The sequence below is a fragment of the Toxorhynchites rutilus genome, chromosome 2, assembly GCF_029784135.1.
Source record: "Toxorhynchites rutilus septentrionalis strain SRP chromosome 2, ASM2978413v1, whole genome shotgun sequence".
Lineage (NCBI taxonomy): Eukaryota > Metazoa > Arthropoda > Insecta > Diptera > Culicidae > Toxorhynchites > Toxorhynchites rutilus.
Window position 1 is genome coordinate 208,436,210 of NC_073745.1, and position 72,089 is coordinate 208,508,298.

Here is a 72,089-nt window from a genome sequence, read left to right on the forward strand (position 1 = left end):
GGTTGAAATCCTTTGAACTTCCTGGTTGAATTCCTTACAACTTCCCGGTTGATTTCCTTTCAACCTCCCGTTTGATTTCCTTTCAACCTCCTGGTTGAACTCCTCTCAATTTTCCTGTTGAAATCCTTTTAACCTCCCGGTTTAAATACTTTCAACCATCCGGTTGATTTCTTTTCAACATCCCGGTTGAACTCCTTTCAACATCCCTGTTAAATTAAAAAAAAAAGCTGAATTCCAACTTTTTCTAACGGTCAATGAACGAAAAACATCCGAGCACGTAGCACCGGTTGGTTTTGTTCTTTTTTACTTCTATTTGTACACTTCAACAATCTTTCATTTCTAAATTTTCTTTGTAAATTCAAAGCTTCGAGAACGAGAACTTTACATTAGAGAAACAGAATTTTGAGCAATTATACCGGTTGAAAGAAATGGTATGATAACCGCTTCATTTGAAAGATAAAATTTCTACGCGTTATATGTTTGTTACTTATTGACTCAAAGACTTGTTTCAATAGTCCAAAAATTGCTTTGCAGGTGTCAGCTCAAAAATCTACTCAATTAGAATTGTACAGTGGATGGATCATGTTATCACTGCTCAAGATTTATATGGCGAAGCTAATTATATCACACACAAAGGGGAGAAAGACACTTGACCCATTTAGTTTTGTGGACGAGACTGATTGGTTCACCTTCACTATCGGTCAATTCAATCTCAATCGTGATCACTACCTATTAAAAATGCAGACATAGTTGGTACTGCATCCCTTTTAGTCAACCTAGGGGACATAACCGGAAGGACGTAGAACTACGCCAAAGGTTGTCAAAAATATAAATATTGTTTTATTTTCATTTCTTCGAATTTAGGTCAAGTTATTCCACTATAGAAAAACAAACTCTAGATTCGGAATCCATTGTTTGGCCTTTTATTCATATTTATATACAGCGCAGATGTAATGTAGGTGTCTATTCTGTATTTCAATCGATTCGAAATATTTCGAACGACTTGGTAAATTCCATTCCCTGTTTCGTTCGAGGTGTTTTCAAATTCGAATACCTTTCGTTCGGACTGTTTTGTTTTCGAATATCTTTCATTCGAATCAAACCAAACGTCAAACCCACTTTGTTTATGAAGGAGTGAATAATTTCCGCAGCGGATGAGCGGTGAACTGCAAAAATGTAAGCTAATTTTTAATCATTTTTTTCTTTAAATTAATTTTAACGTTCAACAGGGAAAAAAACAAAAACAAAACAACCACTAAAAATCAGTTCGAGCGGATTGTGCTGCTTCTGGAGCAAGAGCCGGACATAGCAAAGGGTTTCTCCCGAGGAAATTCCGGACCCTTCTGGGATGATCTGGCGGCAGAAGTCAATAGTTTGGGACCGCCTATTCGCGATGGAAGTGGATGGAAAAAGGTATATACTAAAACGAATCCGAAACATATGTTTATAGTCTTATTTTTGCCCTGGTTTTCTGTGTAGGTTTGGGCGGACTATAAGTCCGGATTAAAGCGAAAACTCGCTCACAACAAACGGGAGCAGAGGGCGACAGGTGGAGGACCCAATAAAATTATCAATTTGTCCGAGCTGGAGGAGCAGGCAGTTCTACTAACTGGGTTACTTGCGACCGTGGAAGGAATCCCGGGTACCTCATCTCATGGAACACAGTTGGGTTCGCCTTCGGGTGAACCTCAAGATGCAGACCAGGAAAATTTTATATATTATGGTACTTCCGACGAGTGTGACGGTATCAATAATACCATTCACTTCCAGCCCTCTCAGCCGAAAAAATCCAGACCTTCTACCACGAGGCTATTAGAGCTGCAAGTCGAGCAACAAAACAAATTTCACACCAATGTGAAATCCCTGTTAAAAAACACAAATAAGAATTTGAGTGATCTGGTTCATTATCAGCGCCAATCAGCTCGAGCGATTCTTTCCGTGGATGCCACACTCAAAGAACATCTGAGTGAACAAAAACGACATAACCACGAGATGGAGAAGATCGCGCTGGAGAAATCAATAGCGACAAATCCTTGAAACGCAGATTGCGTATATTTCAGAACATTAGAATAATGTTTCAAAATATCAGTGATCTGATTTTTTATCTTTATATTGTAACTCAAGTATAAAAAAATGAAAAAAGTTCTAATCGTATTTTTATATCTTTCCATGGAAGAAAAATCTTACTTATTTTTTTCTTTGAAGTTTGTTTGGAATAGCATCAAAATTATATAAACTTTTTTAAAATTCACGAATTTCGCCTATAGTTTATGGAACTTCCTTAACCCCTTCACGTACAACATTGAACTTCACTCGTTGTTTCTCGATGTGAAATAATTACATAGCTTCAGGCATATGATGAGGATACCGACAACTGAAGATTATCAAATTTCCGTTATTTAAAAAAAAAATTGAATGAGCTAAAAATATAAAATATAATTTGAATATTATAATTAAAATAAAAACGAACGAGTTAGTACGTAGTAATAACTCCTTCGTTTTTATTTTAAACACAACATGTATTTGCTCATCATAGGGCACCCATGTTAGATACCCACACTCAGCAGAGTAGCGGAACGACTCGAAGTGCTCGTTTTGGGCCGTGCTGTTGGAAATTAAATCGTACAGCAAGGGGTTAAAACAACGCAAAAAGTATTAATAATGGTTATTTGAATACTTGGCCTGCTTACGAGAAATCGATAATGACATGTTCTCAAAGTGTTGGCAGGAATAAGAGTAAATAATTCTGCCGAAACCATAGTTAAGTAAGGAAGACACTTCCTTTTCCGGTGGTTGTTATTTATTTGAGCATTTGCAAACAAGTTAGATGAAATTTAACAGTCATAAATATTAATTTAAACAAAAGTTTATTATGTAAACAGCTGCATAACATATTATAACTACTGAGAACGACCAAATTCTAAGCATATATTGTGAAGTGCACAGCATACATTTATAATTTGAGCGCATTTAGTAGGATTGTAGTGAAGTTGTCTCGCGCCAAGGATGCATCTAAACCGATTTTTTAGTAAACCGATTGTCCGCTCGACGATAGCACGACCCAAGGCATGCCTGCGATTAAAATCGCTCTCCAAACTCCCTTCCTCCGCTGCTCTGAATGGCGTTACTAACCAAGGTTCCGATGGATAACCAGCATCACCTGAAAATATTTTATCACACAGTACATACAAGTATACTAAAATATTGTAGTTGAACATTACCTAGAATCTTAGTATTAACTTCACCATTTTGGTGAAGCTGCTCAAAGTGAGTTCTTGCAGGGCTTACACGCCATATATGAGAGTCATGATTAGATCCCTGGAAGGTAGGATCAACGAAACGAATCCTTTGCTGATCGTCACAAACCTATGTTGATAAAAAAGAGTATTTGTTCATTGATTTGTTAATTCAAATACTAATAATACTTACAATCAGAACGTTGAGACTATAAAATCCCTTCCGATTAAAAAACAAATTTCGATTCAGCTTAGGTGGAATAATTTTTACGTGGGTTCCATCCAAACACATAATAACACCCGGAATTGATGTTTTCTGATAGAAGTGTAGTTTAGCACGCCGCTGTTCGTCTTCCGTCATATTTAGGGAAATCCATTTCTTACACAGTGTCCGCTCCAGAATGTTAAGCATTTCAGTCAGCACCTTGGAAAATGTGGGCTGTGCTATGGCAATGTGATAATCTTGCCCTGCTCCATGTTGATAATTTCCTTCAGCAAAGAATCGCAAACATGCTGCGAGTTTCACCTCCGTGGATAGACCACCTTTCCTTGTGGTAAGGCAGTTCTCAATTTCCTCTAAAACGTACCGAAAAGCTTCCTTACTTAGACGAAAACTTTTGATGAATCTGAATAAGGGCAAAATTAATCAATAAGAGAAACAAACATGGGATTTTTGAGACGGATACTTACGCTTCATCAGAAAGTTTCATGAAGTCGGTTGATTTTCGGTGGTTTCGCCGATGGTAGCAAGGCATTCCAATTTCTTCTTGCTCCGCCAAAATCGGTAACAAAACGGAATCCATTGAACGAGAAAATTTTCTCACAAATTTCTCTTAGGATCAAAAATTAACTGAAATTCAACTCGCACTCGCCGCTATTTAATACGGTGTTTCTTTTTGTTTATCGGTTTTTGACAGATCGATGCATATTCGAAATTTTCTAACACTTTCGTTCGAAACGAGCAAAACGATTGGAATAGGGAATGGTAAATTCGAAAACGATCGAAATATCACTTTCGAACGAAATAGAAATCCGTCGGAATACAGAATAGGCACCGTAGACAAACTAAATGTGCAAACCATTATCAAAGCAGTGGAGCAATAAAACTTCCGAATTAACTCTCGGCCTCAACATTAGCATGTTGATTGTTTGGTGCCTAGAGCAACCCTGAAACACTGAACTCATTGAATATCAAATGAGTTTTTCAGTATGATTACAGCAAAATTTCATCTCAAATGCTCTCAAAAATATCATTCCCAAGTAAATAATCCACAAATTTGCCTATACACACCCTTTCGTGGAACGGCAACAGTAATGTGCGGTTCACATAGAAAGTTACGGAGAATAACGTCCACGTTCCGTCAACGTCTACACCAATTCACACATGCAGTCTACGCTTGCTGCAGTACCGTCACGTCAAATGTCAAACGAATGATTTATTTGATGTTATTCACGGTGTCGCCACCTACAACAGTTTCAAATTGCAATGCCCTATTCCGAATTTTCAGCTAAGTTATAACCAAAAGAGAAAGTCAATGTGGAGAAATCGATCAAATCACATATACCCCTTTCATTCTAAGCACTTAATTTTATCTTTTGAATGGAGTGTTTATTATATCATTCTGTCCAGTTGTTTAGGCTAGGCGCAAATTGAGAAGCGTATAGCGCTCGTAAGCGAACACGAGACTATCAACACGACTCATTCGTGCGACAAACGTAGCGTGGTGGAGCGCATATTGAGTCGCAGTTTGGTGTAAATGACGCGCCACTCGCATACAATGTCTGATTCACACAGAGTTGTGCGATATATTTATTTACTAACACAACCTTCCGACCGGTACAACCATAGGGCTCTTGCTACACATACATGCAGAGCATGTGTTGGGCACACATTCGCTTGTTTACATTCGTAGTGTCTATGCAGCAGAAGCGGATTTTTATCAATCGGCGTTCTTGTAGATGATTTAAATAGAGTTACGGTCATTCTAATAGTGCATAGAGCTAACATGAACTTTGTGAAACAGTTAGGCAAGCTATTTTATGAACAAGAGTTTTTGTGTAACGCATATTATTTAGTTTACTAGCACCTATTTCGCGATGTTCATTGAGCGACTCTCCCATTAGATTGGAATCGAAAAATTGGCAGAAAAAGGATTATCAACATTTTCGCACCTAGATCAAAGTCACAGAGTCTCGAGCTCACGTTTGAATGCTTCCTTGTATTTCCATGAATTGGTCAATCGATGGATTTTTTCCGTTTCCGATAAATTTTCTTATAAACGTATTTAGCTTCTCCGCAGAGCATTCGGGTACTCGGAAATCATATCTGAGAGTTGGTTGATATTTCAGGCTGAAAATGTCCTTAATTTCAACATAATCAACTGCTTTTTTGGCGGAACTAGCCGCCGATTAAGGATATCTGCACACGAATATTCATTATAGTTTATTCTTTCACGAGACCAGCAAAAAGCTTAAAACCTAAATGGGAGCACACTTCACCTAATCCGGCTATACAATCGCAATGTGCAGTTTGCACTATTTCTGTGAAAATTTTTGAATAATCAATCTGCTTCCATTGATATGAATCATGGCCAAAACAGAAATTTCTATTTTTCCCCGTGTGTATGGCTTTGACGCTAAAAGTAAATATTTTTATGTGAAGAAACATATATTCGCATGTTATTCATATAGATTAGCGCGTAATCTTTATAACTATTTCGCTAAAATAATTATTTAAACAAAGCTCAATCTTGTCGCTCCATATAATTCCTATGGAGCGATCACTTTTGCCTGCCCAACAGATCACTAATACATATGCACGCTGCAAGCGCCCTATACAGTATCAGACTCACGGTGCTATATGATTGTTCACCAACACAACCAACATAACCAGCATGAGCAGCACGAGAGACTGTGGCTCAGCAACAGCGTCGAGCGAGTCGTGTCTCACGAGCGCTTCTCCATCTCGCGTCATCTGACCAATATGCGCCGTTCCATCTGTTTCCATTAGCCACAAAGACAGGCGCTCCATCGCGCCAAGTTACTCTCGCCATACGTGTCTCAATTTGCGCCTAGCCTTAACGCTCAAAATCATGTTGCTTCGGCGTAACGCTCTCATTTTCGAATCCCAGGTAATAAATGAAAAACGTAGTCCTACGACAAAATATTACCGATCTCGAGTGAACGCTATTCTGGTCATACCGGCATAAATTTACGAGCAGGTTCACTCACACAATCAAAGCTTCATCTTCTCGCCAAGACGGGTCTATGGTACTAGGTGAGGCCGTTTCGTCACTAAGTAGGTTAGGGGAGCGGTATATAAAAACAGTACGGATGAAAGCAGAAGGGGAATTATTTGCTTGAAGCGTGAAAGAGACAGACTGATCACGAGCGAGCTCCGGCACAAGCGTATTGTGTTTTGTTTACAAACAAAACACAGTAGACTTCCAAGATGGCTGAAGAGTGGTTTTAGAAAATTGGCCCACCTTAGGATATACTTCTACGCGCCTTGCTTCTCGCATTTTTTTCAATTCTTATTTGACAGTTGTATAGGCAGGTGGTGGCTCGATATTGTATTTGCGTTTATTTTTCATCGTGTGTCCGATTTATTTTGATAGAAAACTCATTAAACTCCTGGTGTTTGTTAGTTGAACCATTAGGAATTTGTTAAACAGGAAAAACTACCGTAACGATGGGCGGAAAGCGTACCAAGAACAATACTAAGGTATGTTGTGCTTCGTGCTGAGCTGTTTTTTTTCGGGAGATTACGCGAATGAAATCGATCGCGGCCAATCCGATGCGGATTGAAAGCAGTGGCTGTGAAACCATGGGTTATCTTTTCCCGAGTACATATACCGCAAAGTTGTTGACGTGTTCGGTTGCGAATCGCGTGTAAAATGGCGCTATCGATTTCACAAAATTATTATCCAAATATGTTGGACCGACAGCGATGTGTTGTCCCGTATAATGAGATTCTCGAACATCTTTGATGTGCTAATGGTTCTCCGATTTCAGCCTTCTAGCAGCGGTCGCAGTGCCGAAATGTTGGGCAGTATGACTCCAACATTGTTCGGATTCACAACGCTCGACAGCAGCAATATGCCGGTTGTACCTAGCTTTGTACAAATAGAAGCCCATGGCGAAGATATTGACCCGAATCTGGATGACACCTTCCAAATTGTGTTGAAAAAAATGCTCAAGAAAGACCCGACAACAAAAACGAAAGCACTGCAGGAATTCACCGAACTCATCGGAAAATCCGACTTGGATGTAGTCAAGGCAGTCCTTCCCTTCTGGCCACGTCTCTATTCCAACCTGTCTACAGATGTGGAGCATCGTGTTCGTGAAACGGCACAGCAGGCTCAAGCAGCGGTTGTGGCCAAAGCAGGAAAGCATATTGCTCCCTTTCTGAAACAGCTTGCTCCAACATGGATTTCCGCTCAGTACGATACCTATGCACCAGCGGCTTCTTTGGCTAGTAAGTCTTTTACCAGTGCTTTTCCACCGGGAAAATTGAGAGAGGTGTTCGTGTTTTGTGAGGATGAGATTTTGGATTATTACACCAAGAATTTGACGGTTCACACTGCGATTACTTTAAGCAATCCAAAGTAGGTTTTCTGTAACCTTTTTCTATGAATGATATATTAAATTTTTAGAAATTTTAGATCCCATACACCGGAGGAATGTGAGAACAAGTACCAACGCGTGTTGATTGCTAGTTTGCAGGGATACGCACTTTATTTGAGTAAACTTCCAAAGGAGCAGTTACAGAAATCGGTTGCCAAAAATACCACTCTGCTGGATAATGTCAAGTTCTGGACATATCATAAGCATAAAACACCCGCTGTCCGTTCGGCTTGGTTTGAGGTGGTAACCGCGCTGCTCCAGCACGGACCGTTTCTGTTAGAACAGCATCACCAGAAAGTCGTCAGCTGTGTGTTCCAATTTATGGATGAAACCGATCCGGTCGTTGTCGCACACGTTTGGAGTTCGATTGTGTTGATCCAAACGACGATATCTGACTGGCACACTCATTTGAACATTGACAAGGCCGTCTTCCCTAAGCTTTGGAAGGTATTGAAAAGTGGAGCAAGTGGAAATGCGGCCTGTGTCTTTCCGCATATGTTACCACTCGTATCCAAGTTCACACGGGAGATACTTGACGAACGGATGGACAAATTCCAGACACTGTTCTTTGAGAACATCAAAGAAGGTCTTATGGCTGTCCATTCCAGCAGGGCCGATATATCTGCCATCTCCCAGGCTTACTATGAAGTGTTCCAATATGTGGTAATTCAAATGATCAAAGACACTCAATTACAGCCGGAAGAAATTCAACAATTCTGCGAAAAAATGCTTGAAGAACACCTTATTAATGTAATCGAATGGTGTATGACTACAGAATCGTCGAGAGGTAGATTTGTCTTCGGAAATATCGCTACTTTGTTGGATTACTGGTGTAAACAGAGCGCAAACATTAAAATCTACGGGGAACTCCTGGCGAAGTTTTGGTGTCGATTATACGAGGTGATAGAACAAAGTGTGCGATCAGCGGAGGATTTACAGGAAACGACAAGCGCTCACATCGAGCTCATTCAAAATCTGAAACGAACATCACACAAACGGGTCAAGTTTAACAACGACTCAGTTGAACGACCGACGAATCAAGCCGCCAATGATGCCCTTCATTTCGAGGACCAACTGAATGCACTTGTCTATAAAATTTGTCGCCTCTACATCGAACGTATTGGCACGTGTCGTGAGTCGGCTTATATTCTACAGCTGGAAAACCTAATTGGCCAATTTCAAAGCGCTCAGATGTTTCAGTTTTTCGCCGGAGGCGAGAGTGCCAAGATTGAGTGTCTGTTCGATGTATTCGCTGGTGACTGGCTAAACGATGAACGACTGCAATCGGAGTACGTTGTCGAGATTGTATTGATTTTGTATAAATATCTGGATGAGCTGGAACAGGTGGCATTGCTCAATCGATGGATAAAGGTAAGAGGAAACTTGGAGTATTTTTGTACATTAACGCATAAAAACACGAAGACGCGACATAGATACGTGAATAACAGAGTGTTTGTTTTGCAAACAGCTGTCTATATTGGTATATTTCGTTCTTTCTGAAATTATCGACTTTTGATTGCCGTTTCAAAACAAAGACTGTAGAACGATAACAAATTTACGAATGTTTTTAGTTCTTTTATGATGATTGAAAGTTATTTCCTGTGTCTTTTATATCATGAAAATTTCTTCCCTGGACCGTAGCCAGCTGAAATGCACACTTTTTAGAATTATATTAATGGTGTAGAGGCGAATGGCTTTGAGCTTGAGCTTGCGTTGACTGTACACTAGGGTGCCATGAATGTATGGGAAAAATCTACCGTAAAATTTCAAAAAGTTACCCTATACAAAATGTTTACAACCTCGCAAAAACACCCTATGTAAAATTTCAGCTCAATCGGCCTTAAGGGTGGACCCCTGTCTGGAAGGTCGAAAAATAATTAATTTTCGTGATTTCTTTCGGATGTTAGAAATTTCGGATGTAAGAAAATGTTGATATATTTGAAAATGAGTTTTTCATTTTTTGAGTGCACGAATAATAATTATTACGCTGTTGGCAGCTGGATGCGTAGATGAATTCCAATACATATTTTGAAACTTTAGGACAATACCTAAAGCGTTACATAAGGGTTTTTGAAAATTTCAAAAATTGACGAAATGATGGCCATCTTGTTAAAAATGAGTTATGTTTCACGGAAAATCACTTATAAAAAAATAAAAAAAATGTAAGGGGTTGTATATAGGACACGGCCGACGTAGAACTACGCAATTATATTAGGCTGTCGAAAAAGTCCTGCCGGATTTCCGCGAGGTGTCGTTGTAAGCGCGTAGTTCTAGTTGTATTCATTGTATCGAGTCATACTATAGCTTGTTGGAAAGATATTTTTGCGCGCTATAATATAGTCCTTGACAATGTTTTGTTTGGTTAAGACGGTCGTGAGTTATAGTGTAGCAAATATGGAGCAAAATAAAGAGTAAAATCCGACATATTTTACAGTACTACTATGACACAGGCAAAAAAGCATCTCATGCTGCCAATAAAATTTGTGCAGTTTATGGACCCGATACAGTTTCCATTTACACCGCATAAGAGATGGTTTCAACGTTTTCGTTCTGGTGTAGAGGTCGTCGAAGATGCGCCACGCTCCGGAAGGCCTGTCATCGAAAATTGCGACAATTAGCCGAGAAAGACCGGCATAGTAGCAGCCGTAGCATCGGCCAAGAGCTGGGGATAAGTCATCAAACCGTTATTAACCATTTGAAGAAGCTTGGATTCACAAAGAAGCTCGAGGTATGGGTGCCACACACGTTGACGCAAAAAAAATATCTTTGACCGTATCGACGCATGTGAATCGCTGCTCTGAATCGCAACAAAATCGACCCGTTTCTGAAGCGGATGGTGACTGGCGATGAAGAGTGGGTCACTTACGACAACGTGAAGCGCAAACGGTCGTGGTCGAAGCCCGCTGAAGCGGCTCAGACGGTGGCCAAGCCCTCATTAACAGCCAGGAAGGTTCTGCTGTGTGTTTGGTGGGATTGTCAAGGAATAATCTATTATGAGCTGCTTCCCTATGGCCAAACGCTCAATTCGGACCTGTACTGCCAACAACTGGACCGCTTGAAGGTAGCACTCATGAAGAAGAGGCCATCTTTGATAAACAGAGGCCGCATTGTCTTCCATCAGGACAACGCCAGGCCACACACTTCTTTGGTGACGCGCCAGAAGCTCCGGGAGCTCGGATGGGGGTTCTTTTGCATCCGCCGTATAGTCCGGACCTTGCACCAAGTGACTACCACCTGTTTTTGTCCATGGCGAACGAGCTAGGTAGTCAGAAGTTAGCCACAAAAGAGGCCTGTGAAAATTGGCTATCCGAGTTTTTTTGCCAATAAGGAAGCGAGCTTCTATAACAGGGGTATTATGAAATTGCCATCTCGTTGGGAACAAGTCATCGAACAAAACGGCGCATATTTGACATAAAACAGATGATTGTAACTAATTTTATGAACAAATGAAAATTCAAAAAAAATACCGCAGGACTTTTTTGACAGCCTAATATTATGCAATCCACTTGTTTACCACTTCGAATATTGTTTTAGAATGCATCGAAATTTTTGTAATAGATTATGTTCTTCGTTACAAATAAATTTGACGAACGTCCTTTTACGTTTGATATGATGCCTAAACTACCAAAATATGTCACAGAAGAATTGTCAAAGGATCATTGTATTTTAAATTCCCCTCTCAAATTATTGCATGTTTACGTAGTTCTCGAACCGCGAAAGTTCATTCACCTCTAGTATCTGGAATGACGATTTTCCCAGGCTTCTCAGTTTAAAGGAACGTTTTAGGGAAACGTAATCCGGTCTGCACAACAACAAGCGAGTATGAAAGTACTCAACACAAAAAAATACCCCCGCCTTGCATGTATTTGCAAAGCGGATTCTCCCAGGTACATCAATTTTGAAGTCCGTGTTAGGAAACACAGCTCGGTGGGAACAAAAATTCCCCCGTCTCGCATGTATATATGCAGAGCGGATTTCCACAGGTACATCGATTTAGAAGTCTGTGTTGGGGAAAACGTAAATCGGGCCAATCAAAACTTGACAGTTATGGCGTTTAGATAACGCTTGACATTGTACAGTCATTCAATTGTGATAGACGCGTAGAAAATATTTCCTATCAATTGATGCAAACATCTTTCCGATTTGTTAAGAAATATTCGAGTTATAAGCATTCGAATTACGGGTAGGGTTAGCACGCAAATCGGCAGAACAAATGTCTGGGAAGAAAGAAAGTTCTTTCAGTTTTCATGAATTTAAATTTGTAATGTATGGCATATCAAATAAATCTTAGAGAATTTCCGATTCGATTGGTATGCAAATCATGAGAATTCGTTCACAATGAAAATAGTTATTAACGTTAACTTTATTTCATGAAAACGTGACATGTTTTCTAATTTGGCACCCTTCCTGAAAGACGTAGTTCTACGTCAAAAAATGAGATATTGAAAGACGGCTATATAACGCTTTAGATAATTCATTTTTACATGCTGATAAAAAAAATCAGCCAAATTGGTCCAGTGGATCCTGAGATATCGATACGATAATTTACATGTCAATAATTGGAAACCTTGCCATTTCCACTTATGATCGGGAGAATTCCTATTGGAATACTATTCAGCTAATTCTGCTGAACGGATTTCTCGATATTTTTCCATGTTTCCGAAATTGCGACCTTGAGCTCTTCAATCGAGGTGTACCGTTTTCCGTCAGTGTAGATTCTGCGTACAAGGATCCCCCTAAGATTTTCAACAAGATTCAAGTCTGAAGAGCGAGTCGGCCAGTCCAAAAAAAAAATTTTTTGGTCCTTAATCCATTGCTTACTTTCCTTGCTGGTTTGAATAGTAGCATTGTTTTGCTGGAATGTGAATATTTTGTGACAATATCCACACAAAAACAATAGGAGAGAGAGGATTGCAGAACATGTAGGATAGATAGGGGCAATATGGTCCCCCTAAGAACGAAACGTCCTAAACCATGTAGGAACATTTATAAATTATGCTACATGTTAAAACCTCACGATTTGAAACCTTATTGATCGATGTACATTGTATGAATATGCCTTTAAAAAGATTTATGTGGAAAATTTACACTTTTAAAAATATGTTCCATTTCCGTTGATCGAGAGCACTACCAGGCGAAATGGGCCACCATGCGGGGCAATATGACCATTTTAATTAATTCGATCTTTTAAGCATGCTTTCGCTAGGAAATAACGTAACAAGTTCATGGAAGGAAAGTTTACTCTATTTTGCAACTAACGCGTATATTTCATTGGTTTTAATTCAGTTTGCATGTACAAAAAATAACAATGTGATCAAAGTGATTTACGGACTGCAAATATACGTTACTCCAAGCAAAAACAGAGAATATCTGTGCAGTTATGTACCCACGAGTGGCATCGATAACATTGGTTCCATCCATCGCCGCCCGTGGAGAAATTGAATTGTGCCCCACAGTAGCAACATAGGGTGTCCTGCGGAAGATTCTCGTTTGCAAGCTTTTTTGCTCGTTTTCCTCTTTTTTCGGTTTGGGTTTTAGATGTTCGCTTCAATTTTTTGATCTGTCGCCGATTTTTCCGCTTTCCTGGTTGATGCAGCCTTCCTGCGATTTGATTTTGGTAATGGCCGGATCATGCTCGGTGATATTTTGAAACCACTGTTCGTTGTCGAAGGAATTGAAACCGGTGGAGTTAAGGTTTGTGAATCGTTTACTTTGTCTACTGATTTCAACGGGATTGTGCCCGGAAGAAGTGCTTGAGTGTCGGTAATTGATGGCTCGTTATCAAAACCAAAAAAAAATCCTCTTCGTCCGATTGCAGATAGCTTGAAGCCTTGTGCTGTTGGGATGACATGACTGTGATTTCCGTTGGAGCGGAGTTCCGTGATCCCGTATTATTAGAAGTAGTGCGTTTCTGAGATAACGTGTTCGTTACTGCAATCGACATCAAGATCTCTATTTTCGGAGCGTTGAGTTGATGAAGAATATCCGTTACGTCGGCCGGCGCGAAATCGACGTCGTTAAACACATACCGATCTAACGGAATGATTCCAGTTTTGCGAAATCCGGTAACCGCTATTTCCCTAGTTACAGCACGGACATATGCTTTTCCCAACAGTGCACTAACTTCATCCAAAGTAAGTAAGTCTCCAGGTTTGATTTTCAAAAAAATTTCAATAGTCTGAGAAAAGTGAGTTTTAAAGGGTCCCATAAAGATCACATCAAGTGGCTGGAGTTTGTGAGAGCAATGTGGGGGTAAGCTTAAAACTTCAACGTGGAATTTTCTTGCTTTGTCTATGAATTCCAAATTCTTGGTATGACTACAATGTCCGTCAAGATTTAATAGCACCGCGCTCTCCACCGTTGGGTTCACTTGGTTGATAAAGTGCTCAAACCACTTGTTGAACTTCTAGCCGTCATCCAGTCGCTGGAATTGTATGAAAATAGGGTTCCAGATGGAGCACCTTCCTTCAGCTTATTTGTTAACCTGACTATCGGAAAAATGAGAAAAGATGGAACAAAATGCCTCGCTGCCGACATACACATGCAGGCCGTGCTCAGCACCTTATAGTTGTACCTGACGTTATAGTGCCCATCTGCCTTTTCTTCCGCATTGCTAGGATTTCGGAATTTTGGGTCTGCACCTGTTGAATGAAGATAATAATTTTTAGTTTACTTGCTGCTCTTATGTAAAAAAAAGATAGTTACTGGAATTACTGATTTCTCATCGACGTTGAATTGTCTTTCTGGTGAAATGTTGTATTTCTGCTGTATGTCCTCCAGCAAATCGTAGAATTTTCCGACTGCAATGCGATTGAATCCTTGTGCCCTGGCAGCAGAGGTTTCTTCTGGTGCCCGAAGAGAGAGTTGTGGGTGACGTTTTCGAAACCCAGCCAGCCAATCTATTCCGGCTAATTGCTTTTGGCTATTGAAAAAGTGAGAAATACCATTGCTTTCGGCCAAACCATACGACGGATTTCTTCCGTCGTAACACCGTAGAACCGTTGTTCCATAAAGAGAATATAATCTACAAGCTCGTTCTCTTGCTCCGTCGTAAAAACATTACTAAATGATCCGAGCAGCGAGAGCTGCAAAGGATCTGCACAACGTAAATAACGTTTAAGTGTTTCTCGCGGGACACAATGCACTAAGGTTGCATGTCGCACTGACGTACCACCCGTTACTGCTTCGATGGCCGCATGCAAGCTGGTTCGTGACCACTTTTTACGATCGGATGATGTTGCTGTTGATGTTGAGTTGCTGAGCTGATGAGATGTTGAGCTGATGAGCTGCTGAGCTGTTATGTTGAAGAGCTACATAGCTGTGGACCGCAAAAGCTGCAGATAGTGTGAATTGAGAGACGCAAAAGAATTTTTCGTCTCCCGCGCTTTATGATATGACGTCAGTTTGTTTTCGTGTATCCCTATTCGTTCTTTAGCTTCAGCAGAGATGTCAGATAGGAAAAATATTTTTGTTTTGAAGATATTCAGTCGTTCGTTACTTCATTGATTTTTTTTTACATCGCCAAACAAAATAATACACATTATTATATGCTTGTAAATGAAATTACTATATTATATTGTTATTTAAACATGATTGTGGAAACCCATAAATTTATTTCCGCGTGTTGAATCAAAACAATTCAGAAAACCACCCGGCATAAATGCTGATGATTGATAATGGTCCTTTTGTTACTTTTTTCATCGCAAATAATTATTTCTCGTTGCGCCTATTAGTGGATTTATTTTTATATCTTTGGATGCAAAAACAATATATCGGTAGTTTCATCAAAAAACGTTGTCTCGGCCAATATTTCTGAAGGCATTTTATTTGGCTACTACTACTTGTTTTATATTATATTATTAAAATTCAAATTAGTTTTAGTTTGGGTACAATTACAAATAATTTTTTTTGCTTTTCGTCTATTAAGAAAATGCACACGATAAAATGTGTGCACCTGTGGCCGAGTGGTTAGCGTCTCACATTATCACGCCGGGTGTTCGGGTTCGATTACCGTTCTGGCCGGAGGATTTTTCGTCAAAGAAATTTCCTTCGACTTGCACTGTGGTCACGCGTATTCAAGAGCTTGCCCCTCGGAATACATTCAAGGCGTGTTATTTGGCTTAAGAAATCTCAACTAAGTATTAATAAATGACGCTAGTTAATGCATACGTTGAGAAGGCAAAAGTTCCACAAGGAACGTTACCGCCATTCAAGAAGAAGACACGATAAAATGTCCTATGGTAGTTACGTTTCATATGCAATTGTGTGGTAAACCGCAAAATTCAACTGAGCTGAAGAGCTGTTCCAAATGAGCAGCTCACTTGTATGAGCTGAGCCGCTCACCATGATGAGCTGATTTGCCCATCTCTATTTCCAACTATGTTTACAATTTTTGACAGCTGTATTTACAGGTTATGTTGAAAAAAATATCTGGTCATACCGTCCCAAGCAGGTACACCCAGGTTTTTTTACGCAGGGGATACGTACCTCGTAAAAAAACCGCGTTAATTGGAAAATCCGCGTAAAAAAACCATGTCACCTAATGATAGATACCGTGGTTTTTTCCTGCAATTTCGTTGGTTACTGGTAGCTATGGTTCGGTTTTCCTCACAAATGAGGTCATCTGGTGTTGCTAGAAGATTCCCTCGTAATTTGTACACTCTTCTGCCGATGCACGTGCTGTTGGACCGTCCAGAGCTTAGTAGACAGAGAAAGACATTCACGAATAGCTGCCCGTAAAAGCCCCGTCCCGTTGTACCGCCCGGCGAGCTCCCCGTTACCCAACACCTAAAATCCACGTAAGAATCGTGATAAGGTGCGGCACTAAGCGCTAAACTCCGTTACAAGCACTAATTACCGTAATTTGCTCTGATGGAACATGAGAGAAAAATGTGAGCTGAGGGGTGATGTGATATTGCATTGGACTTTGGAAATCCGAAATTAATTGGAAAATCCGCGTAAAAAAAACCGCGTTAATTGGAAAATCCGCGTAAAAAACCGCTTTAATTAGAAAATCCGCGTAGAAAAAACGCGTAAAAAACAGGAAGTGGATTATATCTATGGTATAACCGCAAGGGTGACGTAGGACTATCGTTGATTTAGAGATCATTTGTTTGAAGTTGAATCTAAATCCATTCTGAATGAATGAATAAATGAATATTTGGGAGACTTCGAAAACGAGAGCGTTACGTTGGAGGCGCAAGGTATTATGCATCCAATATAGGATACGAAAAACCTTGTTCTGAAGAATAATCTTCAGAAGCTAACCTGCTAACTGTACTTGATTGACAAATCACAAACCCAAATGTATTATATGGATATTTTATGGATAGAAAACATTCAATTAAACTCTTTCACATGAATATATTTTGAAAATTCCCAGAGGAACTGGCAGATTATTTTCAGTAACGATTAGTTATTTCCACATTTTCCTCGATACTGGAAGCCCACCAGTGGTTAATACCAACTCGATAACCACCTGTTAATAGCACTTGATTGAAACATATTTGGTCACAGTGTTACATGGATAGAAAACATTCAATTAAACTCTTTCACATGAATATATTTTGAAAATTCCCAGAGGAACTGACAAATTATTTTCAGTAACGATTAGTTATTTCCACATTTTCCTCGATACTGGAAGCCCACCAGTGGTTAATACCAACTCGATAACCACCTGTTAATAGCACTTGATTGAAACATATTTGGTCACAGTGTTACATGGATAGAAAACATTCAATTAAACTCTTTCACATGAATATATTTTGAAAATTCCCAAAGGAACTGGCAGATTATTTTCCAGCAATGATTAGATCTTTCCGGAACTTTCTCGATGCTGAATGGCATCCTAACGGAAAGAGTTCTGCGCGTGTATGTGTCGATCCTTCGCCGTCCACCTCCTCCAGCACGTTAGGCAACGATGTTGTCTTGTCGATGTCCTCACGAAAAATGAATGTGTCTCACCACCAGAATATCGCTTAAGTATGCTTTTTGTGTGTGATTGAATCGAGAGAAGGTGTGGTTTACGATGGCAATTTGGAAGGCAAACTAGAGGGGAATGAACTCTCTGAGCTCGGAACTTTCGGCGACTGAGCAATAATCGATTGCGGGCGCATACAATATTGGATACGGAAATATCCTACTGATGGGGAAGAATAATCTTCAGAAGCTATCCTGTTAATTGCGATTGATTGAAAAACCACAAAACCAAATGTATTTGGTCACAGTGTTACATGGATAGAAAACATTCAAATAAACTCTTTCACATGAATGTATTTTTAAATTTCCAGAGGATTATTTTCAATAACGATTAGTTATTTCCACATTTTCCTCGATACTGGAAGCCCACCAGTGGTTAATGCCAACTCGATAACCACCTGTTAATAGCCGCGCGTGTATGTGTGTGTAGCGATGTCTTCCCAGGGAACCGTTTGTGGCATCACTCTCCTCCTGATAGATTCCCTTCTGGCCTAGGGTGCACAAACAGGCTCTTGGTGACACCGTTCATCCGCGCTTTCATGATAAATAAAGAGCTTCACCGCAACAGCGACAACATGCTCCAATCGCTGTTCAATTAGAACTGAGTGGATTTCCGAGCGCCGCTCGCTTATATACCGATTGGTGATTTCAATAGCCTGTTTTGAAAGCAATTTTAAGACTATTGAAACAAGTTTTTGGATCAAAAAGTAACAAGTATAGAACGCGTAGACATTTTATCTTTCGAATGAAGTGTTTATCATACCATTTCGTTCAGTTGTTTAGGAGCTATTAACGCTCAAAATCTCGGTCTCCGGCGTAACGCTTTCGTTTTCGAAACTTTGATTTTACACCCCGGTATAGAAATGAAAGACGTAGTCCTACGTCAAAACCTGGGTGTATGCTCATTCCGCCCCGTACATTTACGCTCAATAAAAATGAACTGATCTTGTACACGAAACGGCAAAGCAGCGCAATAAATCAATGGAAATATTCAGAAATAATACCAGTACGAATTGATATAAAGAACAGAGTCATAAATTTCAGTATGAAGCGTACAGAGCATATTTTGTTGACTGCCTTTCTTATATGGTTTTCGTGATAATCAGTCAGCAGTCTTCAGGATGCAACTCGGTGCTGATGCGCAACATGATTTTTGTACACAGTTGAGCTCCCACTCCTTGTGCACACATGCGCTCTGGCGAATGAGCGCGCTCCGAAACACAGATGAAATATTTGGTTGTCAGCGCCGTTCTTACGCCTAGTGATGTCTAAATTTTTCATTTATTCGATTATCGATTAATCGTTGGGGCATTTTTCAATATTCGATTCATTCGAATAATTGTCTTTCAATATTCGATTGATAGAGCGAATATTTTTTTCTTGTAATAATCACGTATCATGTTATCATTCTGGTCGCGTGGTCTATCAGGTTGTCGATGTTTAATTATTGGATACAAACATTTTTGGATGAAATTATATAGCCTAATTCTTAACCTAAAAATGCATTGACCATGAGAAAATGCCTTCTTTTATTAATCGCGATTACAGTGACAATTATTCGATGTATTCATATTTTATTCATAAATTATTTGATACAAAATTACTCGATTATAATTTCAGATATTCGATTATTTGAATTAATCGAACGATTAACCGACGTTTCTACTTACGCCCAGTTTTAAGTCGAGTTTTACGCTGATATTTGCGCCGTGCTTGCGCCGTCTTTCTATACTGCGCACTTGAATCTGGATTGCTCTCTCTGTGAGGTATTTTTCTTCACACAAGCGTATACGGTTCAAATAAGGACGCGCTGTTGTTTTTATGCTTTGCTTAGAACGAACGAAGACAAAGCGGGCGCTAGAATTTGATGTGTATGTGTGTGTGTGTGTGTATAGAATGAGACGCGTATCACACAAGTGAGAAGAAATGTTTAGTATCTGAGTTCTGCGCCGGGTACATTTCACGCTGTCGTTCTTATGAATTTTGTGCTCTTCGCACCAAGAGAGAATACGAGTTTTCTTTGAGTGTGCGCTGATGAAAATTAAACTAATGCACAACGCTGCGTTTGTTTTCTGGAGACTGTCAGTCAGTGTGGAATTTCGTTCAAAATCTTTATAAAACAACTGAATTTGAATACGGTTTTCACAAAGCTACTTAATAAGAGTATTTCTAACACAATTGTTGGAGAACAAGTGTTATTGGTTCAATAACAAGCCCAAACGAAGGGTGGCCCATTTCGCCCCTCCTGGTTATATTGCCCCTATCTACCCTATGTAATCCTTCAATGATGTGAGAGCTATCTTGAGCTTTCCGGCTGCACAGAATCCCGCCCAAACCATGCACGGGCCTCCACCAAAATTCTTGGTTGAAAAACAATGTTCCTTCTTCCGTAATCACGCCAGTACCCATTGAAACCATTAGGACCATCCAAATTGAACTCTTTTTCGTCAGTGAAGATAACCTATACATTGATGAACTTTTCGTTATGGTATATTGCAAAATGTATTATTTTGGAAACATTCTTTGTCACAACATACCAAGTCCCACTGTAGGTTCATGAGCGCTTTGGCAAAACTCAGACGTCTTCCGATGTGAGATGGTATAAGATGAGGAGCTTTAACTTTTCAAGCTCTCTTTATGTGAGGATTTTTTACCGAAACTTTACGAAACACCCGAGTAACATTCAAATTTAAATATTGCTTTGTTTGCATAAGCAGTTTCGAGGTATTCGAAACTGTTCTAGCTATTTCCCTCTTATCCCGGTTAGAGAGCTTCGATTTACGTGGAGTGCTTTCTATCTTACCGTATCCTTCAGGATTCGCCAAATAATTGAGCACTACTTGATGGGATTTCACTGATAACAACATTAGTCTTTCTTCTCTCTCCGTGAGCACTTTTCCCTTCGGCATTTTCCAGATTTATTGATCAAAACAACGGAAAATGTAACTGGTCTTCTATAAATTTGACACTTGATAAAAACGAGTATAAAAATATTCGTTTACACTCAGCGGTTGCACACACACATATGGAAATCATGCAGTGTATTGTAGTCACCAATACCTATACACCAGACTATAAATTCAGGGGTATGACTAAAACGTCAAATCCCTCATATTGCCAGTGTACCCAATATTGCTGTGGTTCACTGACATTTTGGTTCTGTCAATTACTGTTGTTTACAACTCGGTCCGGTTATATAGTCGAATAGTGGCTAACTTTAAACTGCAAGTTAAATGTGAACACCTCCATGTGAAACCGAAATATGAAAATCGCTCTTGCAGTTAGAAATAAAGCAGCGCATTTTTCTTTATTTTTACTATCTCCGTTATTTTAAAGATTTCAATCCTCGCAAATGGTAAACAAATGACGCCATATTGATTTTGATTTTGGATAGCCTATATTCAATTGATGTCTAACCCCTGTATAAATTGAAGCATTGTTTGTTTACAATGACACAAAGCAGCAAGATCATCACCTGGTCTTATAGACCTGCGTGACAGAGTGTACTTTTGATTGTAACCAGTATTGCAACATTTAAATCTGTACCAGAGGGGTTAAAAATCTTTCTCATCTGTACTTTTTCCTTAAAAAAATCTGTAGGGTAGGGCGGGGCTAGTTGGTCATATGAGTAAGTTGGTCAGTGACGATATCTTAGAATCTGAGCGTCCAAAAAATTAGCGATCTATGGATGAAAAATAGCGAATTGCTGATACAAAAAAATAAGCAAATCAAAAATTTTTTTTATTAAGTAGGTTAAAAAATACGGACATGGTTCCGATTTCGCCAAAAATCATTCACGGTTTGCGCATTATAAAATGTGTTTTAAAACTGGTTAATAACCATGAAAAAAATCGGCTCAAACGTAAAACAAAGCTTTATTGTACGTATTAGCATTAAGTGTTAATGAAAATCGCTTTTAAAATTATTTTTGTTGAATTTTCATGAATATTCTTTTTCATATATAGAGAGGCTAGTTGGTCACACAAGTTGATCGTTTGAGAGCAACGCATATAAAATTTTCAGGTATGTTGTGTTTCATTACGCAAGCTATAAACAAATATAGAAGGCATATAAGGCCAAGGCCAAAATAATAGAAATTTAATGTCAAAATCATTCGAATTTTCGAGCACAAATGATCTCATGTCTTCTAGAGAGAATATGTATTCGGACCGCTTCGATTGCTGAGACTAAAGCCCTACTTTTTTGACGATATTTTCGGTCAATAGTTAGAATTTCATGGAAATAATATCGTTTAAAAATCCACGTACGCTAACATACTGAAATTTCTTCACATATTTCATAATGTCTTCAAAGTGTTTTCACAAAATCAAATGTCTTCAAAATGAAGACATGTCCTCAAACCTGGCATCTCTGGTTCGCCACAAAGGGGAAGAGCGACGAAATCGCTAGAAAAGATTGTCTAATTTTCAACGATGATAATTTGAAATTTTCATTAATTTGTTTTATTACTTACTACATGATATTAGTTAACTGTTTTTGTTTTGATTCAATTAATTTATTCATAATGAAGGAAACTTCTAATGGAAAAACGCTTATTATTTGCTCAAAAATAACATGCCTATTATTGACCAATTTACCCCGTATGTGGGGTTAGTTGGTCAATATATTCTGAAATACAAAGACGTTAAATAAAAGAAAAATGTCAAATAGTTGATTCTCTGGTTATTTTTCATTGAAAGGGTAAAAGGTAAGCTTCATTGTGGTACATAACATTCTAACGCAAAACTTCGTACTACAAAGTTATAATCAAATTTATTCTAAAATGACCAACTAGCCCCTATTATAAATGCTTTTATGATCAGCAGCACCAAGCGATACTGCGGCGCAAAAGTCGTCATGTACCTTAATGTTGCTTTCTTCAAATGTAAGAAATTTCACACGCTGAAAAAAACTGTACCAATCTATACTATTTGACGAAAATCTGTACTCTGTACCGTACAGAATCTGTACCAAAAATAACGAAAAAATATGTGCCTTTCCAGATAAATCTGTACGTGTGGCAACACTGGCTGTAACTTTCCAACGAAACCAAATAACGAAAAATCGTTATAGGGCATAAACTTCCAAAAAGTACAAAAAATAATTCGATTTTTTCGACCTTCCAGACCGGAGTCCCCTTTTAAAGGAGAGTCAAAGTTTGAGTTTTTTGAAAATTTAAATATCACCCAAGGGGGGTGGGGATTGGTAAGATAACATGAAAATGGTGTTTTAGAATTTTTTGATCCCGAATGTCTTAAAACTGCATTAAAAGTTAAGATCTACTATTTGTCAAAATTCGTCAATATTTACTTAATACGGAATATGGGGCAAAACGTTTGGTTTAGGGTGCCAATGGAAATGGTCATCTCGATATGGGACTTCATGCGAAATGTTAATTTACACGATAAAATACACAATGTAAATTATTAGCTTATCGGACTTCATTCACTAGTGCCGCAGACGCTGAAATTTGAGTTTTGACGTAGGACTACGTCTAACCGGAAGATATAGGGGATGAAATGGAAATCTAGGCACTGAACAAGTAGGAAAAAATGCAAGATTTGGAACGCTTATAACTCGAGCATTTCTCAATAGATCGCAAAGGTTTTTGCATCAATTGATAGGAAATATATCTACGCATCTATCATTACGAATAACATTTCATTTTTCTTGATATAAATAATTGAATAGTTGTGAAATATCAAGCATTGTCCAAATGCACTATGTGCCTATTTTTGATTGGTCCATTTTGTGCTCCTCAAATCGTACCGACCAAAACGGGCAACCAGAGCAGCAGCGAAATAGAATGAAGCACGATTGGAAAGGAAAAAGAAAAAAATTAACGAAACATTGGTCGCAGTCTCACACATGCGTAATTCTCGAGCCAGCCAGTCAGCTTAAAAATCCCCGCTCCGCTGCCGTAACGATAGAGACGAATGAACTCTCAGAGTTTAAAGTCTCTCTAATTCATTACCGACTACCGATTACCGTAACGATCATTCTCATCGAAACCGTACACCACATCGTTTCGCATCACATCAGATCAACAAACCAACACAAGCAGCCATGGTTGGACATGGCAAAGGAGGAAAAGTGAAGGGAAAGGCAAAATCCCGCTCGAACCGTGTTGATCTGAAGTTCCCCGCAAGGGTAGCTAGGCCGAGCGCGTTAGTACCAGTGCACCAGTCCACCTAGCCGGCGTTATATAGTTTCGGCCGCCGAAGTGATCGAGTTGGCTGGCAAAGCTGCTCGCGACGATAAGAAAACCCGCATTCAGAACAGAACACATTCGGTTCGGTGGACATCAAGACAACAACAGGCAGTTGCAACGAGTGGCGAGTGGCAAACGCAATCGCAAAACGGCATCAAGTAGCAGAAGAAAAAAGTTTGTTCTTTATACAAACTGCTTTGGTGGCAAATCCAGAACAAGGCGGCATCGAGGGCGTTCGAAATGGTTTTTTTCAAAACCACGAGTACTAAGTTTTCTGAAATGGAACCATTCCATAAAACAAGGCGCTTTTCAGGGCCATTAAACCTTCCAAAAAAGAGTTTAGGAAAAACAGTTCAATGCTTTCTAAAACAATATCCAAAATAATAATAAAACACAAATTGATTTTTTCATAATTTGTTTGCCAGGATATGATGAGTATGTGAATTTGGCAGTTGTTCTGAGCTTATTGATTTTCACCAATTCTTAAATTGCTTCTAGATTGAAAGTACAGTAATTTACACTTATCTCGACATTTAGCTAATTGGACGGACCTGCAATGCGACATATTTAGTTGGACATTTTTGTAAACATAGAGTTCGGGGTCGAAATTATGACCCCACATTGAAAGTCGACACTGTACCACTGTCATCACAAATGTTCAATTACAGGTTAAAATTACCTCCAATCCGACACTGAGTGGTGGTAATGCGACGTGCCATTGAATGTAATTTACTGTAAAATATGTCACAAGCTGGATGGGAAGAAATTTTCCAACTGTGAAAGCTGTGGCGAGTGGCAAATGCAATCGCTAAACAGAAAGGTTTAGCCGAACAAGATGGGGATATCGAGTGATAACAAAACAATAAACTCTTTAGATTGAAGATAATTTTGTGATCCTGAAAAGGACCCTTTTTAGCCTGCATGTGAATCCAACGAGCGAACAAATCGTAATGAATGTATTTTTTTGCCATCGCTCCCTTTTAACGCTCATTCGTTCGTCTCGTTGGACTCGCCCCTCTGGCTGAGTCTGCCGATCCTGTGAGTGTGTACCGCTAGAGTATAAAACACGCGGACCCCAAAAATAAATCTTATTTTCTTTCAAACCGTAAACTCGTGTGGTTGTACGGCATCAGCATCGTGGACGTAACAAAGGAGGACAAGTTAAGGGAAAGGCAAAGTCTCACTCGAACCGTACAGGTCTCCAGTTCCCTGTTGGTCGCATTCACTGATTGCTCCGCAAGGGTAACTAGGCCGAACGGATTGGTGCCGGAGCACCAGTATACCTAACAGCGATTATAGAGTTTCGGCCGTCGGAGTGCTCGAGTTGGCTTGCAAAGCTGCTCACGACAATCAGAAAATCCGCATCAAGAACAGAGCAGTTTCGGTTCGGCGCTCATCAAGGCAACAATTAGTTTCAGTGAGTGGCAAAGTGTTTCTCCGGCACGTTAAATGTAATTTACTGAACAACATGTCACAAGCTGGATGGGAAGAAATTTTCCAACTGTGAAAACTGTGGCGAGTGGCAAACGCAATAGCTAAACAGGAAGGTTTAACCGAACAAGATAGGAATATCGAGTGATAACAAAACACAACACCAAAGGTTCTTTTCAGAACCATCAACATGTTCATAAAGAGTAAACAGTAAACTAATCCATTTTTCAGGTATATATGTAGGTATTCACGTAAGAGAAGAAAATAAAACAATATATTTAAAATATATATTTAACAAAAGCTGTCCCCTTTGTATAGTCCTACGTCACTCCGGTTATGTCCCCGACATTACCCACCCGTCTTTTTTTTGAAAACCGAAAAATCATCCAAGGGGGGTTCCGGGAAGTCTAGGTTCTTAATTTTTTTGAGCCATACGTATTAAAATTACATGAAACGAGATCGAGATTTACTGTCATCTCGAAAATTTTTCTTGAGCTTGTGATTGGGCTTGAGTAGACTGCACACTTCATAGTTGCTCTCCGTGATTGACCATTCAAACCATTCTCATTGTGCAAGGTTCGGTGATTCGAGCTTTAAATGGTCAATAACGACGCCGGCCACGTCCTTACAGTCACTAGAAGAGAAGGAATGTTAGTATTATATTCGTCGCCCGAAGGCTAGAAGGGTCGCCTTTGTAGCGTGGTTCCCTAGCGATTATCATGGGAGAATAGTTGTTAGTGGGGGAGATGTAAGAATCGGGATTCACTGAGGTAAGTGATGTGATTTTGTAAACGCGTGCGCTCAACGAAACGAAATTCCGACAATTTTATGTTTCACAACACACGGCCGGGAATATCTTTAGGTATCCTGAGAAGAAAAACTTGTAAAATTATTGAACCAACTATAAATCCAATTATTTTTATATAGTACGCATTTTTTTACGAAATCGAGATGCCATGACAATCTAAGCAAATGGAGGGTAATCTGCGCCGTTCTAAGACTCCAACTGTTCTTATTCCCCTTATCGCGAAAAGGATCTTCGATTTGGATCTCTATGTTTTACTTAAATTTTGAAACACAAATCGGCATATTTCAGAAAACAAAGCAGTGCAACAGTTCTTGCCATCTTTCCGAAGCTTGACATTTCGTCTGCATTCCATCATATTGAACTACACCCCGAGTCTCGGGGAAGTAACCACTTTCATGATAAGCAGAGACTAATGAGATCCAAGCGATTGATTTTTTTTATCCCATTTATTTATTTATCAGGCTCATTAGCATTTTGTCTGTAACAGAGCCGGGTTTTTATCGTGTACATGTACATATGTTTATGTTTCTATAAATTGTAAATTACACAGTAGAAGTAGTAGCCATTTAGGCGTTAGGTTTTCTGTTCCATTACTTTGTGGTAAATTACACTGTAGTAGCCATTTAGGCGTAAGGGTATTCTATCTGTTCTTCCATTGTTCAGCAGACCGGACAGCGGAGACAATTGATCATTGTTGGGTTATTTATAGAACAGCAGCCCGATGTTTCTTGCAGAGCAGAGCAGTTGTATGGATTAATCGATCTTTGTTCCACCGTGGATCGATCTCCATAGCTGATGATGGTTGCGTGGACGTAGTTATTCTATAATAACACAAAGATGGTCAATTGAGGGCCCTGAGTTTGAACTCACGATCGATCGCTTGGTAAGCGAACGCGTAACCAAGTGGCTACGAAGACCCCCTAAGTGATTGATGTTTGGCATCAACTATGCACCGGAAATTTTCCAGTGATGTCAGAAATGATAGCTGGCATTGAAGGTGTATACGAGGTCTGTTCGAAAAGTATCGCGACACGTAACCCGCGTAAATTCGAGTGTCGGGATAATTTTTGAACAGACGTCGTATATCGATGATGTGGTAGTAGCAGGACGATCTAAAGAAGGACATGATGGACGACTTCAGGAAGTATTGAGCGTTTTAAAAGAGAATAATGCGATGCTAAACGAAGGCAAATGTCTGAAAGGGCATTCTCTTTACATAGATGGTAAGGAAAACTCCTGCGTCAAGTGAATCGCAGTTGATAGAACGACAGCGATATCCGGGAGCTAATCTCTAATCTCTGTGAATTAAAAGTTTCAAGCCTTTAAATAGTGAAAGTGAAGTATGTAAGTGAGGGGGTCTCCGTAGCCACATTTCCTTGCCTTGTTAATTGAATCTTGACGAATTTCGTGCCAACTCGACTGGCCGTTGGCAGCACCATTTCAGATAGCAGTGAAACGTTGTGGGTGTAAACATGGGTCGTTTAAGCAATTTTGCATACTTGAAATATTCGAAAAATAATTAGACTACTTTTTGGAAAAGCCAATTTTTTTTCTTACTTTTTTACAAACAATTATAACATAAAAACTATGATACCTACAAAATTGATGTCAAAGGATGAAATGTAGGAAATTGTTTAATTTTTCACAAAAAATACCAAAAACTTTTTGGAAAAAAATTTTGCTGACAAAAAAGTTATTTTAAAAATTAAAATTCGTTTTTCTTAAAATTCCCAAAAATATATATATGAATAGTCCTTAAAATTTCCAACAAGTTGTCCATACACCGGAAGGTAGGCACTTTTACAGGGAAAAAGTTTTTCGAACAACAACTTTTTCATGTTTTCTTTGAAAAAAATACAACTAATCCTAATTTTGTAATTTTTTTTGTAATTAATTTGATAGTTTTAGATCTTATTAAAATATGAATTTTGTCGAAGACGTCAACATTCTATCTGTCATAGTTTTTAGAATATAAGTCATTTTTGTTTGAAGACTCCTGAAAAAAATGATTTGCTTGTAACATTTTTGTGTGTAAATTCTCACGCTTGACATGTTTCTAAATAGAGTATGGTATTTGTAAGTAATGGTATTTTTTGTGAAAATTTAAACAATTTCGTACATTTCATCCCTTGACATGAATTTTGTAAGTATCACAATTTTCATGTTATAAATTGAGTCTCGTTCGTGCAGTCGTCGAATGCGGACGTCTGTTCTCGTTTGCTCCGCGGTCGCTTTGTTTTGTTTCTCTCGGAGTGTTTGTGTTGTGCTGCTGTATCTGAACTTGTTCGAAAAATATTCTGCTGTAATCACCCTAAACTGTGTTTTGGTTGAAGTGAAAGTGGCCAACCGATCGGAAAATTCCGATGTTAGATAGTGCCCGTTTCATACCAGTTCATTTTTCGGGGCGCATTCAGATGTGTGTGCCGGAAAACGGTTGTTCTTTCAGCTGCATTTCGTTTTCCTAGCACGTGTGCTTTGTGTCATTTCGGAGTTCGTGATATCATGAAGGGCTGTGCTTTTTGCCCTTGTGGATTTGGAACTGACCGAATATGCCCTAGACAAATCATAGAAATGGGGGTAGTTTAATAATGTTGTGATATGTCGAGCGAAGCCATTTTTTCACATAGTGTATGCGTGTTGGTGAGAGCTCTGTTCGGCCATCTTGCTCTTAATCGTTGTGTGCTTGTGTACAACGTGTACTGCATCGTGGTGGTGGTATCACTCAGGAAGGAATTCCTATCATGGCTGCACTGAGCGAGGAGCGAGGAGCGGATTGAGCTAAGTATTCTATTTTGTAGTTTTGCGCAACAATATTGGATGTAAGTTTGCGCGTCGCATTTGAGAAAATTCCCATAAAATTTGGATTATTTGACTTGAATCTTCGACAAATCAACAGTTTGGACGACTGTTCACATCTTTAATGAGAAGCGAACAGTTGTTTTTGTTTGATTTCAGCGTTTAGTTCGTGTTTGGGGCGGAATGAGCTACCACCGGGTGACGACTTGCAATGTTATGTTTCCTGGAGCTGGTATGCCTTATCACATGTTGCTCTTCAAAAGATTCCTTTATGGTTTTGACCCTAACCGGAGCCAAGCCTCAGTGTGTGAAGCGTTATGTGTTTCATACTACTTTTTGTGCGTGTGGGGAGATTCTGATTGCTGCTCTGGGTGACTGGGCCCAGATTGTTTCATACGTGTGCCTACTTTCTCAATGATGATTCGAACGAATTTGGACATCAAACAGCGTATAAATCTTGCCCATTTGGCATGATATGTGCAGGTGTTCATTTTGCCGCCACCAGGTGAACATTTTAACCATACACTAAACAAATTTTCGATTTTTCAGCTTTTTTTTAATGAAATGCGTATTATTTTTGTTTTTGTGGTAAAAGCAGTTTGATATCTTGAACGTCAATGGGTTGAGCTATAGTATTCTTCGTGGAACGCAGATTGCAGCGTTATGTGGATGCAATGAAAGGGGAGTATTCCTTAGAGTGTTCATTTTGACCGCTTTTTCCCATATATATTTTTCGTCCAGTTATCTCAGCAGCAAGTATTGATTTTCGCATGGTACATCAGTTCCAGAGCTAGATTACAGATTCGTATTCGCTTTGGCGGACGACTGGTGTCGACATTTGGATACGACATTAGTTTGTATGACGCCAACTATTCTCTATCAGATCAGTCGGCCTAAAGGCAGTTTTAAATTGCTAAAATTTGTATGATTTTTTTCCTTAGCGTTATTTACCTATTAGAAGTACTTTGTTCCGACCCTAATTTAAACCATTTTCTATGAATTTTCAGATATTCTCACCAAAACTTACCAGTAGGGTAAATGATCTTGGTTTGTCCAATTTGGGGTGTTTTTACGCAACTAGTAAATGCAAATCGATTTTTCTTCATGAAAATCACACATAATCGATACGAGTTTGGGTTTGTTGAAAAGCCCCAAGTCTCTAGTTGCTAATACTACCATAAGGTGTTGAAATTATTTAAATTTTTATGCTTTTTAACGATTTTCCTTAAAGAAGAATTATGATCATGGTTTGCCCAAAAAAATGATCATGGTTTGTCCGGTTTTAGAAATCTCCATTTTTGAATGAAAACATTCGAATTCACAATTAGATGTTGCATTTATCATTGCTTGAGTTTACTGTCATCATATTGATTCATTCATAATTTAGGCTTTCTTCAGAATATTGCCCTTCTTTGGGCATTTTAGAAGTGTTCACCTCAACACAATCAACACAGAAAAACCATACTTCTGCTATGCGCGAAGCACACCATAAACAAACATAAACAAACTGCTGCGCGCCAAGCGGTTGCCATAGAAATCATGTGGACAAAACAACATTATTGAATTGGACAACTCATGATCAGAATTGAATTCATCAAAATGCGTTAATTTAATGGTTTAGCTATGTAAATCCGATACAAATGGTGAGCAAGCATGATGTTTACAATATTTATAAGTGTTGTAATCCAGAAAAGGTCTGAATACGTGCCAAATAATCATCTGGTGATCGATTAAAAGTTAGCTCGAATGAGGGGCGCATTGACACAAATAGAAGGTGTATTTTATAATCCTTTAAAACATGTGATTTCGTAAAAATATACTATCAAACTACTATAAATCATGTAAAAGGCAATTTCATTTATATGTTTCGAAACATTCGAAGGCCTTATTTGACACAGGAGCGCTGAATTAGAGCATTCAAAAAAGTGGGCAAACCATGATCATATTTTCGACTGGACAAACCAAGATCATTTACCCTATAATATGAAATTATCTTTAGACACAATTTTTGTATGATATTTTTTTACTATTTGCAAGCAAAAGTGATTTTCATTCACATAGAGTACTAATTTGATTTGGGAAAAATAATTTTCATTCATTTCGTAGTTTCGTTGAAGAATCATGAGCATGGCGCAAACTTCCGAATAAAGTTTTTGGTTTTTAGATATCTATAGGTTTAAGAATCTAGTTCCTAGATGAACATTGATTTCTTCTAAACAGCTATTGACGTGACAACATTCGTGTGATGACATTCTATTATTTAGTTTCGCAATTTTTTTTTTTTTTTTTATCCCATCCGTTTATTAGGCTCATTTAGCAATTCAGCTGTCACAGAGCCGAATTTATTCGTATACATTTTTTATGTTAAGATAACTATTGTTGTATATTATTTAGGCTTAAGATTCCTATCCATCGATAAACATTTGTTTTTTTTTATTTATAACACAGTAGCTGTTTAGGCCTAAGAATATTCCAATTCTATCGATACACAACACATGCCGAGTATTCCATTTCTATCGATACACAACACATGCCGCCTTTTTTCGGCGTTAGAATATTCCTATTGTTCGAATGTTCACAGTTGGACTGTTCACAACGGGACTGTTGATATGAGGCTTCCATTGCTGTGTTAGAATTAGCAACAATTACCGATGCAGCAGATCGTAATGTGAGCGGTAAGGGACTGGGATTACCGACACATGATGATTGTTGCGTGGACGTAGTAGCTAGAATAACACACAAAGATGGTCAGTTGAGGGGCCCTGAGTTATTAGCTCATGATCGTTCGCTTAGTAGCGGACACGCAACCAATTAGGCTACGAAGACCCCCTTTCAAACATTCAAATAGAATATGATTTTTTATTTATTTTTTTTATTTTATTTACATTTATCTTTTATTCATCTGCCTCTTTTCCACGCTTCTTCAATTTATGTTTTACAATTACTCATTATTTCTTAATACGGTGGAATTGAGAATTGGGTGGATTGTTGTCATTTCGAAGAAATTCACCCCATTGTCCCGATCCAAAAATATGCAAGTAAATATGCAAGGACGTGGCCAGGACAATTCTCAGCTGTTGGAAGCATGTCTTTATCTAAGAGATATAACCAATCGTCAGTAACGGATTAAGGCAGGCTTTTGACGTAACAGCTCTGAATTTGTACCACCTACAATATTGTGCAACTTGCTCAATGCTAATGCTAAATCACAGTTTTCATGTTATATACTATTGTAAAGAAGTAAGAAAAAAATGGCTTTTTCCAAAAAGTAGTCTAATTATTTTTCGAATATTTCAAGTATGCAAAGTTGCTTTACACCCACAAGGTTTCACTGCTATCTGGAATGGTGCTGCCAAATCCTAAGACGAGTTGGCATGAAATTCGTCTCTTCTGAGTCATCAAACATATTTTTGGATGCTAGTGAACTACAGAATCAGTAGTCTACATCTGGAAGTTTCTGATTTTTTTTCGAAAATCAGGAAATATCATGGAATTTTCGTGCATTTTTTTAAGTCGGCACCCTGCGTATCTTAAGAATATTTCATCCGACACGTCGCTACGTGACGTGTCGGATAATTTTCAATCGCCCTAATGCGGAATTTCACTCTATGTTAAAGTGACCAGATGTTCAGAGGTCTAACGCGGGAAACAAAAAACAAAACGTTATGTATATACCTTATGTGAACATAAACCATAGTTTCATTTATTCTTGAAACTCTTAACATGTGTCCTTGCAATTAAACCTAATCTGTATTATTTCTTACAAGTATTTGCACTCATTTGTGATTTTTCGGTGGTTCATATTTTGTTTACGCCTGAAAATCACTCACTCAGAGCATTTAAGTCTGGCAAGCACGATTCAACTTCTACAATTTTCTTCCAATTATTGAATGGAATGCACGAAAATTCCAATCCATTTCTCACCGATTTTAGCGTCAACGTATGCGATAAAAAATGGACTAATTTCGGATTGCGATGAAAAAAAAAACTACAAATGATAATGAAATCCGGTGAAAGAAGTGAAAAACTTCTTTTTCGCTGGGGAAAAACTTCTTTTCGTGCTCATAATGAAAGACAAGACGTACTTGATGCTTGAATACAACGAATGGCAGGGGACCGAATACTTTACGTTCCCCAGGTAAGCGATGGCGACGAATATATCACCCACATCAAGTTTCGAGAACTCTAGGTCATTCTCTAACAAACGAGAAGGGAATGTCCAAGCCGCTCTTCTTTCGAGTCATATGGTGAACTGGGAGATATACAGCACGGAGTGCTTGCCGGAAGTTGCGACAGTGATGAGGTCTTCATACCGAACCTGGGATCTGCCCTTTATGCCAAAAGATCACTGGAGGATGGACCGGCTGAAGATAAACATTGTCGCGAAGACCGCCAACCTTCCCAACATTCTCCAGCTGCGACCGATAGAAAACTTTTGAGCCACGACATACATCTTTTCATCGGCCATGGTTGAGGTTCCGGCCAACTTCCGTAAGGCCGCCAAGTGCTTCATTTACGATACTTCATCGAACAACCCTGCCTCTTCCTGTCCCGTATACACTAGTTCCTTCGGCTTATTCAACACGTTAATCCCTGACCGAGCTAGGGGACTAAAGATAAATTTTTCGTCTGACTCACGTTGATCCCTCCGGATCAATAGGGGACTTTTATAAAAATCATTTTCTAATTTTGTTGCTGTCGTTTCCATTTAACAATCTCTAAATAAAAAATCCACTGTCGGTGCGATGAAACCAGCTCAGCGTAATAATCTTTGGATGCATTGGAAGCTCTCTTGAACAGTCTGCCAAGTAAGAGTTTTTTTTTTGAGGTTCATGTATTTAATAAAATCAACATGATCAAATTGTAATATTGAAATATATTGATATCGCGGGACATTTTCGTTTATTTTGCCAAATGCGGGACGTTTCGCGGGACGTAATCTTAAGCGGGACATTTTGTAGAAATGCGGGACTGTCCCGCGTAACGCGGGACGTATGGTCAGTTTACTCTATGTGATAGTGTCTGAAGTCGAACCGAATGCTCGATAGGAAGCTAAGAATCTTATTTTATAATACATCAGTTCTTCGTCAAATGAACACAATTTTAACACAATAATGAAATTATATCCATCATTATCCTTTCAGCTTGCCAACAAAACCGTCCGCAAATGGCTGATTCTGCGAGCGCTCAGTCATCCTTTATGCAACGATCGGAACATAACGAAATTTCTCACCCAGACGGAGGTCAGCGAGTATCTGATCAGTTGTGCCCATGCCGTTACCCAGGGTGACACTAGGGAAAATATAATCCTGCTGCACAAGTGTTTCCTGGTGTCGACAAGTGGTGACGTTCTGATCGATCCGGGCACTTGCCGCCGAATCGTCCAGATGCTGGCAACACCGCTGAAAAATGACGACGAAATTGAGCTGAAGGACACTTGTGCAAGTTTTCTGGCCCAGATCATGCCGGTCATCTGTGGAGACAGTCGACAGCAGGATCTCCAGCGGATAATGTTTGTGATATTGTTTGAATTCAGTGCGGAAAATTCGGTCAGTGATTATCTGTCGGAGGACACCCTGTGGGAAGTGACGACCGCCTGGCAGGATGCCCTCTCTGATGAGGACCTAACATTGGACTCGGAGCTCGTCGATAAATGTACGGAAATTATTGAAAAGGAAATCAAAATGTTTACGGAGAAGGATGACTTCCACTTGGAACATTTCGAAAAGTTGACGAAGATCTGCACAAAACTAATGACCTGTGGTTCGGAATCGTTGAAGCGAGATAAGGCCAACCGTAGTGAGCAAATAGCAGCGCTTTTTGAAACTATTACGAAACAGAATGCCAACGAGAATTCATTGGCGAAGAATTTGCTCGGGAAACTCTCCACGCATATTGAACTTTTGAATGCGGTTCTGGCAACAAAAAGTGATGATCATGGTACAGATCTGTTGGTTGATGCATTCACGAAAAATATGCGAGTTTTGTTTGTGCGAGAATTATTCTGCACAAATGTGGTTTACCAGCTGAGTTGCAGCTCGAAAAACGCCGCTGTTAAAAATTGCGAAAATGCGATGGACCATGATGGTAATGAGGATGATGACAACATGAATGTTGAAGGGAATTTTATCCTTCATTGGACGGAATTGATATATGAGAAAGTTCTATCTGTGATATACACGAATGCGATTGGCACCACCCTGTTGTATAGTAGTAACGATGTAAGTTTAATCCCACAAATTAAATTTCGTCATAATCTGATCCATAAATTTCATAACAGCTAGACGATACCGTAGAGGTGCTTATAATAAGTTTGCAGGAAAAAATATCGTTGTTGATGAAAGGTCTACCAGCGAATGTTTTGGAGAAGCTTAAGGAACGACTCTTCGAATTGGCAAATCAAACAGGCCTTCTATGGGCAAAATCATTGCTTTCGCTGTTGGAGACTAAACAATATTCGGACCCTGAGAGTGGAGCAGTGCTTCTGTACGAAGATGTATCGACGGTTGTGAATAGCGAGGATTTGATGAGCTACATTAATATATTACAGGTATTCAGGCAGCACTTCTTCGATATTTAGTGGAATCAATGAAAGATGTCTCATTTCTCCCGGCAGATATTGTCCCGCAGCATGCCACCAAAGTGTTTACCAATTCGACCCAATCTGTTCGAGAACTATTTCGATATTCTAGTGAAACTAGCCGCTACTCGCTGTTTGATAGTGAACCATTTCTCGTCTAACTTCAACGAAATTGGCGATAAGAAAATCGTCGGCAATGCTCTGATTGTTCTAAACGAAATGATAAGCAAACAAAACAACACCAAATGTCTACATTACAACTGGTATGTTTTCAGGGATTCGTTGGGTCATTATCGAGCATCTTTTAGACCAGCTATACTCAACCTGCGGCCCAGCGAACTTCTTTGGTTGAATCATCTGGTGTTACTTTATTTGAAATTGTTTTGTATGTGTAACAGTAACGAAAACCTCAGAAATCATAACCGCGTTTTGGCGTAGGACTACGTCTTTTAGTAATGGTGCTAAACTATAAAAGCAGGACACGTTTTTATGAAATAGAAATAGCAAATGCAGCGTTCGTTCTATGGATAATGTGGACAGAGAAATCATTGCAATTTAAGCTCCGTCCGTTTTCAATTTATTGAGTATAAACCAGCTATTTTGCAATTTAAATGTTTTTACTTAGGTTTTTTTACAGCATTCACGATTCATCAGTCATTCAGCTAAGGACCAGATGGCAACGAGCTTCTCTGAATGGCCTTTTTCAAGATCGAAGATTTAATTTTGTTTCCAAATTGGCATTTTCAAGTCTGAATGAACTGATAGATTTGTGGTAATCGTGGTAAGCGTTGCGCTTGCCAAGATGGGGGAATCGAGTTCGATTTCCGTTCGGATCAGAAATTCTATCGTCAAAGATCGTTTTTTCTGGCTGGTTCAGGGGAACTGTCTAGGGTGAGGTGGGATGAGCATTGGGCTTTGCCAGTCTCCAGAAAAAGCCAGAAAAACCCGGGAACAGCTTTAAATGAATTGACGCTGCTATAAGCGTCTATGTCCAGTACTGGTGGTACTCAGGACATAAAACATAAACAGTATTATGATGGTTCTCCTGCAAGATAGTGGGGTTGGTCGCAGGTCTTTCAAGCCGGACCGTAATAACACCAAGCAACGAACGCTACACCAGAAGATTTGAACCAGACTAATCGGTGTAGACCCAGGCGACGAAAACAGACTAACGATTGTAAACTCGGGACGTGGAATTGTCGATCTCTCAATTTCATCGGAAGTACTCGTGTGCTTTCCAAACTTTCGAAGAACCCCAAGTTTCATATCTTAGCGCTGCAGGGAGTGTGTTGGAGTGCGTCTACAGTGCGTACGTTTCGCGATGGTCATACCATCTACCAGAGCTGCGGCAACACAAACGAGCTAGATACAGTTTCCATTGTGATGGGCAATATGCAGAGACGTGTGATTGGATGGTGGTCAATCAATTCAAGAATGTGCAGCTTGAGGATTAAGGGCCGATTCATCAACATCAATTACCGTGCACAGCCCTCACCTTGAAAGTCCCGGTGATCACAAAGACGAATTCTAAATTCGCAGCTGGAACGCGAATACGAACGCTGTCCAAAACATGACATCAAAATCATCGTATATCTCATTGCTCAGATCGGTGACGAGGAGGAACTAAAACCTGTAATCGGTATGTACAGTGCACATCAGTGAATAAATGAAAACGGCCTATCACTCATCGATTTCGCCACCTCTAACAGTATGGCCATACGCAGTATCTTCTTCCAACACAAATTTCTCCATCCATACACCAAATCAAACATAAACTGCCATGTTCTGATAGACGCTCGGAATTTCTAGGACAAAATGGTTGTCAGAACCTATCGAGGCGCCAACACCGATTCAGATCAATATCTATTGATGGTTAAGATGCATCCAAAATACTCCGTTGAGTAACAACATTTGGTACCGCGACGGTACAATCTCACGCGGCTGAAGCAAGCAGATGTCACCGATAACTACGCGCATTCGCTCGGAGCTGCGCTGCCGGAAGAGGACGAAATTAACGAACATGGCCAAGACAGCAGCAATCAACAGCATATCGGAGAACATCGTAGGACACGTGGAACGAAGGTACCGGTACGAGTGGTTCGATAATAAGTTTCAGCAAGTGTTACACGAGAAGAATGCTGCGAGGGAGCTAATGCTGTGTCAAACTACCCGTCAGATTGTGGAACGATATGGACAGAAGCGGAAAAGTGTGAACAACTCGAACAGCTGCACCGCTCTCATGAGACGTGAAAGTTCTACCGGAAACTTAATACAGCCCGAAAAGGCCTCGTGCCACAAGCAGAAATGTGTCGGAATAAGGATGGGAGTATCCTGACGAACGAACTTACAAACAGATTCGTGGGAGGTTATCGGGCTGGCTTCATCGAAGGTCAGCTCGGATTCCGAGGGTTCTCGCTGCCATCAAAAGGAAAATTCGGACAAGATGGCGGAAGAACACGGGATCAGCGACTTTACATCAAGGAAGATTCCGGGCGAAGTCGAGGTTACGAAAAAAAACTCATATGATTACCCACCGCATCCGAGAGACATGAGTCGATCGTTGTAAAAAAATCTTGAACTTCCTCAAGCGAAAAAACGGTAATCCTGTTCACCGACGAGAGCATGTTTGCCGTCGATCCCGTATCAAATTCCAGAACCGATTGCTATATTAGTTCTCTCCCGGTAAAATACGTGGCCGACGAGCATAAAAAAGTGTATCTGACCAAGCATCTTGCTGGCGTTATGGTGTTTGGATTGGTGGTTCCGATACAAAAAAGGAACCTGGTGTTCATTCCAGAAGGTGATAAAGGTCTGCATCGGGATTCTAAGTATGTTAGTCCGTGGATCAATGAGGAGCACGACCCAAAGCCAAATGTTGTATTACAACAACATGGAGCCCCGTGCCACACCTCGAACCGCACTCAGAAGTGGTTGCCCGAACATCTGCCGTTCTGGGCGAAGGATATGTGGCCGCCATCCAGCCCCGATCTCAATCCGCTGGATTACTCAGTATGGCGCGTCAAGGAGGCCATGGCCTGTTCTAAACGCCACCTGAGTACAACAAGTCTTAGACAAATATTGACCCGTACCTTACCTGGAAGAAATAAATCTAGGCTACATTATTTGAACCAGCCGTGCGTTCCGGAAGCATGTGAAGGTCGTAGTTACAGCAAGTAGAAACTCTATCGATGATTAAATTAGTTTAAGACTCTCAGAAACATCCCCTTTTTAAATAAACAAGAAAAATTGAAACCGAAATTTTTGTGATTTTATTTTAATCGTGACATTGTTACGCATACGGTATCGTTCCTTTCCAGGGCCACCAACAAATTCGACTAAAGAGATATTCGATGCATTCTGAAATAATTTCTTTCAGGTTTTCTTAGTTCATTCGCCTGTAGACTTGAAAACGGTCATTTTGGAAAACGAATCTAAACACTCAGCCTTGCGAAGGATCATCTGTGAAGCCTCGCTGCCGCTGCCATCTGGTCGCTAGTAGGATGACTGGTAAATCGTGAATGAGATATAAGGGACTTTATCCGATCGGTCAATTATTTTTCGTGAATTCGAGCATTGTTTTCGGCATAAAAGTTTCAGTATTGCTCCAGACAGCGAGCAATCAACAGTACATGCTAATTATAAGAGTTGATTTAAAAATTTACTCAAATTGGCGTTTTTCTGCTTCGCGAAGCGTTCGTGTTCCTCACTCACATTCATTCATCCATTGTCAGTGCTGCAAATGTTAAATACTAAATAGATTCATTCTTGCATTTATATAATGTTTGTTTCTCGCCGGTTATAATTTCGTAGTCCTACGTCAACAATGCGGTCATGGCTTGGAAAAAATCCTTTATTTGCTGCCTGCGATACCATTACTAAAACGTTTTTGTGGCTCTGAGTATCGCTGCATTAGACCTACCAAAGACTGATATTATGCAAGCAATAGCGCGCTCAAAGCTAATGTATTTTGTTTCGTTGTCGAACAGTGATTTAATGCAAGTGGATGGCACCGACCTTTATCTGGATATTGAACTAGCAAATTTGTTGACCGATGTTGTGTGCCAATTCCCAACCGAGCTGGACTTGAGCAAGTGGGATTTTGTGCGTATAGCTCTTAGTTCATGGACGCTGACCGTATCGAAGAATCACCAACATTTCAGGACAAATGATGTAAGTAGTTCCCGTAGGAAACAAAAATCATGTCACTAATGAAGAATTTATATACTTTTCAGATTGCAATATTCATAGCCGCCATCTTCCGATTGTTCAGCACTGTGATCAGATTCTTCGAAGCGGAGAAAACGAAAAGTTCAACCGAGATGCTCACCAATGTGATAGAGGAATGGGATAATGTATTCGCGAAGGACGTCAATTTGGTACTATTGAAGACGTTTGTAAATATTGTGAATAATATTGGTATGTAAGAGTTGAATTTATATTCCATTGCTAACACAATGTACATTCAGACTGCAGACGCATAGCTGACGCGTTCTTCCTAGATGCTATCAGTACCCATGTCAACTCCATTGACTTAGGATATGTACTTAAGGTGGGAAGCTTGTTTTTCTTATCCTAACAAATGATGCAATGTACCCACTTTCAGACCAAAAAAGTGGATTCAAAAATTTCCCTCGATGATCTAATAACATTCGCACTGACAAACCTGAGCCACTCGAGCTCCCGGGTGCGAGTTTCTTGCGCTGCAATAATTCAGAAGCTCACCGTGGGTCTGATCCAAACGGATCTGGAACAATTGCATCGACGTAATGAATCGGTCGAACAGCAGCGAAGTGGTTCCGAAGAAGTTGACGACAGCTGGCATTTGTTGCAACGTTTCAAGACAAAGCTCGATGAGTTCCAGCCCGTGCTGGGTGAGCTGATAGCGGACTTCAACTACAAGATTACCGAAACAGATGATAACACTCCGGTGCAGCAGTCACTCGGTAGAGATCGCCTGCTAGCGTACCAATTGCTGTGGGATTGCATACTTGGAATTTGTGCCAAATCACCTCCGGAATTGCGATCGATTTATGCCTCGTGGATCACTAGGAATTTTTATGAGCAGGTTTGAATTGATTAGTGAAATTTTTACATGAGTTTGCTTGATAGTCCTTCGCTCTCGGTATAGTTTTGAATTTCATTCCGTCCACGCCGAAATTATTAGTAAAGCACTTTTATTGAACTATAGTTAGGGTTTCCATTATAATGCTCGTACAATTTAGTGGCATTGTATTACAATCTCGAAATACTTCCAAGAAATGAAAAAAAAGGAAAAGGTAAAAAACCATGACAAAAATTATATTGTAAATGTGATTATCTGTTTCAAAAATATGCTGTGAGCGAAGAGTTAGTGTTGACGATAACATCTGAATAACCTTTGAACGTTATGTATTATCGCATTTGGCTACGATGATATCTAGACTGCACATAGGTGAAATAGTTTTCCTTAAATTGATTTTCGAAACAAATGTTAAAACCGATTGTCTCACTGTGCGTCTCACAGACTATTTGGTTTGATAATATAACACCCACATTGTAGACTAACATTTGCTTTAAAATGAAAATTTACCTAATTCTAAAATAAATTGTTCTGGTGAAAGTTTCAACATGCATTCATACATTCAATATCAGAAAAATGACTAACACGACTCATCGCATGCCTGTTCCTATGAAAATTTACCACATTCTTGCTTCTTCACATCCCATCGAAAAAATATCTTAGTTATTCAATTTAGTGAAATACATCAATTATCTTGTTCGTAGTTTAATCAATAGTAAAAGTTTAGAATATAAGATACTCACTCTTACAATTCCAGTTACAGTTACACGTAATGTCAATATACACACTTGTTTAACACTAGAACTACCAACCGGTAGTTCTAGTGTTAAGCCGGTGGTATCCTTTGTTCACAAAACATTATCATGAATTTTATTAAATATTTTCTAATAATGTTATGATCATTTATAAAAATAGTTTATATCCTTCAACATTTTTATATTTTGACAATTAAATATCACACTGGTGAAAATGATCTGTTATGTAGAAAAATGTATGTAAAAACTGTCGGTAGTTTTAGTGTTCTTTCGGATTGATACACCATTTTAAAATCTTTCAAAACAGATATCGCTTCTAGCGAGATTAGAGGCATTCACCATGTCACAAGTTGTGATTTAGGGCTACTTATAGAAACTGTGGGGGTATTCCTTTGACGCCTTTTTGTTTATAGAATTTCTGTGTCATACCAGCAGTATGCCGACATTCTTGTTTACGAACAAATAGAAAACGTCCGAAAATATGCTCAATTTATGTTATTGTTTTCGTACGAATCAAATTCATCCATTCGAACTTTCCGATATTGTTCGTTTGAAATAATCACCCATTCTAGTTTTCGTACGAATATATGTTGGATCTTGTCAGTTCAATAGGGGTTCAATTAGGACGTCACCCGTGAAGTTTTTTGGCGTAGAACTGCGCCTTTCATTACGGGAAACAGAAAACAGGTCAAGTTTTTATGAAATAAAGTAACATTAACAACTATTTTTGCCGCGAACGGATTTTGGCGATGTAAATCGCCAAACGAATCGGAAATTTCTAGAAACATTCCCATTTTCCCATACATTTGTTCTGCTCATTTGTGAGATTTCCTACCCGTGCCGTCAATAACGAGCAACTTATCGACGATCAAGGAAGGGGAATATTTGCCAAGAGTATAAATATCGGATCTCGCTGAGGTTACTTTTCAGTCTCATTCTGTATTCGAAGCAATGAACATCACTTAGGAGCGAAGTGCACAAAATTCATAAACACGACAGCGTAAAATGTATTCGGCGCAGAATCCAGATACTAAACATCTCTTCTCACTTGTGTGATGCGCGCCTCATTCTATACACACACACATCAAATTCTAGCGCCCGCTTTGTCTTCACTAGTTCTAGGCAAAGCATAAAAACAATAGCGCGTCTCCATACGACCCGTATACGCTTGTGTGAAGAAAAATATCTCAACAGAGAGAGCAATCCAAATTCAAGCGCGCAATATAGAAATAAGGCGCAAGCACGGCGCACAATTCAGCACTAAACTCAGCGCAAAACTGGGCGCAAAAACGGCGCTTTTCAGTTCATTCGCCTCTTGTGTTTTTGAGCTGGAAAAATCTTTTCATCTAGTTTTTTTTTCTCAAAAAATCAGTATTGAAATCTGTATTAAATTTATAAGTCCAATTTCGAAGCATAATTTTAGCATGGGTAGATATAGTTATTATTGATTAGGCGATGTTGATTGTATCCACGTAAAACCAAGAATCATATATACTGTAGTAACGATACACCCAGTTTTTTTTATGCGGGGGAAACGTACCTCGTAAAAAAACCGCGTTAATTGGAAAATTCGTGTAAAAAACCGCGTTAATTGGAAAATCCGCGTAAAAAGGAATCATGTCACCTAATGATAGATGTTAAATGGGACTATCCTTATGTATAACGGAAGTAAAAAGTTAAGTGTTGCTCGCTTCCGAAAACCCGTAGTTTTTTCCTACAATTCCGTTGGTTACTGGTAGCTATAGTTAGGTTTTCCTCACGAATTAGGTCATCTGCTGTCGCTAGAAGATTCCCCAGTAATTTGTACACTCTTCTACCGATGCACGTGCAGTACCACTGTTGGACCTTCCAGATCTAAGTAGACAGGGAAAGACATTCACGAACCGCTGCCCGTAAAAACTCAGTCCCGTTGTACCGCCCGGCGAGCTCCCCGTTACCCAACACCTAAAATCCACTTAAGAATGATAAGGTGCGGCACTGAGCGCTAAGCTTCGTTACAAGCACTAATTACCGTAATATACTCTGAGGGAACATGAGAGAAAAATGTGAGCTGAGGGGGACATGTGATATTGCACTGGTCTACCACGGTACCCGCGTTAATTGGATAATCCGCGTAAAAAACCGCATTAATTGGAAAATCCGCGTAAAAAAACGTCGTAAAAAACCGCGCAAAAAAAACCGCGTAAAAAAACCTGGGTGTACAATACTTTATTGAGGTTTAATGAAGTTTATTCAGTTACCAAGGCATGCTTATTTACATTGCGCAACGCAAAAACCTTCATTATAATATATTTCCAGTACATACAAAAAAGCTATGGTTGTAATGAATTGGAAGGCAACAGTTAAAACAACTGGAGAAGTGTCAACGCTTGAAAAAGGGACATGAAGTTACTATGAGGCTAATGCTTTCCATACTGATACTACAGGAATTTTTCATTCTAAATAAATGAATCGGTATTCTTTTTATTGAATTTCTATTTTTCATTTAAACATTCGTCGTTCCTCCATTCAGCAGATGGCCCTAAAAGATATTGTTTTGTTCAAATTTTTTTTGAAATAATTCAAACTTCGTTTTGGTTTTGGTCGTAATTGAATCTAGGTTAGGTCTAGCCATTTTGTTGCGGGTGAATTCAGCATTTTGAGTGGTTCGAGCTTCAATATGTTTTTGAACTGAGTTAATCCCTTTTTTTCGCTTTCGCTCTTTCGCACAGATAACCATACATATTTAGACCGCAATGTGTTTTTCCAGACTAGACGAACTTTCTAGTCCATGTTGGGACGTCTTGCGGTCTACACAAATTCATGGGAAATTCGAAGCTCTATTTTTCACGCTAGTAGAACATATTCACTATAGAAATTTTTATAATTGTATTGCAATAGATAATTAGAGAGTGTTTAAATCGGTTTTTAAATTTTTATGACGTGACCGATAACCCTTTGTTATATATGTACTACCCATATGTTGCTTGAAAACGTATATCTGTGATAGTTCGATAGTTCTTTTAGATATTTTCAATTCTTAAGAAAATCTCAAGGCAAACGAATTTTCACGACGGTATGAGGGCACTTGAAATTTACATAACATAGCTCTGTGTTTTAGTAGGAAAAAGATAAACAGTGTTATTCATTCATTGTAACGCTAACCGATACCGCAAACGTTTGCATCAGAATTAAACAAATTCAAAGGCTATATGAAAAATAGGTTATTAGGGATAAAATATTAACATCAAGCCATACTTATTATTGGAACGTTGTTTTAAAAAATCTATATATCTATATAAGGGTGGCAGCGAAAATGTCAAATTTCAAAAATCGTCCATGTACATTTTGTTTATTGGTCCAAAAAATGACCTATGCAAAGTTTCAGCTCAATCGGACATGACTGTCTGACTGTCTGTCTGTCTGTCTGTCTGATTCTTATGGACTCGGAAACTACTGAACCGATCTACATGAAAATTGGCCACCCCCTCTATAAGGGGGGCTGCCATACAAATGAAACAAATTTCTGCATTACTCGAGAATTAATCAAACAAATGAAACCAAATTAGGCATATGGAGATTTTAGGATGCAATAAATGTTCTATGGTGGTTAGACACTCCACCCCTCTCTCTAAGGAGGAGCTACCATACAAATGAAGCATACATTTCTGCCTTATTCAAGAACTAATAAAGCAAACGGAACCAAATTTGGCATGTGGAAACTTTAGGGGGCAAGCAACATTTCTAAGGTGGTTCAACACTCCTACCTTTCTTAGGGCTGTCATAGAAATTAAACACAAATTTCTGCATAACTCGAGAACTAATCAAGCAAATGGAACCAAATTTGGTATATGGAGATTTAGGGAGCAATAAATGTTTTATGGTGATTTGACACTTCTTTCCCCTCTCTAAAGAAGGGGAGGGGGGTTTCTGAATAACTCGAGAACTAATCAAACAAATGGATTCAAACATATAGAGGTTTTAGGGATCGATTATCGTTTCTATGGTGGTTCGAAACACCTACCCCCTCTCTAAGGACATGGGGGCTGTCATACAAATGAAACACAAACTTCTGCATAACTCATAACTCGAGAACTAATTAAGCAAATGAAACCAAATTTGTGATGTGAGGGTTTTTGGGTACGAGAAATATAAATATATGATGGTATGACACCCCTTCCTCCTCTGGAAAGGAGAGGGGGTCCCATAAAAATAATGCACATATTTCAACCAAACAACCAAACATTTTCGGAAAACTCTGAAAAAAATGGAAAAATTCGAAAAAATCAATTTGCATGTATTCTACAATTACATGTTGACAAGCGTACTACAACATCGCTGCGCTGAAATTGTATTTATTGTACAGTCGTATCTGATATCGTGTGCATTGGCGATGCGACAATAGTCTAATGTTTTTAATGCAATGATAGACGACTGTTTGGTGGTGCAAATTATGCAGCCGTGATGATAAATAAAAACGACTTGGTTTACAAAATTTATCGAAATCAGTCAATGAGCGACTGACAGAAATTTGGTCCGTAAAAGACCCCCTATTGTCTGATCTTATCTTAGCGGTAAACAATGAATGAAATTGTATATCTATCGCAGTGCCACCCTTGGTGATAATTGAAAACATAGACTTATGGGGTTTCTCAAACAAACGATTATTTGCAACACCAATTGAAGGGGGTTCGTTGAACTAACTATTTGAGGACTCAAAATCTGTCAAAAAGTTATTTTTGGTAAAATAGGCATTTAAGGGGTTTCTCAAACAAATGATTAAACTGTTTTTAACAATTACGTTGATTTCGAAACGAATTGACTGTTTTTTTTCGAAAGCTTATATAGCTCTGCCTTCTTATATCGGTTTACAGAAAAAAATAGATTAGATTCACAAGTGATGTTTAAATATAGAATTTAACGGCAAACATTGAGAAACGTAAAGGCAACGTGAATAGAATTTGGAACAAACTAAACGTCCCAAGCAATTGCAATGTTGACATTTTTTGTCGATAGAAACATACAATAGAAAATATAAACAGATTAAAAATGAAATTTATGCGCAACCCAAATATTTTCTTGACTTTTTTTCCAAAAAATGGGGGAATGTCCACATGGACAACAGTGGAGGGGTGTAGGAAAAGAATACGCTTGTCCACGGAGGGAGGGAGGAACCATTTATAAAATGTAAGTCTACGTTCAAATATTTAAGTACGCAAATAGACCGTCTGAAGGAAGCAATCGACCAAAAGCGACCATGTTTGGCCAATAGAAAAGAAATGCCAAGATATACATACCGATAGTTCATCACTAGCTCCGGAAGTTTAAAAGGTAGGTTCTTATGGATTCAATTTGTATTCCAGGCCTTACACAACGTGATATTACTATCTATTCCTATTTATGGCGAATAATTTAATCGGTGAAAAACTCCCCTCAAGGGGATAATATCTATAATATAATATCTTTCTATAAGAGAGAGAGAAGAGAGATAATGGAATTACCTTTAAAACTGCGACAAGCTATAGATAAAACCGTGCATATTCGATATAAATCGGTTCATTCCTACTATGCTGAATAAAATCTTGAAATTTACGTAAAAATATAGGTTTTCCCTACCCAATATTCTTTAATTTGCATACGCATAATTTGCGTATTCGTTGTAGGGGAAGACGGGGTAAGACCGCAAAAAAATCCTCAGTATTTTGCCAAATATGCTGCCCAAGAAACATTAATAGCATTAATCGATCCTTGTTCAGTCGCCGTTCGAGCTGTACACATATTTTTGTCATTTCGAAACACCTTGTAACCAAGCAAACCATTTGTCATGCGAAAATGCGAAAACAGAATAGAAACTAAAGAGGTTGGCGTCGACATCATGCCTCATACCGTATGTTTCTATTCTGTTTTCGCATTTACGCATGACAATTGTCATGACAAATGGTTTGCTTGCTTGTAACACTTGAGCGCACGAAATATCAAAATTGCAAACAAAACAAAGTTTTCGTCCATTGCGGTTGCAAGCGATCTAATTTTCAAGATAACCAAAATAAGGATTTTTCCAGCAAAAACTGTATATTCCGTTATTGCGAGTATCCCAGTCCTTCAGTAGATTGTTCCGGTTTTCCCCGCGTGGAAAGGTATGTAAAATATATTATAAAATACGTGTAAAGTGCAAAATAATGCAAAAGGTGCTCTGGGGGAAAGACGATCATTTTCGACGGGGTAAAAGTACTACACGTTGTGATATTGAATGATTTTCATATCAAATAAAATACCATCTTTTTGCTCGTCTCTTTACACACAAATGTCCCGAATGTACATAAGGAAGTTGTTGAATAATCGTCCTTATAGTTTCCGATAATTTGGTAAATTTTTCACGAATATTTCCAAAACTCTGCACGTGGAATATGGATGGCCTTTTCAGAAGTTTGTGTGTAGTTTATGAATAACCCTAAACATTTTGTACCCTAGACAACACTGTTCATGTTATTTTCTTTCTTTCTTTCTTTGTTTTTAAGAGGCTTTAAACTTTGCAGTTCATTCGCCTCTATCGTGTTATTTTTATTAGACTAAACTGTTTGAAAATAGTATCGCTCCATCTACCCCGCGGTTTTACCCCGCCAGTAAAATAAAAAGTATTTTTTTTATAATTTCAAAAATTAATGAAAAAACGCCAAAAAAGTTATGCAATCAACAATTCCACATTTTTTAGTAGAAGATTATTATATACTCAATGACATGTAGCACAACAAATAAGGGAAATCCTGAAGGACGTTTAACTGAAAATTGGTTTTCTTAGGGAGCGTTCTTACCCATCTTCTCCTATATGGAACAAAAATTGCTAACCGTGAACAGGATGACTTTGAGTTTTATCGACACATTTCTTTAATAGCATATTCCCTAGATTTCATCTATCGACCCGTTGTTCGCCAATATAGTAGCTCTAACTAAACTAACTAAACATCAACATCAACATCATCAAAACAGACTCATCTAAATTTAAGGTTGAATACTCGTATCCCAATCAAATTTACGACAAATTGTAGAATTGATATTAGAACACGACATACCATTTTAACTCTATATAACAAGGCGTGATATGGTTGGTGTAATATTTTAAGCGATTTGTGTTTCAACGATATCTCAGCACCTAAAAGTTAATAGCGTGTTCCCATTTGCAGACTCTCCTTCCAACATTGTTTAGGTTGATGCCACATGAAATTCTAAAAAATCCAGATTCGGGTGCAATTTACGGACAAACAATGTTTTCCAGTCTCGAGTGGTCTCAAATCAAAAGTAAGTATTGAACCCAATGATAGCAATATAAAAAAAAATTCTGAAGGCCTGCTGAATTAAACTCGTGAAATTGTACGACAATATTATGTTTTGGGGTGGATGGAAATTATTGATAATTCCGGCGTTTTCACAAAAAGCTTAGTTTGCGTTAGTACGAAATTTCTTCTCCTTCCTTCTCGATACAGGCACTCACAAATTTCATGATTCAGTTAGTTTTTAGTCATTGAATTGCTATTCTTCTCATTACGCAGACACAACGTTGAAGCCGGAACGTTATGCATGTCACCTGTACACACAGTGTCTACGCTTCCTACCGGCTGTCGTTCGACGTTGGTGGAACGGATTGAACCATCGCCATGCGGCCATTGTAGGCAAAGTGACCAGTAACTGTGTCTCGAATTTATTATGCCAGGAAGAATTTCAATCGTTAACGGAGAAGAGGGACTTGCAGGACAACATGCAGATAAAAGTACTGGCCGCTGCTCGGCAAGTCATAGCTATCTATGCGATTGAGGATGCTCGGGTCGAACTTCACATCACGCTGCCAAACAATTTTCCCTTGGGAGCAGTCAACGTTGAGGACGGCAAACAGATCGGCGGAAGGTTGCAGTCGCGACAAATCGTCATGCAGCTATCTATCTTCCTAACCCATCAGGTATCGATGACATCAATTGAAATGCAAACGTTTATATAATTTTGATAACTGTTGCGCTTTGTAGAACGGCTCGCTTTGGGATGGATTGTCGCTGTGGAAACGAAATCTGGACCGAAAGTTCGAGGGCATTGAAGAGTGTTACGTATGCTACAGTGTGCTTCACCAAGAAACGTGCCAACTGCCTAAGCTTTCGTGTAAGACATGCAAGAAGAAATTCCACGGACCCTGTCTCTACCGGTGGTTTAGTACGAGCAGCAAATCAACTTGTCCGATTTGTAGAAATATTTTCTAGAGCTTTTGTGTGTTTTACAAATTGCGACGTTTCGGTTGTAACCGCTGAGTAGTTATCGCATTCCGTACATTTTTACATTTTTCGTCACAAGTTTCAGTAGCAGTTTTCGAATTGAATAAAGGATATGTGACTACTTCCTGTTGTAATATGATCGTGTGAAAAAAACGTAGAAATGTACAAGTCGGAATCAGCTAAACTTTGTGGTTTGGTTGGCAATTTTTAATGGTTGTTTGGCAGAGGATGTTTAGTTTCTTTATATACGTTATGTATATATAGTATATACTTTTGGCCGAAATCGTGCGTAGAAAATCTGAAAAGTCACTACTCCATTTAAAATAAAGAAATATGAAAAAATACTTTCATCAATACGATATCCGTTCGTGACCTTATTGATGTCTTGTAGCGTGGTACCACATATTCCAGCATTGTAGATCCCCTCGTTTCATATATTTGAAATCCAAATTCAACACAACCGTGCGTGAGTTCTTCTGTTCAGAAGTGTGTGTCTTGGATGGAAACGGAAAGGTTATTGTTGATAATTAGCTACCTCGTGGTTAGTGTGTTGATGGTTTCTTTTCTTTTTTGTTTATTTAGTTATTATCGAGCTAGATCTTAGTAGTTATAATTAGTGCCCCTTGTGCATCCGTCGAAAGAAATTGGAGGTAAGATTCTGTTAGACTTGATGTTATGTGGCTAAATTATTTAATCAATGTGGCATGTGTGGTCTTTTTCTGTTATCGTGTGTGTGTGTGTGTGTGTGTTTTTTTTTTTTTTTTTTTTTATGGAGGTGAGGAACGCTCTTCCAGCCTTATCTGGGAAGGGATAACCCAGACGTCGAGTGGGGATCGCACCCACAAAAACCAAGCCCTCTACTCGTAGCCTCATTCCCCCCGGGACCACATCTAGGCGACTACTTCAGGGGGCGGCTGTGCTCATGCACTTCACGAGTTTTCAACGCTAACTAGCGTTGATCCTTCCCTTTTTCTCTATACATCTCATTTACGTTTCCGTTGTACTCCGCCACGCACATCTGCTGCACAGGCTTCCTTTTACCCGTCGAGACGTGTACCGATTAGGAATTGCCCTCCAACTTGACGCGCAACCCGTCACAGTCACCCTCGCGGGGTTTCTCACCTGTCGAGATGTGAACCGATTAGGAAGCGCCCTTCATCTTGACGCGCGCCCCGTCACAGCCACCCTCGCAGGATTTCTCTTCCCAACGGAGCGCCGATTAGGCAGTGCCCTCCAACATAACGCGCACTCCGTCACAGCAACTCTCGTGGGGTACCCGCCGATTTGATGATGCTCTCCTAGGCTCTCGCTCCGCCGAAACGATCCTCGCAATGTTCCTCTCTCCATCCACCAACAGGCATTGCCAGCATTTTCTTGACCCTGCTCTCCAGATTCCGCTTACCCGTCGAGACGTGTACCGATTAGGAATTGCCCTCCAGCTTGACGCGCAATCCGTCACAGTCACCCTCGCGGGGTTTCTCACCTGTCGAGACGTGAACCGATTAGGAAGCGCCCTCCAACTTGACGCGCGCCCCGTCACAGCCACCCTCGCAGGATTTCTCTTCCCAACGGAGCGCCGATTAGGCAGTGCCCTCCAACATAACGCGCACTCCGTCACAACGACTCTCGTACTATACTTTGCAACAGCCCTCGCATTTGTTCCTCTTCTATGGTCAGGGGTTATTACTACGCTGGTCGGCCCTCCACTTCCGCTGTAGCTCGGACATGATGTGTATGATTAAACTGTTCACAGCGTTCCAGGTGCCCTCATCGCGACACATTTTCTCTACTATGTTCCCGGCATGAAGGGCAGGCAGCCCCTCGCGTCTTGCGGTGAACCTGGGACACACAAATACCACGTGTTCTGGTGTTTCCTCCACATCTTCACACTCCGGACAGAGTGACTCCCAAATATTTCAACCTACGCTTAGAAGGTATCACGTGTTCCCCGACTGTAATTTCCGCTCGCTGCACGGCTTTGCAGTTACTCACTAACAATACTTCCGTTTTATTATGAGCAATCTGCAGTTTCGCTGCTTGCATCCAGTTCTCTACTGAGACGATGGACTCGATTGCAAGCATCTTCACCTCTTCGAGTGTCTCGCCTGCCACTGTGAGAGCGATATCATCCGCGAAGCCCACGATCTCCACGCCTTTGGGAAGCTTCAGATTCAGTACACCGTTATACATTACGTTCCAGAGCGTTGGGCCCAGGATAGAGCCTTGTGGTACGCCGGCCGTTATATTCAACATTGTCCGCCCCATGCTCGTCTCGTAGACTAGGACGCGGTTCTGAAAGTAGCTTCCTAGAATTCTGCACAGGTACCCAGGAACCTTCATACGGTGTAGGGACTCGGCAATGGCTTCCCAGCTAGCGCTGTTGAAAGCATTCCTCACGTCGATCGTTACTACAGCACAGTGTCGGTCGCCCCTCCGCTTTTGCTGTGATGCCTTCTCTGCTTTTTCAACCACTGTCCGGATAGCATCAACGGTGGACCTGCCTTTCCGGAATCCAAACTGCATCTTTGACAGACCATGGTCACTCTCCGTACATTTCGTCAGTCTGTTGAGGATAATCCTTTCCAAGAGTTTCCCGAGCGTATCCAGCAGGCATATAGGCCTATAGGATGTTGGTACCCCCGGGGGCTTTCCTGGTTTTGGCAGCAACACTAACTTTTGGATCTTCCATTTCTTAGGAAAGTGACCATCATCCAGGCATTTCTGTAGCACTATCCTGATGATGTCCGGGAACGCCTGAATCGCCGTTTTCAGGGCCGCGTTGGGGATTCCGTCGGGGCCGGGCGCTTTCTTTACCTGCAGTCTCTTCGCCACTGCTACCAGTTCTTCATTGGAAACTTGAGAACGTTCGGTAGCTATTTCGGCGTACGGTGTCGGTGGCCATATCGTAGGATCATGCATCGGAAATAAACCCTCCACAATGACCTTCAGCTTCTCGGGACACGATTCGACGGGCGTCACAGGTCCTCTGATCTTCGCCATCACGACTCGATACGCGTTGCCCCATGGGTTGGCATCTGCCTCTCGGCACAGCTCCTTAAAACAGTTCGCTTTGCTCATTGTAATTTCCCGTTTCAAGGCGGCTCTAGCTGCTCGGTACACCGTAATACGTTCCTCTCTATCAGCACTGTTTCGTGCTCTCTGAGCGCGTCTTCTGGCTCGAAGACAGCTAGCGCGAAGGTTGCGGAGAGAGTCGTTCCACCAGTAAGCTGGGCGTCTTCCATTTTTTGGTGCAACTTTCCTCGGCATGGTAGTGTCGCATGCTCTCACCAGTAGATCTGTCAACTTTTCTGCGTTCCAATCTGAAACTGTGTGTGTGTGTGTGTGTGTGTGTGTGTGTGTTTTTTTTTTTTTTTTTTTTTTATAGAGGTGAGGAACGCTCTTCCAGCCTTATCTGGGAAGGGATAACCCAGACGTCGAGTGGGGATCGCACCCACAAAAACCAAGCCCTCTACTCGTAGCCTCATTCCCCCCGGGACCACATCTAGGCGACTACTTCAGGGGGCGGCTGTGCTCATGCACTTCACGAGTTTTCAACGCTAACTAGCGTTGATCCTTCCCTTTTTCTCTATACATCTCATTTACGTTTCCGTTGTACTCCGCCACGCACATCCGCAGCACAGGCTTCCTTTTACCCGTCGAGACGTGTACCGATTAGGAATTGCCCTCCAACATGACGCGCAACCCGTCACAGTCACCCTCGCGGGGTTTCTCACCTGTCGAGATGTGAACCGATTAGGAAGCGCCCTCCATCTTGACGCGCGCCCCGTCACAGCCACCCTCGCAGGATTTCTCTTCCCAACGGAGCGCCGATTAGGCAGTGCCCTCCAACATAACGTGCACTCCGTCACAGCAACTCTCGTGGGGTACTACACTTTGCAACAGCCCTCGCATTAGTTCCTCTTCTATGGTCAGGGGTTATTACTACGCTGGTCGGCCCTCCACTTCCGCTGTAGCTCGGACATGATGTGTATGATTACACTGTTCACAGCGTTCCAGGTGCCCTCGTCGCGACACATTTTCTCTACTATGTTCCCGGCATGAAGGGCAGGCAGCCCCTCGCGTCTTGCGGTGAACCTGGGACACTCGAATACCACGTGTTCTGGTGTTTCCTCCACATCTTCACACTCCGGACAGAGTGGCGACGTTGCGTGCCCGAACCGGTGCAAATATTGCCTGAAGCAGCCATGTCCAGACAGGAACTGTGTCAGATGAAAATTCACCTCCCCGTGCTTCCTGTTCAGCCAGGTCGATAGTACCGGTATGAGCCCATACGTCCACCTGCCTTTCTCCGCCGTGTCCCATTCCTGCTGCCACTTCAAGAGTGATTCTACTCTCGCTGTTTTCCGGATACCCCTGATTTCCTTTCGTCTGTAGCACTCTCTGTCTTCCGCCAGAGTGATGCCAATAGGGATCATGCCGGCGATAACGCAGACTGCCTCCAACGAGATCGTCCTATACGCGCTCGCAACTCGCATCGCCATGAGCCGAAACGTACGGTCCAGTTTTCTACGATTCCGGTGGGTTTCGAGAGCCGCCGACCAGGCTGGTGCTCCGTACCGCAGTATGGACGAGGATACAGCAGCCAGGAGACGCCTTTTGCTACTGCAAGGTCCTGCGTTATTCGGCATTATTCGCGCTATCGCGCTAATGGACTTCTCTGCTTTCTCGCAGACGTAGTCGACGTGGTTGTTGAAATTCAGCCGGTCGTCGATCATAACTCCCAAGTATTTCAACCTACGCTTAGAAGTTATCACGTGTTCCCCGACTGTGATTTCCGCTCGCTGCACGGCTTTGCAGTTACTCACCAACAATACTTCCGTTTTATTATGAGCAATCTGCAGTTTCGCTGCTTGCATCCAGTTCCCTACTGAGACGATGGACTCTGTTGCAAGCATCTTCACCTCTTCGAGTGTCTCGCCTGCCACTGTGAGAGCGATATCATCCGCGAAGCCCACGATCTCCACGCCTTTGGGAAGCTTCAGATTCAGTACTCCGTTATACATTACGTTCCAGAGCGTTGGGCCCAGGATAGAGCCTTGTGGTACTCCGGCCGTTATATTCAACGTTGTCTGCCCCGTGCTCGTCTCGTAGACTAGGACGCGGTTCTGGAAGTAGCTTCCTAGAATTCTGCACAGGTACCCAGGAACCTTCATACGATGTAGGGACTCGGCAATGGCTTCCCAGCTAGCGCTGTTGAAAGCATTCCTCACGTCGATCGTTACTACAGCACAGTGTCGGTCGCCCCTCCGCTTTTGCTGTGATGCCTTCTCTGCTTTTTCAACCACTGTCCGGATAGCATCAACGGTGGACCTGCCTTTCCGGAATCCAAACTGCATCTTTGACAGACCATGGTCACTCTCCGTACATTTCGTCAGTCTGTTGAGGATAATCCTTTCCAAGAGTTTCCCAAGAGTATCCAGCAGGCATATAGGCCTATAGGATGTTGGTACCCCCGGGGGCTTTCCTGGTTTTGGCAGCAGCACTAACTTTTGGATCTTCCATTTCTTAGGAAAGTGACCATCATCCAGGCATTTCTGTAGCACTATCCTGAAAATGTCCGGGAATGCCTGAATCGCCGTTTTCAGGGCCGCGTTGGGGATTCCGTCGGGGCCGGGCGCTTTGTTTACCTGCAGTCTCTTCGCCACTGCTACCAGTTCTTCACTGGAAACTTGAGAACGTTCGGTAGCTATTTCGGCGTACGGTGTCGGTGGCCATATCGTAGGATCATGCATCGGAAATAAACCCTCCACAATGACCTTCAGCTTCTCGGGACACGATTCGACGGGCGTCACAGGTCCTCTGATCTTCGCCATCACGACTCGATACACGTTGCCCCATGGGTTGGCATCTGCATCTCGGCACAGCTCCTTGAAACAGTTCGCTTTGCTCAGTGTAATTCCCCGTTTCAAGGCGGCTCTAGCTGCTCGGTACACCGTATTACGTTCCTCTCTATCAGCGCTATTTCGTGCTCTCTGAACGCGTCTTCTGGCTTGAAGACAGCTAGCGCGAAGGTTGCGAAGAGAGTCGTTCCACCAGTAAGCTGGGCGTCTTCCATTTTTTGGTACAACTTTCCTCGGCATGGTAGTGTCGCATGCTCTCACCAGTAGATCTGTCAACTTTTCTGCGTTCCAATCTGAAGCTCCGCTAGCTAGACGAAGTGCTTCGACGAAAAGGTCATTGTCGAAAGCATTCGTCTTCCACTTCCGCTCACCTCTTGTTGTCCTCCGAACTAGCACGTGGTTTCGTTGACCGATTCTGTACCGGATCGCCTGGTGATCACTGTGCGTATACGACTCGCACACTTTCCACTCCGTACTCGCCAACAGCGACGGACTGCAAAAAGTAACGTCGATGATGGATTCGCGCCCATCTTTCCGGAAAGTGCTGGTGGTACCTTCGTTCAGTAACGTTACATCCAGCTTTGCTAGAGCTTCCAGTAGACTGTACCCTCTGATGTTGGTGCATCTACTTCCCCACTCCACCGCCCAGGCGTTGAAGTCGCCTCCAATGACGATCGGTGTTCTACCGATTAGTTCCTCGGTCATTGCGTCTAGCATCTGGTGGAATTGCTCAGTTGTCCATCTCGGGGGTGCGTAGCAACTACACATGAAGATTCCATTAATTTTGGCGATTACGAAACCTTCATGTGAACCTCCAACCACTTCCTGGATAGGATATCTGCCCATCACCTGTATTGCAGCAATCCCTAAGCTATCCGTCGCCCAGCTGCCATTATCACGGGGTACTCGGTACGGCTCCGCTATGATTGCAACGTCGCATTTTGTCTCTGTTGTCGACTGCCACAACAGTTGCTGAGCTGTGTTGCAATGGTTCAGATTGATCTGAATTATCTCCGTTACTGCGATTCTGCTAACGCCTTCTTATACGAGGGACACGAGGTGTGTGTGTGTGTGTGTATGTGTGTGTGTGTGTCTGTGTGTGCATTTAGGGCAGGCCGCTTCTGATCCCACGATAATCGTCTGGGATTTGATCGCCACGTCAAGGAAGGTGGTCGCGCGAGCATCTACAACATTTATCACCGGATCATCATCCCATTCAACATTTGGCTCCGTCGATAAAGGTGGTCACGCCAGGACCAGCAAACGCGAGCCGATTCACTTCGAAGAGAGAACCGCACGACGATCACGTTTGCGGTGGAAACTACAGGATTCGCCGCCAGCGTTCATCCCCCGCGTTCATCATCAACCACCCCATGAGTGGTGAAAAGCCGCCGGCGGAAAATTCACCAAGTACAGTAATCGTTTAATCGTGAATCGAAAATTCACCAAGTACAGTAATGGTTTAACTGCTCTGCGTTTTAACTGGGCGAACGTTAACTGATCCTTGGACCAGCTGAAAAGCAGAATTTCGTAAACAATCGACGCCATATTCAAATGGAAGATTTGCTGTGAGGGGCATTCGAATGTAATTTGAAATGTTATGAAAATTGACATTATTTTCGCATGACAAAAACATTGATTGATTTACAGAAAAATAATTTCCTCAGACAATATTTTATATCTGTTGTCACACTCAATGCGAAACTTCCATTGGAATTCTTTTGTATATCCAATTTCATGATCAACGCGAAACAAACAATTCATTGAAGTTCTCCTCGATTTTATTTGACGTTTAACATGCCGGACCAGTTAAAACGCAAATGTTGATAGCTGGTCTTCTCTTTCCGCCCAGTTAGTGAATGTGTACTGTAAAAGGTCGTGAGTACCGTTCTAAATAGGGCGCTTGCAGCGTGCATATGTATTAGTGATCTGCTGGGCAGGCAAAGGAGATTATATGGATCGACAAGATTGAGCTTTGTTTAAATAATTATTTTAGCGAAATAGTTATAGAAATTACGCGCTACACTATATTAATAACATTCGAATATATGTCTTTTTACATAAAAATATTTACTTGTAGCGACAGAGCCATATATACGGAGAAAAATGGAAATTTCTGTTATGGCTATGATCCATATCAATGGAAGCAGATTGATTATTCAAAAAGTTTCACAGAAACTTTGATCGGAAACGAAGAACATCCATCAATTGGTCAAGTCATGGAAAATACAAGGAAGCATTCGAATATGAGCTCGAACCTCTGTGTCTTGAATCTAGGTCCGAACATGCTGATAATCCTATCCTGTTATTTTTTCGATTCAAATCTAGTGGGAAAGTCTGTTACTAAACTACTGTCTGTATCCCGGAAAGTCTCAGTAGCAAGAGACCCCTCGAACTGTGTCTCAGGATCGGCTTACTACTGGGTAATTGGAGGGACTTCGCGGATCAAATAAAAGATTTTCTCACCCTTTTTTACCTTTTTTCATTCATCTTACAATTCTGGTTTTTGGTGAGCAGTTCCTTGGTGGCGAGAGGGTAGCGGGTCAGAAGCGGGTTGATATCTGGTCTTCAAAAGTGGGTCTTCTATTTTGTCTGTCAGTCTCTAAAGTCCACGGCCAGTCGTCACGTGGAAGGTTGGCCTGTGACCGGCGTCTGCCCTCTTTGACACAATCGACAGGCCAGGACGATACCGGATAGACACTGCCGAGAGGGACCCTCCTTTATAATTATGTCCAACCTAGCTAGAGGGTGAATCGCTCCTTAGCGATTAGGCGTAGCCCGGTCCCGCTAGCCAAGGTGTGCGATGGTCAACCACGAGGTTCGTCGATCCAAACTTTCGACCGAACTTGGGACAAACGTCCGTTACACACCACGCCTGGATTCCAAAAGACTCGAGCTTCATGGCGGATGTTCTCAACAGCATTTTTCATTTTCCATTCTATTGTGCCTCCATCATATTGCTGACCCTCTCTTCATAAAATCTTCTGCTATAACGACTTGCCATTTCGTCTTATTTTTACATACAAGTTTATCATACACATTAATTCGATTTATTCCCTACTTCAAAATATTAAAAAGGTGACAATTCTTAAATACACAAAATTAAAATAAAAACCTAACGCTTCTGTAACAAACGGTTACAAGTCGCTCAATGAACATCGCGAAATGGGTGCTAGTAATAGCGAATTCGTTTTTGTTCAGTTTCAACCCCAGTGCCGCACTAACTGCTGTCAAAACGTTTTTTTATTCACTCATAGCGAATTCGTTTTTGTTCAGTTTCAACCCCAGTGACGCACTAACTGCTGTCAAAACGTTTTTTTATTCTCTCAGTTTCGCATTCTCTCAGTTTCGTTTATTCTCTCAGTATTCTCGCAGTTTCGAAAGCTGTTAGTTTCGCACTGAGATGTTTCACGGGTTGGCACTCGGGTTCACCAATACAACTATACTGAACTGTCAAGTTCCGAGTATTGTTTTGGAAAATCTAAGAATAAAGACTATGAAAATGGAAAACATGCTGCTCTTGCTTTTGTATTATTTGAATCGTAATCCAATTCGGATTCTGATTTTGAAGAGTATATTCGAGTAGACGGCATTAAGCTCCGTGTGCTTTCATTGGGAGGCGAAAATTATTATGGATATTCAGGAGGAATAAACATGCTCTCAAAATCAAAATTAGGAATGAAAATTTACTTTAACGTATCGAATATTTATTTTATGTGATGAAATAAGAGGGTTTTTTCCGATATCGCAGAAACATTGAACGAAAACTGTGTCTAATGATGATTTTATATTATAATAGTAATTATTTGTGGAACACACAGGAAATGCATCGACAAATGGTTAAGTGAGTGTCAGGACTACATGTGTTAGGTAATCAAACAATATGAAGTAAAAATTTTCATTCAAACTTTTATATTTTTACACTGCACTTGGCCCTTCTGATCTTATAGAGAATACTTTACCTCCCAAGCACTAATATCTCCACCAGACGTCGACACTGTACATTTGTCGTCGCAAATATAAACAAATCAGACTATACAACGCACACCAACAAACCACCGCATTCGTGAAACTGAAAACGTTTTTTTATTACAGAGTCAGTGTGGCAATGACTCAGTTTTAAAAACGAATTCGCTATCAGTTTCGCATTCAGTGTCGCACTAGTTCGCCCCGAAAGCTGTTAGTTTCGCACTGAGATGTTTCACGGGTTGGCACTCGGGTTCACCAATACAACTATACTGAACTGTCAAGTTCCGAGTATTGTTTTGGAAAATCTAAAAATAGAGACTATGAAAATGGAAAACCTGCTGCTCTTGCTTTTGTATTATTTGAATCGTAATCCAATTCGGATTCTGATTTTGAAGAGTATATTCGTGTAGACGGCATTAAGCTCCGTGTGCTTTCATTGGGAATATTTATTTTATGTGATGAAATAAGAGGGTTTTTTTCCGATATCGCAGAAACATTGAACGAAAACTGTGTCTAATGATGATTTTATATTATAATAGTAATTATTTGTGGAACAAACAGGAAATGCATCGACAAATGGTTAAGTGAGTGTCAGGACTACATGTGTTAGGTAATCAAACAATATGAAGTAAAAATTTTCATTCAAACTTTTATATTTTTACACTGCACTTGGCCCTTCTGATCTTATAGAGAATACTTTACCTCCCAAGCACTAATATCTCCACCAGACGTCGACACTGTACATTTGTCGTCGCAAATATAAACAAATCAGACTATACAACGCACACCAACAAACCACCGCATTCGTGAAACTGAAAACGTTTTTTTATTACAGAGTCAGTGTGGCACTGACTCAGTTTTAAAAACGAATTCGCTATAAGTAAAGCAATATGCGTCACACAAAAGCTCTTGCTCGGTAAATAGTTTGCCTAAGTGTTTCACAAAGTTCATGTTAGTTCTATGGAATATTTCGCGCTAATAGAAAGATCGCAACTATATTAAAATCATCTACAAGAACGTCGATTGATAATGAATCCGCTTCTGCTGCCTAGAAGCTACGAATGTAAACAAATGATGTTTGCCCAACAGATGCTTTGCATGTATGTGTAGCGAGAGCCATATATATACCCATTAACACATGCGCATGTAGGGTTATATCGAATATGAAAATGAGAACAATAGAGATCCAAATGTCACACTACTAAAAATACCACACACACAAAGCCACAAATTTTGAAGCGTGCTAGAATAGCACAATACTGATGATGAACACGTGCTCATCAGTATAAAACGAATGCATATAGGAATGGAGGATTAAAGGCTGATTTAGACGATGCCAGTCAGCGCTCTAGTTGAGGTATCCAGTGAACAGATAACAGACACTCTGTCCAAGTCACTTGTACCAGTATCGAACAAGTAATTGGCCTCTATCTTGAACAGAGTGTCTGTTCTCTATTCACTGGATACTTCAACTAGAGCGCTGACTGGCATCGTCTAAATCAGCCTTTAGGTTATACTTATGACAAACATACAACTGTACTAGCGTAGTACTTCGAAAATTGTATGTCTGTCACCATGTACAGCGCTAGAACCATGCAAGCAACTCAGTACAATCGCTGTACCTGTACCGACCTATTTTACCGCTGTACATGGTTACAGTTGTACTGTGCGCATCGCCATAGACGGTTGGTGGTGGGTGGCATGAACAAACCGAATCAAAGCACTTGGTAACGTTCTTTTCATTGATTTTCTCATAAGTTAATAACTCATATTGGAGGCTTTTTTGTAGTGTTTGATAGTTTAGACGTTAAATAAAAACCTTTTTCATTGAAATATGTGGTGAAAATAGGGAAAATTTGTTATTGTCAATTTGACATACGGTACAATGTACAACCAAAGTATGTCTGTCATGGTACGATGGTACCTGTACAACGCAAGTACAGCTGTATGTCTGTCCCTGGTATTAGTGAGAAAACGCGTCGTATTCTGAACTCGATGAGTCGAAGTTCAAGACTTAGGAATGGAATGAATAAAATTTTGTCATGATAGGATGTTTGAATTTTGAAAACGTAGTATGAATTGAATTTTCTTTTTTCTTTATTAAATATCTATGCATCGCTAGATTTGAATATACTTTCTTTTTTTTTGTTATGAACCCTAAATGACGTTCGATGTAGAATAAGAAAGAAATCTGATTCATTTAGGGCATCCGCACCAATGCGTTACTATTCAAGGTTTCTAGTCTCGAGTTTTAGCCGTTGCCAATTTATTAACTCATCGATTTGCGCACCCGTCGTTGCTATCGCGGTTGCTATAGTATCACTTCTTTTTCGCACCGCAGGTTGCTAAATACAATTGCTATTACTAGAAGAAATGACAAGTGTCAGTTAATTCTCTTTTCGTCGCGTTCATTTTTTGGTAGATAAATGTAATATATACACTTCCGAAATAATATTTCAGAGCAAAATCACAAAAAACGAGCACAAGACGAATGAAACCCACAACAGATGTTTGACATTTGTTGAAAATAGCAACACTTGGCTCGGTTGCTATCGCGTTGCCAAATTTGTTAACTCACTATTCACTGAGAGGCCGATTACTATTTCCCACACCTGAACCGCAACCACCAGTGGGGTTGCTGCGTTATGGTGAGGGTTGTCAAAATGTCTGTAACAACGCATTGGTGCGGATGTCCTTACTGGCCAGCGGTAGCCTAATTACCGACAAACCGTTTTTGCTATGAAGTTAGGTCACGAGCCCAGGATTGGGACTCCTTTTGACGTAGGAGTACGTCTAACCGGAAGATATAGGGGGTGAAATGGAAATCTAGGTACTGAACAAGTAGGAAAAAATGCAAGATTTGGAACGCTTATAACTCGAGCATTTCTCAATAGATCGCAAAGGTTTTTGCATCAATTGATAGGAAATATATCTACGCATCTATCATAACGAATAACATTTCATTTTTCTTGAGATAAATAATTGAATAATTGTGAAATATCAAGCATTGTCAAAATGCCCTATGTGCCCATTTTTGATTGGTCCATTTTGTGTTCCTCAATTCGTACCGACTAAAACGGGCAACCAGAGCAGCAGCGAAATAGAATGAAGAAAGGAAAAAGAAAAAAATGAACGAAACATTGGTCGCAGTCTCACACATGCGTAATTCTCGAGCCAGTCAGCTTAAAAATCCCCGCTCCGCTGCCGTAACGATCATTCTCATTCAAACCGTACACCACATCGGTTCGCATCACAACACATCAACAAACCAACCCAAGCAGCCATGTCTGGACATGGTAAAGGAGGAAAAGTGAAGGGAAAGGCAAAATCCCGCTCGAACCGTGTTGATCTGGAGTTCCCCGCAAGGGTAGCTAGGCCGAGCGCGTTAGTACCAGTGCACCAGTCCACCTAGCCGGCGTTATTGAGTCGAGTGATCGAGTTGGCTGGTAAAGCTGCTCGCGACGATAAGAAAAACCGCATTCAGAACAGAACACATTCAGTTCGGTGGATATCAAGACAACAACAGGCAGTTGCAGAGAGCGGCAAATCCAGAACAAGGCGGCATCGAGGGCGTTCGAAATGTTTTTTTTCAAAACCACGAGTACAAAGTTTTCTAAATTGGAACCATTCCATAAAACAAGGCGCTTTTCAGGGCCATTAAACCTTCCAAAAAAGAGTTTAGAAAATACAGTTCAATGCTTTCTAAAACATTATCCAAAATAATAATAAAACACAAATTGATTTTTTCATAATTTGTTTGCCAGGATATGATGAGTATGTGAATTTGGCAGTTGTTTTGAGCTTATTGATAGTTGGGGACTTTTCTGATTATTCAATTTTCACCAATTCTTAAATTGTTTCCAGATTGAAAGTACAGTAATTTACAATTAATTCGACATTTAGCTAATTGGACGGACATGTAATGCGACTTATTTAGTTGGACATTTTTGTAAACATAGAGATCCAAATTATGACCCCACATTTAAAGTCGACACTGTACCACTGTCATCACAAATGTTCAATTACAGATTAAAATCGCCTCCAATGCGACACTGAGTGGCGCTTGGACACGTCGCATTGAATGTAATTTACTATACAACATGTCACAAAGCTGGATGGGAAGAAATTTTCCAACTGTGAAAGCTGTGGCGAGTGGCAAATGCAATCGCTAAACAGAAAAGGTTTAGCCGAACAAGATGGGGATATCGAGTAATAACAAAACAATAAACTCTTTAGATTGAAGATAATTTTGTGATCCTGAAAAGGACCCTTTTTAGCCTGCATGTGAATCCAACGAGCGAACAAATCGTAATGAATGTATTTTTTTGCCATCGCTCCCTTTTAACGCTCATTCGTTCGTCTCGTTGGACTCGCCCCTCTGGCTGAGTCTGCCGATTTGTCTCTATCCTGTGAGTGTGTACCGCTAGAGTATAAAACACGCGGACCCCAGAAAAATATCTTATTTTCTTTCAAACCGTAAACCCATGTGGTTGTACGGCATCGGCATCGTGGACGTAACAAAGGAGGACAAGTTAAGGGAAAGGCAATATATAGAGTCTACCAAGCCCAACAGTTGTAGTCGTGTTCCTGTCGACCAGTCTGGCGAAATGGAGCAAGGAAAACAGTAAATTGACATTTACAAGAAGTGACTTTGGGTGATGAGATCTCTTTAGCGCTTTGCACGTAGCATGCGACCATTTATCGGTTAATACACCATAGAGTAGCCACGTGATTCTGTGACTCAAAAAAAAACCAGAGAGTTCAGATTTTTATGAAACTTTATTAAGAAAATTCATGCAATTCATACCCGGATACACGGCTTTAAAAAATGATGAACTGCAAATACGTAGTGAAACTCGTAGTTCAATCATATGACGCGTGCGACACTGAGTGGCGCTTGGACACGTCGCATTGAATGTAATTTACTATACAACATGTCACAAAGCTGGATGGGAAGAAATTTTCCAACTGTGAAAGCTGTGGCGAGTGGCAAATGCAATCGCTAAACAGAAAGGTTTAGCCGAACAAGATGGGGATATCGAGTAATAACAAAACAATAAACTCTTTAGATTGAAGATAATTTTGTGATCCTGAAAAGGACCCTTTTTAGCCTGCATGTGAATCCAACGAGCGAACAAATCGTAATGAATGTATTTTTTTGCCATCGCTCCCTTTTAACGCTCATTCGTTCGTCTCGTTGGACTCGCCCCTCTGGCTGAGTCTGCCGATTTGTCTCTATCCTGTGAGTGTGTACCGCTAGAGTATAAAACACGCGGACCCCAGAAAAATATCTTATTTTCTTTCAAACCGTAAACCCATGTGGTTGTACGGCATCGGCATCGTGGACGTAACAAAGGAGGACAAGTTAAGGGAAAGGCAAAGTCCCACTCGAACCGTGTAAGTGTGCAGTTCCCTGTTGGTCGCATTCACTGATTGCTCCGCAAGGGTAACTAGGCCGAACGGATTGGTGCCGGATCACCAGTATACCTAACACGGATTATAGAGTTTCGGCCGTCGGAGTGCTCGAGTTGGCTTGCAAAGCTGCTCACGACAATCAGAAAACCCGGATCAAGAACAGAGCAGCTTCGGTTCGGCGCTCATCAAGGCAACAATTAGTTCCAGTGAGTGGCAAAGTGTTTCTCCGGCACGTCGCATTAAATGTAATTTACTGAACAATATGTCACAAGCTGGATGGGAAGAAATTTTCCAACTGTGAAAGCTGTGGCTTGTGGCAAACGCAATAGCTAAACAGGAAGGTTTAACCGAACAAGATGGGAATATCGAGTGATAACAAAAATACAACACCAAAGGTTCTTTTCAGAACCATCAACATATTCATAAAGAGTAAACAGTAAACTAATCCATTTTTCAGGTAGATAGGTAGGTATTCACGTAGGAGAAGAGAATAAAACAATATATTTAAAATATATATTTAACAAAAGCTGTCCCCTTTGTATAGTCCTACGTCACTCCGGTTATGTCCCCGACATTACCCACCCGTCTTTTTTTTGTAGTACATTCATCAAACCCTAAGTGGTGCGGATTCAATTCACTTCATTTTCAAGCAAATTCATGTATTTCTTCAAGCGATTTCTTGCAATAAATTCTCAGACCAACAGAGATGCCAGATTTACAGATATGTTTGTAAATTCACAGACATATCTGTAAAATACTTTTTATTTTTGTTGCAGACTTTTTGGATATAACAATATTTCACAGGTTTATGAAAAATGAGAGGCTCTATTCATCACATCAAAGATATTTGACTCACCGTATGATATTTTTCCATAGATTTTTATGTATTAAATCTATGGAAAAATATCATAGTTTTCATATTTAGTTTATATCAATACACTTGACGTTAGACCTATTTTTTGAGTCATTTATTAACACATTGCCGCCCGGCGTAACCACAGTGGTTATGTTCGCATTATAGGTCGCACCGCAGTGATGTCATGAGCATAGTATCGCTCAGTGGCCGACGACAGTACTTCAGTATCTTTTGCTTTCTGTTGGTGTTTTGTTTGGTAACAATAACATGTACACGTCAACGTTTTTCGTGATTTCATAAGTACTTTCGCCCTTACATCATTGCAGACGAAAGAGACGATACGATTCTTCACGATGAATGAAAAATTGCATTCATTTACTATACATACTATACATTTACTATACTACACTTCGAAATTTCATGACAGTGTCAAAAAGTTGAAGCGTAAACAACATAGTTTTTTGCCACTTAGAATATGTCGTATTTCGTACCAACGAGTGTTTTTGCGGGAAGTGTTACTTCATTATTTCAATATGAAGAAGAAAGCTGCGGAAAGTCATTGAATTTTGGTGGAAGTGGTGACCATGCTCCAACTGAGCAAACGTGTCAGACGTGGTTTGCACGGTTTAAAAATGGTAATTTTGACTTGGAAGACGAAGAACGTTCCGAACCGTCAAAAAAGTTTGAAGATGAATTGGGAGCTTTACTCGATCAAGATCCGTCACAAACGCAACAAGAACTTGCAGATACACTTGGAGTAGCTCAGCAAACCATATCTGGTCGTTTAAAAGCAATGGGAATGATCCGAAAGATAGGACATTGAGTGCCGTGTGAATTGAAGTCACAAGACGTCGAACGCCGTTTTTTCACGTGTGAACTAAAAGGGTGCGGATAGAAAGAGTTTTGACGTATACCTACGTCTTTCAGGAAGGGTGTCAAATCAGAAAACAGGTAACGTTTTTATGAAATAAAGTTAACGTTAATAACTATTTTCACTGTGAATGAATTCTTATGATTTGCATACCAATCTAATCGGAAAATCTCTAAGATTTGTTTGACATACTATACATTACAATACGCGAATCTCGAATGCTTATAGCTCGAACATTTCTTAATACATCGGAAAGACGTGTACATCAATTGATAGGAAATATTTCTACGCGTCTTTCACAATTAATAAAATGTCATTTCAAAAACTAGAGGAGAATGAACATTCGCGGTTCGAGAACTACGTAAATATGAGATGTGCAATAATTTTAGAGGGAAATGTAAGATACAATGATCGTTTGACAATTCTTCCGTTCACATATTTTAGTAGTGCTAGGCATCACATCGAACGTAAAAGGACGTTAATCAAATTTACTTGTAACGTAATGCATGAACTGATCTTACATGGCAACTGTTCAAACTTTCTACTTACAAAACAAATATGTTGAATTTAATAGAATTCGTAAATTGCTTCATTCAATCTATAATTTATCCAATACAATACTTACTAAGACAACGGTAGTCCCACGTCAACCCTGCCGGTATACTACAGATATAACCCATCCATTTTTTTCCACAAGGGTTCTTCTCAGGGCTGGAGGCGAAAAACAAAAAAAAACAAAAAGTGGGTTATATCTGTGATATTACCACAAGGTAGACGTAGGACTACCGTTGGCTCGGTAATAATTTATTTAAAATTGCATCTAAATCAATTCTCAATGAATGAGTGAATGAATATTTTGAAAAATGGCTGAAAGCTTTTCTTTTTAGTGTGTGGGAGGATGAGTATAAGTATGGAATTGTTATTAACATAAAATTCAACTCTTTCAAACTTGTTGGTGGTCCCGAAATGAACTGATGAAATTTGAGTGGCCTTGTAAATGCAACTGAAGATGTTTGATATGTGATTCGTGAGAATAACACGAGATTTTTCATGATCAATCCATGCGCAGAACAGAAACTAAGGGCGGCATTTCACAGTGAAAACGAAATAAAGTCTATATAACCTTGCATAAAATTCATTTCGTTTTTATCGTGAAGTGGCAATTTTTCATGACTGTTCCATGCGAAAGCAGAACAGAAACTGATGCTATTGGAATGCATCACGGGAACACCAAGTCGAATGCGTAAATGGGTGCGAATATTTCTTTCGCTCGTACGCATTCACACTCAAATAAAATTTGTCATGTCTATTCCATGCGAAAGCAGAACAGAAACTGATGCTATTGGATTGCATCACGGGAACACCAGATCGAATGTGTAAATGGGTGCGAATATTCCTTCGCTAGGACGAATTCACACGCAAACAATTTATCACGACGGTTCCATGCGAAAGCAGAACAGAAACTGATGCGAGTAAAAGTACTCACGCCTTGCCTGTGTCCGCTATGGTTTCCCAAACACTAATACAAGCGAGCAAAAGAAATCACAGCTTGCATGTATTCGCTATGACGGTTCCTCCAGGTGCTTAGATTTTGCGTCCGTGTTCGGGAACACATTGCGATCACCAATCATCATCAATGAGCTAGATTGTTATGACTTCAATAGCTTGCTTTCAAAGCAATTTTTTGGACCAATAAGTGACAATCATATAACTCGTTGACATTTTATCTTTCGAACGAAGTGATTATTATACCACTCCATTCAGCCAATGAACGCACTAGTTTTTTTTCTTAAATCAATGTCAGCGTTCAAAATCATAAAAGCTCAACTGACATTTTAGGGGCTGTCCACATACCACGTGGACAGAAAAAGCACGATTTTAAACTCCCCCCTCCCCCTCCGTGGACAAGCGTGGACATTTTCATACCCCTCCCCCTGTTGTCCACGTGGACATTTTTATTGATTTTATTAGAATAATTCGGGAAATAACTGAATTGCGCATGAATTAAATTTTAATTCCATTTAAGTTTATTTTGTTTCAAATTTTACTTGCTGAACCCTGCCACGTTTGCCGTGGCTCATTGGTTTTTTATGACAGAAAAATGAGTAGTAAAACAAATCCAATATTCCATATGAGTTTAATTTTGAAATACTTGTATGTTTTTTGTTCATTGTTTTTGAAAGGCTTTAAACTTTGCAGTTCATTCGTCTCTAATTAAAATACTTGTAATACTTTGTTTTTCTATTATCTTAAAGGCAAGCTGCCATCTGGTTTGTCAACACGGAAACGCACAATATCCAGTTGAACAATCCGCATCCGAAAATAAATTACAAAATTCCAAGGATTGATCTTGAGCAAAGCCAATCGAATAAAATTAAATAGATTTGAAATCACTATCAGATACAATTTAAGCTCACGATTTTTGAACACATGCAAAGAATTGTGTTACTGTCACATAGAATACATATTCAATACTAGAAAGTTAATTTACCTACACAGATTTATTTCAGAAGTGTGCTTATTTCATCTGGAAATCTTGAAGCTTCTTGAGGCGTTGGCAGTAGCAACAACAATTTTTGAAGTGGCTCGTATCTTGTGTTATAATATTAGCTCCATCAGAGCTCGAGTTTTTGAAGCGCACAAAAACGAACAGAACGATTTTATATACATATACTCTTTTTCTATCATTTAAAAAGAATTAAAAAAAAAAAGAAAAGATAAAGTAGGAAGCATGTACTGATATCTATAGATCCTCACTTGACAAAGGATGAGGAGTAAAAGGTCGAAATTTTTCAGAGATTTCAGAACGCCTGAATCTTCGATATAAATGATGACATTAAGATAAAAAATACAGCATTTTCAAGCTACAAATTTCTAGTGTGTGATGTGTATATGTGTTGTAGATAAAATACTTTGCAAGAAAAGATAACGCGTTTATAGTTTGTTTTCAAAGTTTCTCTAGATTTTGAGAATATATGCTTAAAAGCAATCCAATCAACATGATTATTTCGCGTCCATTTTATTCATAGAGAGTTTCAGTAGAACTATTTACTACAGAGGTATTCTCTATCGAATGAAAAATTATCCCTTGATTTCGAATTAAGAATATTTCATGAAATAATGAACGCACAGCAAATCGATGGTCAAATCTACTTATCGCAATCTTGGAAATATTTAATACATGGTCCAGTTGATGCTTTGACGAATGCATTATTTTATAACAGAGTTATAGCGTTTCAAAGATCACTCAAAACATTTTCAACATTTCGCCACAGGAAATGTCGGTTCATTCACACAATCAATTCACTTTTAGTCATCAGCGCAATAGAAACCTTTTCCGCAATAGTTTCAAAGGGTACTAATACCTTATTAAAAATATTTTCAATATCTATATATATTTTTTTATTTTTCAACTGCTTATTGACCATCCTGCATTGCGTGTCTAGATAGCTTCCAAAATGCTCGTGGGGAAAAAAAATCAAAAAACTCACGACTCAATAATTTTTTACTAATCTTGCTCGATAAGTTATTTGTATTGCTCTTTAGTTTTCCTCCACTTAAATCCTTATTAAAACGTCACAGTTTACCAGAGAGCAATTCAACGCCAAATTGATCCTCCGCTGCCCCGATCCTCCCCATTTTATTGAAATTTCGTTCATTTTTTCCAAAAATGGCCCTGAAGCCTGTTGCCCGATTGAAACATTTTTTTTGAGAAATTCATTAACCTTCTATTATTTTTTTTTATAAATGTTCAAACTATTGAGAAAACTTTCTCATAAATTGAATAAAATATCGAAAACTATTATATCTGTTTAAAATAATATTATTATATATAGGTTATTAGGTAGCTGATCCGAAAAATTTGAAGAGATAGGGGATCATAAAAAATCTTCCACGCTGATGATCAAATCTTAACTACGAAAGAATTATTGAACTTTTCCTTGAGACCGGTTTTTTGCCTTAAGGGGGTATTCTAGTGTAGAGACACGAATTTCGGACGTTTTTTCGAACTCCGTAAAAATAAAACAAAGAATATTTTTACTATCCATTATATCATTATTCGTTTATCTATCTTTCAACAATAAAACAAAAATAGGACGGAAAAAAAAATTCATAATTAGAATAGTTACATGCTGGTGAAGTGAGGGTGTTCAAAAAAAAGTTGTGCCATGGCGTACACGATTCCAGTCCTTCTGGTTATCTGAAACAAAAAAATCGAACAGATTCTGAATCAGTAAAGATGTCGCTATGGCATGAACCTCGGACAAGTCAAAAACATGGGTTTTAACAAAATGGCGGCCGTTTGAAAACAAAACTGCTGTTTAAAACGTTTTTTTTTTGCGTTTACCGATTTTTTAAAAATAGTAAAATTAAAAAGTTATAATTTTTTATTGGTTCATGCGATAGAGAGATGTATGCAGATTATTTTAATATAAATTTGACATAAATCGGTTCAGTAGAACTTGAGATATCGTGTACGCCAGTTAGAAAAAAACTAGTTCCGAGAGAAACACGTTTGAAGTTCATTGTGATGGCCGTAACAGGTTAGATACCACATCACTAAGATGGCTCTAACTAGGTAAATAATAGGATTTTCGATAAGTCCTTTCTAGAGTATATTCTTGAATGCCTAAACTACAGAAATATGGTAAAAAAAAAATTTCGATTTTTTCAGATTTCTAGACTAGAATACTCCCTTAAAATGACTGAACTGAAAAGTCAAAAAGTGCGCACGATGCTTTCATTTGAGGAAAACTTGCATAAAAATTATGTTGTGAACACATTTAAATTAGTGGAAGATAACAAGAAGGATAATAGTGTGGTGTCAAGGAAGGAACTGTAGAGTGGTTGGAGAGCTTCAATTTGGCTGATAGAAACAATCCAGTTTATCATGCATTTTTGTAAAATTAATTAAAAACACAAAATTTGAGTTGGTTCCTTACATTTAAAAGTTGATCCTGGGTTCTATTAATTTTACAATTGCATTCTATGCAAAATTTTCTTATCTTTCAAATGAACAGTATAATTATTCTAAGGAGCGTACTTTCTAAATTAGAGTCAGTTCAAGACATAAAATTAGACTTAACAAAAATTCAACAATGTCCTAGTTGAGAATTGACTACATGCGTAGGATTTTTTCATCAAATATGATACTCTATCACCTCCTGAAATATTCTATAATTTATCACTGGCTCAACGACTAGTGATGCATAGACAATCTCCTGCAAATGTAAATATTTATTCCTAGAAATTAATGGAATGAAAATACTTTGGAAAAATGATTTTACACGCAATTCTTTATGAAAAACTATACAGACGTTATTATCATATATTGTTCTCGAGATATAACAAAACGTATAGAAAATTATAATTGATAAAAATCATTTACGCATATCATGGAAT

At 39.8% G+C, this 72,089-nt stretch overlaps 3 protein-coding genes across 3 annotated transcripts; 2 read left to right on the top strand and 1 right to left on the bottom strand.

The window, feature by feature from the left end:
* Positions 1-1,114: 1,114 nt before the first annotated feature.
* On the top strand, positions 1,115-2,963 carry LOC129768820 (uncharacterized). Its single transcript, XM_055770730.1, has 3 exons — positions 1,115-1,176; positions 1,230-1,413; positions 1,480-2,963. Coding segments are annotated over exons 1-3 (744 nt in total). The 5' UTR covers positions 1,115-1,174; the 3' UTR covers positions 2,038-2,963.
* On the bottom strand, positions 1,120-4,282 carry LOC129768819 (putative nuclease HARBI1). The gene is made up of 4 exons (XM_055770729.1): positions 3,927-4,282; positions 3,430-3,862; positions 3,222-3,366; positions 1,120-3,160 (listed from the first exon to the last, which is right to left on the bottom strand). The coding sequence occupies exons 1-4, from the start codon at positions 4,037-4,039 to the stop codon at positions 2,901-2,903; spliced, it is 951 nt and encodes a 316-aa protein (XP_055626704.1). The 5' UTR covers positions 4,040-4,282; the 3' UTR covers positions 1,120-2,900.
* Positions 4,283-6,764: 2,482 nt separating this feature from the next.
* Positions 6,765-50,432, top strand: LOC129765491 (E3 ubiquitin-protein ligase listerin). Its single transcript, XM_055765863.1, has 13 exons — positions 6,765-6,960; positions 7,251-7,843; positions 7,901-9,233; positions 34,231-35,307; positions 35,367-35,636; positions 35,703-35,929; positions 39,653-39,836; positions 39,899-40,082; positions 40,133-40,215; positions 40,270-40,731; positions 48,641-48,755; positions 49,007-49,410; positions 49,475-50,432. Exons 1-13 carry the CDS (start codon positions 6,928-6,930, stop codon positions 49,700-49,702), a joined length of 5,193 nt encoding a protein of 1,730 aa, XP_055621838.1. The 5' UTR covers positions 6,765-6,927; the 3' UTR covers positions 49,703-50,432.
* Positions 50,433-72,089: the final 21,657 nt, after the last annotated feature.

What these genes read in the sequence shown, in the direction of transcription:
- LOC129768820 (XM_055770730.1), top strand. An exon ending in ATGGAAGTGGATGGAAAAAG is followed by an intron (nt 1,414 to 1,479) that starts GTATATACTAAA and finishes TTTTCTGTGTAG; the next exon opens with GTTTGGGCGGACTATAAGTC.
- LOC129765491 (XM_055765863.1), top strand. Translation starts at nt 6,928, where the DNA reads ATGGGCGGAAAGCGTACCAAGAACAATACTAAG. An exon ending in AAATGTCTACATTACAACTG is followed by an intron (nt 35,930 to 39,652) that starts GTATGTTTTCAG and finishes GTTGTCGAACAG; the next exon opens with TGATTTAATGCAAGTGGATG. An exon ending in CTAGGAATTTTTATGAGCAG is followed by an intron (nt 40,732 to 48,640) that starts GTTTGAATTGAT and finishes TCCCATTTGCAG; the next exon opens with ACTCTCCTTCCAACATTGTT.
- LOC129768819 (XM_055770729.1), bottom strand. Translation starts at nt 4,039, where the DNA reads ATGGATTCCGTTTTGTTACCGATTTTGGCGGAGCAAGAAGAAATTGGA. An exon ending in ATGAAACTTTCTGATGAAGC is followed by an intron (nt 3,863 to 3,926) that starts GTAAGTATCCGT and finishes GCCCTTATTCAG; the next exon opens with ATTCATCAAAAGTTTTCGTC. An exon ending in ATAGTCTCAACGTTCTGATT is followed by an intron (nt 3,367 to 3,429) that starts GTAAGTATTATT and finishes TTATCAACATAG; the next exon opens with GTTTGTGACGATCAGCAAAG.